Genomic DNA, 71,696 nt, shown 5'->3' with positions numbered 1-71,696 from the left:
ATTTAAAACTCTACTACACTCTAAACCAGAGATTTAAAACAATATTACACTCTAAACCAGAGATTTAAAACAATATTACACTCTAAACCAGGGATTTAAAACTCTACTACACTCTAAACCAGGGATTTAAAACTCTATTACACTCTAAACCAGGGATTTTAAACTCTATTACACTCTAAACCAGGGATTTAAAACAATATTACACTCTAAACCAGGGATTTTAAACAATACTACACTCTAAACCAGAGATTTAAAACTCTACTACACTCTAAACCAGAGATTTAAAACAATATTACACTCTAAACCAGGGATTTAAAACTCTACTACAGTCTAAACCAGGGATTTTAAACAATATTACACTCTAAACCAGGGATTTTAAACAATATTACACTCTAAACCAGGGATTTTAAACAATATTACACTCTAAACCAGGGATTTTAAACAATATTACACTCTAAACCAGGGATTTAAACCTCTATTACACTCTAAACCATAGATTTAAAACTCTATTACACTCTAAACCAGAGATTTAAAACTCTACTACACTCTAAACAAGGGATTTTAAACAATATTACACTCTAAACCAGGGATTTTAAACAATATTACTCTCTAAAGCAGGGATTTTAAACAATATTACACTCTAAACCAGGGATTTTAAACAATATTACTCTCTAAACCAGGGATTTAAAACTCTATTCCACTCTAAACCAGGGATTTTAAACAATATTACTCTCTAAACCAGGGATTTAAAACTCTATTACACTCTAAACCAGGGATTTTAAACTCTATTACACTCTAAACCAGGGATTTAAAACTCTACTACACTCTAAACCAGGGATTTTAAACAATATTACACTCTAAACAAGGGATTTAAAACAATATTACACTCTAAATCAGGGATTTAAAACTCTACTACTCTAAACCTGGGATTTTAAACTCTATTACTGGAGGGCTGAGTTTGTGCTGGTGTTTGTTATCTCCTTTCAATTCATGTCCAATCAAGACCTAGATAAGGGGAGGTGAGAGGAGTTCCTAACTAATCAATTACCTAAATTGATCTATCAAGTACACGGGGGAGTGAAAAAACCTGCAGACACTCAGCCCTCCAGGAATTAAGTTTGAAACCTGTGTATTAAACTGGGCCAGTGCTTTACCTTCTGGACAGGTCGTTGTATTAAACTGTGCCAGTGATTTACCTTCTGGACAGGTCGTTGTATTAAACTGTGCCAGTGATTTACCTTCTGGACAGGTCGTTGTATTAAACTGGGCCAGTGATTTACCTTCTGGACAGGTCGTTGTATTAAACTGTGCCAGTGATTTACCTTCTGGACAGGTCGTTGTATTAAACTGGGCCAGGGATTTACCTTCTGGACAGGTCGTTGTATTAAACTGGGCCAGTGATTTACCTTCTGGACAGGTCGATGTATTAAACTGGGCCAGTGCTTTACCTTCTGGACAGGTCGTTGTATTAAACTGGGCCAGTGATTTACCTTCTGGACAGGTCGTTGTATTAAACTGGGCCAGTGATTTACCTTCTGGACAGGTCGTTGTATTAAACTGGGCCAGTGCTTTACCTTCTGGACAGGTCGTTGTATTAAACTGGGCTTTACCTTCTGGACAGGTCGTTGTATTTGTCGAAGAGCATGTATGTGATGGCACTAAAATCCTCTTCTGTCTCGTTCTGACTGAACTGCAGGAAGATCAACTCCCTGTTTCTGACATCTGTTGGACCGCTGACCACCAGGGCTTGCTTCTACACCACCAGGAGAGGAATTCATGTATTAAATGAATGACTGAATGGCTGAACGAACAAACCAACCAACCAACCAACCAACCAACCAATCTCAGAAACCCAGAACTAAAATCTTGCATAACTCCGTCAAATACCATTTATGTTACGTACCTTGTCCATGAGAGATTAATAACCAACCAACCGACCAATCAACCGACCAAGCAACCAACCAACCGACCAATCAACCAACCGACCAAACAACCAACCGACCAATCAACCAACCGACCAATCAACCAACCAACCAAGCCACCAACCGACCAAGCAACCAACCGACCATTCAACCAACCGACCAAGCAACCAACCAATCAACCAACCAACCATCCGACCGACCAATCAACCAAGCAAGCGACCAATGAATGAATGAAAATACTTAGAAGAAATGTTGCTGTGTTCTATCTATAGACGTGTTGTTCTCACCACAGTGTGGTTGGTGTAGGGGCTCTATAGTAGTATGGTTCTCACCACAGTGTGGTTGGTGTAGGGGCTCTATAATATTATGGTTCTCACCACAGTGTGGTTGGTGTAGGGGCTCTATAATAGTATGGTTCTCACAACAGTGTGGTTGGTGTAGGGGCTCTATAATAGTATGGTTCTCACCACAGTATGGTTGGTGTAGGGGCCAGTGTAGGTCACTTCCTCCATGACACAGTCTCCTGGCTGGGGCTTCCCTGGGGTGACCAGCGGGGGGATATGGGCGTGGTAGTAGTGCTTACAGCTCAGCAGCTGAGCCGTACCGGGGTACAGGGCGATGCCTGCTCACAAACAAGGACAAGAAAATAAAGTTTCATCAAGAAAACCAAGAATTAAATCAAATTGAACACGTTCTCTCAAAAAACATAAATATAAGCATGATATTCTGTTTTTAAAAAAAAGTATGTTTAAAAACGATATTCTCTCTGATCAGTATTGTAACAAATAAAACCTGCTAAATTGACACCTTTATTAAACATAGGGTAAAGTTGCCCCTGGACGCTGATCTAGGGTCAGTTTTCATCCCACCCCCCACACTAATGTTTAAGGTTAGGATTGAGGGAGGCTGATCCTAGATCTGTACTTGGGAGCAGTTCCACCAACCCGGGGGAGAGAAGACATCCACCTCCTTGTATGTGACAGACATGACGGGGTGACTGAGCTTCTCCATGAAGTCGGTGATGGTTTGATAGGCCAGGAACACAGCCACAGCAGTCAACACCAGGTAGATGAACAGCAGCAGGACAGTGAACACGTTCTTCAGACAGGCCTTGTTGAATAGTGTAAATGGATTGCTGTTCACTATGTCCTCCTCTGGAATAATACGGTAAATATAAAAGGTATAAATAAATAAAGGCCAAAATGATAAAATAATAATTAAATGGTAAGGACAGATTGTTAATCAATACATGAATTACATATTATAAGTAATAAAGATAATATGAATATTATTAATATTAATATGAATAATTACAGTAGTATGAATATGATAGTCTTTACAATATTATTTTGGGGGAATAGACTAGAATAGGATAGAAAAGAATAGAATAGACTATAATAGAATAGGATAGAATAGACTAGAATAGGATAGAAAAGAATAGGATAGAATAGGATAGAATAGACTATAATAGAATAGGATAGACTAGAATAGGATAGAAAAGAATAGGATAGAATAGACTATAATAGAATAGGATAGACTAGAATAGGATAGAATAGAATAGGATAGAATAGACTAGAATAGGATAGAAAAGAATAGGATAGAATAGACTATAATAGAATAGGATAGACTAGAATAGGATAGAATATACTATAATAGGATAGAATAGACTATAATAGAATAGAATAGACTATAGTAGAACAGACTAGAATATACTATAATAGAATATACTACAATAGGATAGAAAAGAATAGGATAGACTATAATAGGATAGAATAGAATATAAAATACAATTGAATAAAGTAAAAAATAAAATAAAAAAAAACACCTGGTAGAACACTGGCAATGGATTGTTCTGGCTCCTCCAGGCCACCGTTGGCACTGTCATTGTCTTGGTAGAAGTCTGGGGTTTGAAGTTCTTCCTCGTCGTTGAACTGTATCAAATAACGTTACAGATTTATATCATTAATGGTTGATTTAACACAAAGTATCAGTGTATATAAAGTACACAGTGTCTTCCACTTTCAGATCAGGTAGGTCTGTAGACTTCCAAGTACCCTACTGTAATTGTAAAGCAAACGTCTTAAAAGTCAGCTGTAAGTCACATGATATTGTTTCTTTACGAGGATCACCTCCTAGAGAAGTCCCAATGTTTTCCGCCCAACTTCCTGAAAGGTGATCGATCAATACAGATAGATACGATTGTAAAGTAATTGATAATGATATGAAATCAATAATCAATTAAAATCCGTCAGTGGCAGAACTTACTTCGTGGTATGACCGGGAGGTCTCCTTCGGAAGCATTCCGATTCGTCTTCAAAGAATACTTCGACTTACTATATAGTTAATTAAAACTCCGGATATTATAAATGATCCATTTTTATTCATAATATAATTTTCTCATCATGTGGATCTCACGCAGGTAGAGATATTAAACTGGTGGATTCGTTCACGTTCGTGCGTAGTTATTAAGCAGCAGAAAACACCTATATTGTACTACTATTCTGCGAGCACTGACGATGACGTCACTCATTCCTATGGTAATGAGGAAACTTCCAAAATAAAAGCCCACATTTCAAAACATGGCAAGGTGGATAACTCATTAAAAATGTATTACATTTTAATCAATGTCGATTTTTATTGTGCTTATAAACAAATGAAAAAAGGAATTTGTGTAAAAAATGATTAAAAGTTATTTTAAGACCATGTTGCCAATATTGGGCTTATAGTGAAAAAAAACGTTTCTTTGTGCCGATTTAAAAGTGGGGTCTGTAGAATCGTTATATGGTGTCATTTCATTTCAACAAGTGTTCAGCATATGTGGGAACTCCTTCAAGACTGTTGGAAAATCATTCCAGGTGAAGCTGGTTGAGAGAATGTGTGCAAAGCTGTCATCAAGGCAAATGGTGGCTACTTTGAAGAATCTAAATGTTAAATATATTTTGATTTGTTTAACACTTCTTTGGTTACTACATTATTCCATATGTGTTTTTTCATAGTTTTGAAGTCTTCACTATTATTCTACAATGTAGAAAATAGTAAAAATAAATAAAAACTCTTGAATGAGTAGGTGTGTCCAAACTTGAGACTGGTACTGTAAGTATTCAGACCCTTTGCTATGAGACTCGAAATTGAGCTCAGGTGCATCCTGTTTCCATTGATCATCCTGAAGATGTTTCTACAACTTGATTGGAGTCCATCTGTGGTAAATTCAAATGATTTGATATGATTTGGAAAGGCAAACACCTGTCTATATAAGGTCCCACAAGTTGACAGTGAATGTCAGAGCAAAAACCAAGCAACAAGGTCGAAGGAATTGTCCATAGAGCTCCGAGACAGGATTGTGTCGAGGCACAGATCTGGGGAAGGGTACCAAAACATTTCTGCAGCATTGAAGGTCCCCAAGAACACAGTGGCCTCCATCATTCTTAAATGGAAGAAGTTTGGAACCACCAAGACTCTTCCTAGAGCTGACCGCCCGGCCAAACTGAGCAATCGGGGAAGAATGGCCTTGGTCAGGGAGGTGACCAAGAACCCGATGGTCACTCCAACAGAGCTCCAGAGTTCCTTTGTGGAGATGGTAGAACCTTCCAGAAGGACAACCATCTCTGCAGCACTCCACCAATCAGGCCTTTATGGTAGAGTGGCCAGACGGAAGCCACTCCTCAGTAAAAGGCACATGACAGTCTGCTTGAAGTTTGCAGAATGGCACCTAAAGACTCTCAGATGAGAAACAAGATTCTCTGGTCTGATGAAACCAAGATTGAACTCTTTGGCCTGAATGCCAAGCGTCAAGTCTGGAGGAAACCTGGCACCATCCCTACGTTGAAGCATGGTGGTGGCAACATCATGCTATGGGGATGTTTTTCAGCGGCAGGGACTGGGAGACTAGTCAGGATCGAGGGAAAGATGAACGGAGCAAAGTACAGAGAGATCCTTGATGAAAACCTGCTCCAGAGAGCTATGGACCTCAGACTGGGGCGAAGGTTCACCTTCCAACAGGACAACAACCCTAAGCTGTTTAAACACACTATGTTTATCTATTGTTGTGACTTAGATGAAGATCAGATTAAATTTGATGCCCAATTTATGCAGAAATCCAGGTATTTCCAAACGGTTCACATACTTTTACTTGCCACTGTATGTAAATAAGGTATTTCTGTTTTAAATGTTTAATACATTTGCTAAAATTTTAAAAACAGTTTTCACTTTGTCATTATGGGGTATTTGTGTGTAGACTGATGAGCCTGCTGGTTTTATGTTCTACCTGATAATTAATTGCACCCACCTGGTCTAAATCAGTCCCTGATTAGAGGGGAATCACCCACCTGGTGTCCCAGGTCTAAATCACTCCCTGATTAGAAGGGAATCACCCACCTGGTGTCCCAGGTCTAAATCAGTCCCTGATTAGAGGGGAATCGCCCACCTGGTGTCCCAGGTCTAACTCAGTCCCTGATTAGAGGGGAATCACCCACCTGGTGTCCCAGGTCTAACTCAGTTCCTGATTAGAGGGGAATCACCCACCTGGTGTCCCAGGTCTAACTCAGTCCCTGATTAGAGGGGAATCACCCACCTGGTGTCCCAGGTCTAAATCAGTTCCTGATTAGAGGGGAATCACCCACCTGGTGTCCCAGGTCTAACTCAGTCCCTGATTAGAGGGGAATCACCCACCTGGTGTCCCAGGTCTAACTCAGTTCCTGATTAGAGGGGAATCACCCACCTGGTGTCCCAGGTCTAACTCAGTCCCTGATTAGAGGGGAATCACCCACCTGGTGTCCCAGGTCTAAATCAGTTCCTGATTAGAGGGGAATCACCCACCTGGTGTCCCAGGTCTAACTCAGTCCCTGATTAGAGGGGAATCACCCACCTGGTGTCCCAGGTCTAAATCAGTTCCTGATTAGAGGGGAATCACCCACCTGGTGTCCCAGGTCTAACTCAGTCCCTGATTAGAGGGGAATAACCCACCTGGTGTCCCAGGTCTAACTCAGTCCCTGATTAGAGGGGAATCATCCACCTGGTGTCCCAGGTCTAAATCAGTCCCTGATTAGAGGGGAATCACCCACCTGGTGTCCCAGGTCTAAATCAGTCCCTGATTAGAGGGGAATCACCCACCTGGTGTCCCAGGTCTAAATCAGTCCCTGATTAGAGGGGAATCACCCACCTGGTGTCCCAGATCTAACTCAGTCCCTGATTAGAGGGGAATCACCCACCTGGTGTCCCAGGTCTAAATCAGTCCCTGATTAGAGGGGAATCACCCACCTGGTGTCCCAGATCTAACTCAGTCCCTGATTAGAGGGGAATCACCCACCTGGTGTCCCAGGTCTAACTCAGTCCCTGATTAGAGGGGAATCACCCACCTGGTGTCCCAGATCTAACTCAGTCCCTGATTAGAGGGGAATCATCCACCTGGTGTCCCAGGTCTAAATCAGTCCCTGATTAGAGGGGAATCACCCACCTGGTGTCCCAGATCTAACTCAGTCCCTGATTAGAGGGGAATCACCCACCTGGTGTCCCAGGTCTAAATCAGTCCCTGATTAGAGGGGAACAATGAAAAAACACATTGGAACTGGCTTAGAGGTCCAGATTTGACTTTGAGAGCACTAAACAATAGTTTTCAACATATTTTTTTATGTTTTATTTATTTCACCTTTATTTTAACCAGGTAGGCTAGTTGAGAACAAGTTCTCATTTACAACTGCGACCTGGCCAAGATAAAGCAAACCAGTTCGACACAAACAACAACACAGAGTTACACACGGAATTAACAAGTGTACCAGTATTGGTGTAAACTTTCTAAAGAAATGCTGGTATGAATAATACAATATATATATTTAAGTTACTTACTTTTTAACAAAGTTATTACATTTAAGTTAATTATCAATAAAAAAATGTTTAAGGTGGTTGCAATGCTGTGAAAAAAATAGTTGTACTGCACTAGAGTAGTGGTTCCCAAACGTTTTCGCTCGGGTCCCCCCTTCCAGTATTGGGGAACATCTACCCAATTTCGAAATTGCACCTCGTGCATTCTAATATTACAACAACTGCACTAGATTTTTTTTTAAATCCGATATTCCCAAAGTTTAGTACGTCTTTGTAGAGGGACTCTTATTTTGAGGAAAGAAACTCCGCGACCGTGCTGCCATTATTATATCCTACTGCCAGGAGAACGGTAATATATTTGTAGGCATTGCCCTTAACTGCTTAACTGATGACAGTTACATTTTTTTCCCTCTCGGTAACTGTTATTGGATTGTGTGGAAGTGTAAACTGGTCCCAGAACGGGTTTAAAAGAGGCAACCAATTTGACCCGACTATCACATGCACATGCACTTTTGGCCGCCGGCAAAACATATGATTCTTAGGAACGTGATCAGAAACCACATGACCCATCTACTGAACGTTAAGTGAAATCAAATATTTATCTGGGGACATGGATCAAGTTTACCTCAAACTTTAATTCCACTTTCTTCTCTAGTAGTCTACTTGTGTTCGCGGACTCATTTCTTGGTTTCTTAGGGTAGTCAGAGCGACAGAGAGAGAAAACCGGAACTAGGAAGCAAATTATCTCCTAAGAAGAGGACATCGGAATTATTTATGAATGTTGTTGAGGCTTGTCCGAATAGTCAGGCAACCATGGTAACACCAGTGCAACTTTTTATCACATTTGTGCTTGTCGTGGTGAGTTTGGCAGACGATGTTAAACTAAAACACAAACCAGGCTCAAAACCTGTCCGACTGTTCACAGACGAAGATTTAAAAACGCACGACGGGAGTGAGGTAGGTACTCGTTATTATGTAGGTGTATGGGTAGGCTAGCTCTGGTCCATGGCGTTAGGTCGCGTTCCTTCACTAGTAGTAGTGGAGGAACACGCACTAACGACATGGACCAGAGCTATGGGTGTAGGTAACCCGTGATCTTCACTACAGCAGGACTAGCCTACAGTAGGCTAATGGAGGTATGAATAGCTCGTCTTGCTTATGTAAATGCAATGGACTGTCAACGTGAGGGTGTGGTCAGCCAACACAATGACATCGTTTTCTTTATCACTAATAATGCTAATTCATCAACAACAAAAAAGTAACATAATGTAACTGTTGCTGTGTTTTAGGAGGGGCATCCCATTTACATGGCCATAAAAGGAGTGGTGTTTGATGTTACCAAGGGAAAAGGTAAATAGTACTCACACAGTGTTGGTGTCCTCCCCATCTCTTGAACAGCTTGTTGATAACTTATCAAACTCCACAGACTGCTAGTGTGGCGTCCCAATGATATCACAGTAGTTCAGGCCAGTAAAGAGACAAGATAAAGTTGTGTGTCAATGTTGAATGAATGATTCTTCACAATTAGAGGTCGACCAATTATTATTTTTCAACGCCGATACCAATTATTGGAGGACCAAAATAAGCCTATTCCTATTAGTCGGCCGATTTTCATATATATATTTGTAAATGACAATTACAACAATACTTAATGAACAATGAACCCTTTTATTTGAACTTAATATATAAATTAAATCTATTTAGTCTCAAATAAATAATGAAACATGTTCAATTTGGTTTAAATAATGCAAAAACAAAGTGTTGGAGAAGAAAGTAAAAGTGCAATATGTGCCATGTAAAAAAGCTAACGTTTAAGTTCCTTGCTCAGAACATATGAAAGTTGGTTGTTAATTATTCCCAGTTAAGAAGTTTTAAGTTGTAGTTGTTATAGGAATTATGACTCATCGACTATTTCTCTCTATACCATTTGTATTTCATATACCATTGACTATTGGATGTTCTTATAGGCACTTTAGTATTGGCAGCCTAATCTCAGGAGTTGATAGGCTTGAAGTCATAAACAGCACTGTGCTTCAAGCATTGCGAAGAGCTGTTGTCAAACGCAGTAAAGTGCTGTTTGAATGCTCAGTCAGACTGCTCTATCAAATCAAATCATAGACTTAATTATAATAAACACACAGAAATACGAGCCTTTGGTCATTAATATGGTCAAATCCGGAAACTATCATTTCAAAAAACAAAATGTTTATTCTTTCAGTGAAATACGGAAACATTCCGTATTTTGTCAAACGGGTGGCACCCCTAAGTTAAAATATTGCTGTTACATTGTACAACCTTCAATGTTATATCATAATTATGTAAAATTCAGGCAAATTAATTACGGCCTTTGTTAGGAAGAAGCACAGTTCGCAACGAGCCAGGCGGCCCAAACTGCTGCATGTACCCCGACTCTGCTTACACTGAACGCAAGAGAAGTGACACAATTTCCCTAGTTAATGTTGGCTGCTAACATGCATTTAAGAAAGGCACTGATGTTTATGGTTAGGTACATTTGTGCAACGAATGTGCTTTTTTTTGCGAATACGCTTTTTAAAAATCATCACCCGCTTGGCGAAGTAGGCTGTGATTCAATGATAAATTAACAGCCACCGCATTGATTATATGCAACGCAGGACAAACAAGTTAAACCAGTAATATCATCAACCATGTGTAGTTAACTAGTGATTATGTGAAGATTGATAGTTTTTTATAAGATAAGTTTAATGCTAGCTAGCAACTTACCTTGGCTTCTTGGTCCTTTTGAAGCTGCACCCGCGTAACAGGTGGTCAGCCTGCCACGCAGTTTCCTCGTGGAGTGCAATGTAATCGGCCATGATCGGTGTCCAAAAAGGCAGATTACCGATTGTTATGAAAACTTGAAATCGGCTCTAATTAATCATGCCGATTTAATCGGTCGACCTCTATTCACAATCACTGGGTATCTACATAGGAAGCTGTGTAATTACCAGGGTTGGGGTCAATTCCATTTCAATTGCAGTCAATTCATAAAGTAAACCAAATTCCAATTCCACATTTTTCTACTTGAAAAGCATTGAAGAGAATTGGAATTTCAGTGTACTTCCTATATTGTCTGGAATTTAAATAGAATTGACTCTAATCCTGGTAATTACATTGGAAATAACAAGATAGATAACAGGGGAAGAGGATAAGGGGGTTTCGATGTGAGGCCCACACAAACTGCAAATATGTAACAGCTGTAAGTACCGAGGAGCTATTATTACAGAGGGACTAATATAGTTTATCGTTGTAGAGTTCTATGGGAAAGATGGACCATACAATGCCTTGGTTGGAAAGGACTGCACAAGGGCTGTGGCCAAAATGTCCCTTGAGCCAGCTGATCTGACTTCTGACACTGTGAGTAAAGGAAAACAAAACAAACGGTTGGGCTGGGGAAGGGGTGCAGCGTCATAAAGGGGAAGGGGTGCAGCGTCATAAAGGGGTGCAGGGTCATGAAGGGGAAGGGGTGCAGCGTCATGAAGGGGAAGGGGTGCAGCGTCATGAAGGGGAAGGGGTGCAGCGTCATGAAGGGGAAGGGGTGCAGCGTCATGAAGGGGAAGGGGTGCAGCGTCATGAAGGGGAAGGGGTGCAGCAACATGAAGGGGAAGGGGTGCAGCGTCATGAAGGGGAAGGGGTGCAGCGTCATGAAGGGGAAGGGGTGCAGCGTCATGAAGGGGAAGGGGTGCAGCGTCATGAAGGGGAAGGGATGCAGCGTCATGAAGGGGAAGGGGTGCAGCGTCATGAAGGGGAAGGGGTGCAGCGTCATGAAGGGGAAGGGGTGCAGCGTCATGAAGGGGAAGGGGTGCAGCGTCATGAAGGGGAAGGGGTGCAGCGTCATGAAGGGGAAGGGGTGCAGCGTCATGAAGGGGTGCAGCGTCATGAAGGGGAAGGGGTGCAGCGTCATGAAGGGGAAGGGGTGCAGCGTCATGAAGGGGTGCAGGGTCATGAAGGGGAAGGGGTGCAGCGTCATGAAGGGGAAGGGGTACAGCGTCATGAAGGGGAAGGGGTGCATCGTCATGAGGGAAGGGGTGCAGCGTCATGAAGGGGAAGGGGTGCAGCGTCATGAATGGTCCCGTGTGGCGTCAGTTGGTAGAGCATGGCGCTTGCAACGCCAGGGTTAGTGGGTTCATTCCCCACGGGGGGACCAGGATGAATATGTATGAACTTTCCAATTTGTAAGTCGCTCTGGATAAGAGCGTCTGCTAAATGACTTAAATGTAAATGTAAATAAAGGGGAAGGGGTGCAGCGTCATAAAGGGGTGCAGCATCATAAAGGGGAAGGGGTGCAGCGTCATGAAGGGGTGCAGCGTCATGAAGGGGAAGGGGTGCAGAAGGGGAAGGGGTGCAGCGTCATGAAGGGGAAGGGGTGCAGCGTCATGAAGGGGAAGGGGTGCAGCGTCATGAAGGGGAAGGGGTGCAGCGTCATGAAGGATGCAGCATCATAAAGGGGAAGGGGTGCAGCGTCATAAAGGGGTGCAGCTTCATAAAGGGGAAGGGGTGCAGCGTCATGAAGGGGGGGTGCAGCGTCATGAAGGGGAAGGGGTGCAGCGTCATGAAGGGGAAGGGGTGCAGCGTCATGAAGGGGAAGGGGTGCAGCGTCATGAATTGGAAGGGGTGCAGCGTCATGAATTGGAAGGGGTGCAGCGTCATGAAGGGGAAGGGGTGCAGCGTCATGAAGGGGAAGGGGTGCAGCGTCATGAAGGGGAAGGGGTGCAGCGTCATAAAGGGGAAGGGGTGCAGCGTCATAAAGGGGAAGGGGTGCAGCGTCATAAAGGGGAAGGGGTGCAGCGTCATGAAGAGGGTGCAGCGTCATGAAGGGGAAGGGGTGCAGCGTCATGAAGGGGAAGGGGTGCAGCGTCATGAAGGGGAAGGGGTGCAGCGTCATGAAGGGGAAGGGGTGCAGCGTCATGAAGGGGTGCAGCGTCAGATGAAGGGGAAGGGGTGCAGCGTCATGAAGGGGAAGGGGTGCAGCGTCATGAAGGGGAAGGGGTGCAGCGTCATGAAGGGGAAGGGGTGCAGCATCATGAAGGGGTGCAGCGTCATGAAGGGGAAGGGGTGCAGCGTCATGAAGGGGAAGGGGTGCAGCATCATGAAGGGGTGCAGCGTCATGAAGGGGAAGGGGTGCAGCGTCATGAAGGGGTGCAGCGTCATGAAGGGGAAGGGGTGCAGCATCATGAAGGGGAAGGGGTGCAGCGTCATAAAGGGGAAGGGGTGCAGCGTCATAAAGGGGAAGGGGTGCAGCGTCATGAAGGGGTGCAGCGTCATGAAGGGGAAGGGGTGCAGCGTCATGAAGGGGAAGTGGTGCAGCGTCATGAAGGGGTGCAGCGTCATGAAGGGGAAGGGGTGCAGCGTCATGAAGGGGAAGGGGTGCAGCGTCATGAAGGGGTGCAGCGTCATGAAGGGGAAGGGGTGCAGCATCATGAAGGGGAAGGGGTGCAGCGTCATAAAGGGGAAGGGGTGCAGCGTCATGAAGGGGTGCAGCGTCATGAAGGGGAAGGGGTGCAGCGTCATGAAGGGGAAGTGGTGCAGCGTCATGAAGGGGTGCAGCGTCATGAAGGGGAAGGGGTGCAGCGTCATGAAGGGGAAGGGGTGCAGCGTCATGAAGGGGTGCAGCGTCATGAAGGGGAAGGGGTGCAGCGTCATGAAGGGGAAGGGGTGCAGCATCATAAAGGGGAAGGGGTGCAGCGTCATGAAGGGGAAGTGGTGCAGCGTCATGAAGGGGTGCAGCGTCATGAAGGGGAAGGGGTGCAGCGTCATAAAGGGGTACAGCGTCATAAAGGGGTGCAGCGTCATAAAGGGGTGCAGCGTCATAAAGGGGAAGGGGTGCAGCGTCATAATGGTCCCGTGTGGCTCAGTTGGTAGAGCATGGCGCTTGCAACGCCAGGGTTGTGGGTTCATTCCCCACGGGGGGACCAGGATGAATATGTATGAACTTTCCAATTTGTAAGTCGCTCTGGATAAGAGCGTCTGCTAAATGACATAAATGTAAATGTAAATAAAGGGGAAGGGGTGCAGCGTCATAAAGGGGTGCAGCATCATAAAGGGGAAGGGGTACAGCGTCATAAAGGGGTGCAGCTTCATAAAGGGGAACGGGTGTAGCGTCATGAAGGGGTGCAGCGTCATAAAGGGGAAGGGGTGCAGCGTCATAAAGGGGAAGGGGTGCAGCGTCATAAAGGGGAAGGGGTGCAGCGTCATAAAGGGGTGCAGCGCATAAAGGGGTGCACGTCATAAAGGGGAAGGGGTGCAGCGTTACAAAGGGGTGCAGCGTCATAAAGGGGAAGGGGTGCAGCGTCATAAAGGGGAAGGGGTACAGCATCATAAAGGGGTGCAGCGTCATAAAGGGGAAGGGGTGCAGCGTCATAAAGGGGAAAGGGTGCAGCATCATAAAGGGGTACAGCGTCATAAAGGGGACAGTTAAATGGATGGCTGGACAAGGTAAAGATGGCTGTAGTAGATGGCATGGCTAGGTAACTGTTGACATGAAACTAAACTAGAGTTTTAATCCCGGTGTTGAGCTTGTGCGTAGCAGGCAGCTAATTCTCATATGACATGTTTGTAGAATGTTAAGTCCCCTTGTTGACTGATTGCATTTTTTTGAGTTTTTCAATTGTGTAGAAATGCAGTAAATGTAAAAAATAAAAATGCTTGGGGGAGAGAATGCCCCTGTGTAGATGTTTAACTCCCATCGAACCCTTTTTGCAGAACTATAAAGGGTTCTTCAGAAATGGTTCCACAAAGAACCCATAGAAAACCCTTTTTCCCCTCTCTCTAGTATTCTCTTAGTAATGAAATGGGTGTGTCTTGTCCTTTTTTCTTCCCCCTCTCTTTCAGACGGGCCTTACTGAAGAGCAGCTCCAATCCCTTGAGAGTGTATTTGAGGGCACGTACAAGACAAAGTACCCTATTGTAGGCTACACCGCCATACACATCCTCAACCAGGATGGTAGCCCCAATGAGGACTTCAAGCCTGAAGACCAACCTCATTTTAACGTCAGAGACGAGTTCTAATCCAAAGGAGTTTTTTGGCACTTTTTTTTTGTTGTTGTTGCTCTGATATATTTTTGGTACGCCCCAAAAAAACTGTGGAAACCATGAAGATTCAATACAGTGTGATCCTCAATTTGCTCATGATTTGAAAACTGATTATTTATGAATTCTCAGTCAGATCAAAATTGATAGGTCTGCATGTCTTGATGTTCTTTGATGAAGCCCATAAAGGTGGCCTTACCAAGGGATAGGCAGCCATGTGTTTCAGCTCTATTTTCTTTACCTTATTTTAGAGACCATATTTATATCTTTAAAAGAGATGTACTTTAAGATATCATTTTTATGTTGACGTCAATGAGAACATGGCATGTTTGTTACTATGTTGTTAGTCAAATACACTTTGTAAAATGTATTTACAGTCTAAGAACTGAATGTTTTCCATTGGTAATTTAAATCATTGTAATTGGTTAAATGAGCTAGGAAGCTGCACAGGCCCTATACCATTAATGTAATCTTAAAGTAGTTTAAAATATTATTATTATTATTATTATTAAAATAGTAGGAGCGAAAGGTTTGTTGGCTCATTTTTGCATTTCCACCTGGATAGGACAGGTAGTTTCCTGCTGATAGGACAGGTAGTTTCCTCCTGGATAGGACAGGTAGTTTCCTGCTGATAGGACAGGTAGTTTCCTCCTGGATAGGACAGGTAGTTTCCTCCTGGATAGGACAGGTAGTTTCCTCCTGGATAGGACAGGTAGTTTCCTCCTGGATAGGACAGGTAGTTTCCTCCTGGATAGGACAGGTAGTTTCCTCCTGGATAGGACAGGTAGTTTCCTCCTGGATAGGACAGGTAGTTTCCTCCTGGATAGGACAGGATGTTTCCTCCTGGATAGGACAGGATGTTTCCTCCTGGATAGGACAGGTAGTGTCCTCCTGGATAGGACAGGTAGTTTCCTCCTGGATAGGACAGGTAGTTTCCTCCTGGATAGGACAGGTAGTTTCCTCCTGGATAGGACAGGTAGTTTCCTCCTGGATAGGACAGGTAGTTTCCTCCTGGATAGGACAGGTAGTTTCCTCCTGGATAGGACAGGTAGTTTCCTCCTGGATAGGACAGGTTGTTTCCTCCTGGATAGGACAGGTTGTTTCCTCCTGGATAGGACAGGTTGTTTCCTCCTGGATAGGACAGGTAGTTTCCTCCTGGATAGGACAGGTAGTTTCCACCTGGATAGGACAGGTAGTTTCCACCTGGATAGGACAGGTAGTTTCCTCCTGGATAGGACAGGTAGTTTCCTCCTGGATAGGACAGGTAGTTTCCACCTGGATAGGACAGGTAGTTTCCTCCTGGATAGGACAGGTAGTTTCCATCTGGATAGGACAGGTCGTTTCCTCCTGGATAGGACAGGTAATTTCCTCCTGGATAGGACAGGTAGTGTCCTCCTGGATAGGACAGGTAGTTTCCATCTGGATAGGACAGGTCGTTTCCTCCTGGCTAGGACAGGTAATTTCCTCCTGGATAGGACAGGTAGTGTCCTCCTGGATAGGACAGGTAGTTTCCTCCTGGCTAGGACAGGTAGTTTCCTCCTGGCTAGGACAGGTAGTTTCCTCCTGGATAGGACAGGTAGTTTCCTCCGGATAGGACAGGTAGTTTCCATCTGGATAGGACAGGTAGTTTCCTCCTGGTTAGGACAGGTAATTTCCTCCTGGATAGGACAGGTAGTGTCCTCCTGGATAGGACAGGTAGTTTCCTCCTGGCTAGGACAGGTAGTTTCCTCCTGGCTAGGACAGGTAGTTTCCTCCTGGTTAGGACAGGTAGTTTTCTCCTGGTTAGGACAGGTAGTGTCCTCCTGGTTAGGACAGGTAGTTTCCACCTGGATAGGACAGGTAGTTTCCTCCTGGATAGGACAGGTAATGCTACGTAATAGAATACAGCGCCTTCGGAAGGTATTCAGACCCCTTGACTTTTTCCACATTTTGTTACGTTACAGCCTTACTCTAAAATTGATTAAATATACAACTTTCCTCAGCAATCTACACACAATACTCCATAATGACGAAGCAAAAACAGTTTTTTAAATTTTAGCGAATATATTAAACATTTAAAACAAAAATACCATTTTTTATATACAATGGCAAGAAAAAGTATGTGAACCCTTTGGAATTCCCTGGCTTTCTGCATAAATTGGTTATCAAATTTGATCTGATCTTCATCTAGGTCACAACAATAGACAAACATAGTCTGCTTAAACTAATAACACAGAAATGTTTGTATTCAATATAGACAAGAAAAATACGTATTTTAAACCTTCACAGTGTAGGTTGGGAAAAGTATGTGAACCCCTAGGCTAATGACTTCTCCAAAAGCTAATTGGAGTCAGGAGTCAACTAACCTGGAGTCCAATCAATGAGACGAGATTGGAGATGTTGGTTAGAGCTGCCTTGTCCTATAAAAAACACATTTAAGTTTGCTATTCACAAGAAGCATTGCCTGATGTGAACCATGCTTCGAACAAAAGAGATCTCAGAAGACCTAAGATTAAGAATTGTTGACTTACATAAAGCTGGAAAGGGTTACAAAAGTATCTCTAAAAGCCTTGATGTTCATCAGTCCACGGTAAAACAAATAGTCTATAAATGGAGAAAGTTCAGCACTGTTGCTACTCTCCCTAGGAGTGGCCGTCCTGCAAAGATGACTGCAAGAGCACAGCGCAGAATGCTCAGTGAGGATAAGAAGAATCGTAGAGTGTCAGCTAAAGACTTACAGAAATCTCTGGAACATGCTAACATCTCTGTTTACGAGTCTACGATACGTAAAACACTAAACAAGAATGGTGTTCATTGGAGGACACCACGGAAGAAGCCACTGCTGTCCAAAAAAAACATTGTTGCAAGTCTGAAGTTTGCAAAAGAGCACCTGGATGTTCCACAGCGCTACTGGCAAAATATTCTGTGGACAGATGAAACTACAGTTGAGTTGTTTGGAAGGAACACACAACACTGTGTGGAGAGAAAAAATGCACACAACATCAGAACCTCATCCCAACTGTAAAGTATGGTGGAGGGAGCATCATGGTTTGGGGCTGCTTTTCTGCCTCAGGGCCTGGACAGCTTGCTATCATCGACGGAAAAATGTATTACCAAGTTTATCAAGACATTTTGCAGGAGAATGTTAGGCTATCTGTCAGCCAATTGAAGCTCAACAGAAGTTGTGTGATGCGACAGGACAACGACCCAAAACACAGAAGTAAATCAACAACAGAATGGCTTCAACAGAAGAAAATACGCCTTCTGGAGTGGCCCAGTCAGAGTCCTGACCTCAACCCGATTTGAGATGCTGTGGCATGACCTCAAGAGAGCAGTTCACACCAGACATCCCAAGAATATTGCTGAATTGAAACAGGAGTGGTCCAAAATTCATCCTGACCATTGTGCAGGTCTGATCCGCAACTACAGAAAACGTTTGGTTGAGGATATTGCTGCCAAAGGAGGCTCAACCAGTTATTGAATGCAAGGGTTCACATACTTTCCCCACCCTGCACTGTGAATTTTTACACGGTGTGTTCAATAAAGACATGAAAATGTATAATTATTTGTGTGTTATTAGTTTAATCAGATTGTTTGTCTATTGTTGTGACCTAGATGTAGCTCAGATCAAATTTAACGACCAATTTATGAAGAAATCCAGGTATTTCCAAAGAGTTCACATACTTTAACTTGCCACTGTAAGTATTCATACCCTTTGCTATGAGACTTGAAATTGAGCTCAGGTGCATCCTGTTTCCACTGATCATCCTTGAGATGTTTCTACAACTTGATTGGAGTCCACCTGTGGTAAATTCAATTGATTGGACATTATTTGGAAAGGCACACACCTGTCTATATAAGGTCCCACAGTTGACAGTACATGTCAGAGCAAAAACCAAGCCATGAAGTCAAAGGAATTGTCCGTAGAGCTCAGAGACAGGATTGTGTCAAGGCACAGATCTGGGGAAGGGTACCAAAACATTTCTTCAGCATTGAATGTCCCCAAGAACACAGTGGCTTTCGTCATTCTTAAGTGGAAGAGGTTTGGAACCACTAAGACTATTCCTAAAGCTGCCCGGCCAAACTGAGCAATCGGGGGAGAAGGGCCTTGGTCAGAAAGGTGATCAAGAACCCGATGGTCACTCTGACAGAGCTCCAGAGATGGAGAGAACCTTCCAGTAGGAGAACCATCTCTGCAGCACTCCACCAATCAGGCCTTTATGGTAAAGTGGCCAAACAGAAGCCACTCCTCAGTAAAAGGCATATGACATCCCGCTTGGAGTTTGCCAAAAGGCACCTAAAGGACTCAGACCCATGAGAAACAAGATTCTTGGCCTGAATGCCAAGCGTCACGTTTGGAGGAAACCTGGCACCATCCCGACGGGGAAGCATAGTGGTGGCAGCATCATGCTGTTTACAACGCAGGAGTGGCTTCGGGACAAGTCTCTGAATGTCCTTGAGTGGCCCAGCCAGAGCCCAGACTTGAACTGAATCTAACATCTCTGGAGAGACTTGAAAATGGCTGTGCAGCGACGCTCCCCATCCAACCTGACAGAGCTTGAGAGGATCTGCAGAGAAGAATGGGAGAAACTCCCCAAATACAGGTGTGCCAAGCTTGTAGCATCATACCCAAGAAGACTCGAGGCTGTAATCGCTGCCAAAGGTGCTTCAACAAAGTACAGTCGTGGCCAAAAGTTTTGAGAATGACACAAATATTAATTTCCACAAAGTTTGCTGCTTCAGTGTCTTTAGATATTTTTGTCAGATGTTACTATTGAATACTGAAGTATAATTACAAGCATTTCATAAGTGTCAAAGGCTTTTATTGACAATTACATGAAGTTGATGCAAAGAGTCAATATTTGCAGTGTTGACCCTTCTTTTTTAAGACCTCTGCAATCCACCCTGGCATGCTGTCAATTAACTTCTGGGCCACATCCTGACTGATGGCAGCCCATTCTTGCATAATCAATGCTTGGAGTTTGTCAGAATTTGTGGGTTTTTGTTTGTACACCCGCCTCTTGAGGATTGACCACAAGTTCTCAGTGGGATTAAGGTCTGGGGAGTTTCCTGGCCATGGACCCAAAATATCAATGTTTTGTTCCCCGAGCCACTTAGTTATCACTTTTGCCTTATGGCAAGGTGCTCCTTCATACTGAAAAAGGCATTGTTCGTCACCAAACTGTTCCTGGATGGTCGGGAGAAGTTGCTCTCGGAGGATGTGTTGGTACCATTCTTTATTCATGGCTGTGTTCTTAGGCAAAATTGTCAGTGAGCCCACTCCCTTGGCTGAGAAGCAACCCCACACATGAATGGTCTCAGGATGCTTTACTGTTGGCATGACACAGGACTGATGGTAGCGCTCACCTTGTCTTCTCCGGAGAAGCTTTTTTCCGGATGCCCCAAACAATCGGAAAGGGGATTCATCAGAGAAAATGACTTTACCCCAGTCCACAGCAGTCCAATCCCTATACCTTTTGCAGAATATCAATCTGTCCCTGATGTTTTTCCTGGAGAGAAGTGGCTTCTTTGCTGCCCTTCTTGACACCAAACTATCCTCAAAGTCTTCGCCTCACTGTGTGCAGATGCATTCACACCTGCCTGCTGCCATTCCTGAGAAAGCTCTGTACTAGTGGTGCCCTGATCCCGCAGTGTAATCAACTTTAGGAGATGGTACTGGTGCTTGCTGGACTTTGTTAGGCGCCCTGAAGCCTTCTTCACAACAATTGAACTGCTCTCCTTGAAGTTCTTGATGATCCGATAAATGGTTGATTTAGGTGCAATCTTACTGGCAGCAATATCCTTGCCTGTGAAGCCCTTTTTGTGCAAAGCAATGATGACGGCACGTGTTTCCTTGCAGGTAACCATGGTTGACAGAGGAAGAACAATGATTAAAAAGCACCACCCTCCTTTTGAAGCTTCCAGTCTGTTATTCGAATCAATCAGCATGACAGAGTGATCTCCAGCCTTGTCCTTGTCAACACTCACACCTGTTTTAACGAGAGAATCACTGACATGATGTCAGCTGGTCCTTTTGTGGCAGGGCTGAAATGCAGTGAAAATGTTTTTGGGGGATTCAGTTCATTTGCATGGCAAAGAGGGACTTTGCAATTAATTGCAATTTATCTGATCACTCTTCTTAACATTCTGGAGTATATGCAAATTGCCATCATACAAACTGAGGCAGCAGACTTTGAAAATTTATATTTGTGTCATTCTCAAAACTTTTGGCCACGACTGTACAGAGTAAAGAGTCTGAATAGTTTTGTAAATGTGATGTTTTAGTAGTTTATTTGTAAACCATTTGCAAAAATGTCTAAAAATCTACTTTTTACTTTTTCATTATGGGGTATTGTGTGTAGATTAATGAGGATGTATTTTAAAAGTATATATAAACCTGTAAAGTAACAAAATGTGGAAAAAGTCAAGGGGTCTGAATACTTTCCAGAAGGCTCTGTTTGTCACATGTACATTTTGAGGGCAGTGGTATAGTTTTTATTTTTAAAAGTCTTAGTGGTACTATTTTTTCTGACCCTCGAAAAATATAAATGTATCACTAGTCATATAACTTCAAGGCTGTAGCTGTCGTCTGGTCGACCAAAGGTCCCCATAGACACTAGTCATAACTTCAAGGCTGTAGCTGTCGTCTGGTCGACCAAAGGTCCCATAGACACTAGTCATAACTTCAAGGCTGTAGCTGTCGTCTGGTCGACCAAAGGTCCCCATAGACACTAGTCATAACTTCAAGGCTGTAACTGAAACGACCCAACGGCCACGGTGCGTCGGGATGGCACTACAGTAGTAGTCAGCAGCCCGTTCTGTAGGGTGGAGCTTTTAACGACACTCCGTCTCAGGTAGGTCGTCGGCGTCATCGAACAAGGTTAGGCTCTCCTCTGCTCTGGCATTTTTATGTATCTGATTATGAGTCAGACATGAGTAGCCTACCACGTCAGTATAAGTAATCTTCACAGCCAAGTTCAGAGGACAGGCGCACCAACCGTTTCAGAGAGTGTCCGCGAGCAGAGAAGGACTAGCGTTCTTTATCACGGACTGAGAGTTTCCCCAGAGAAGTTAACTACCACGATCTCTTTCCGGTACTCTGGAGCCCACGTTCCGTCGCTAAACCTAATACACCATCCAGAACAAAGATGCCTAAAACGGTGAGTTAAAAAAAAAAAAAACGTTTTATTTGTCCGACTTTGGAAAAATGTAATGTATTAGACGTAACGGTAATCGGTTACTTTGTATCTGAATAAATGTAACAGAGACCAAAACTAGCCTGTAACACAAGGCAGGTCAAATGGATGATCATGTTAATTCATTGTCCAATATACCAGTTTTCTATTAAATATCCACTGTTGTCTAAAAGTGATGATATAGACTTACACTAATTATTTTACGATGACAATCACTGAAGTTGCCCTGATTATTTGTTACAGTGTTATTTGGCCCTCATGTAACAGCTGTAAGTTACATTGGTTGCCTGATATCTCAAAAAAGTTCATCAATATGAACCAAAACCAGAGTTGGAGGCTATTTGCTTTAATGTGATACAATCTTTAAGAATATGCTTTGGTTTAACTTAATATATAATAATGATTGAATATATAATAATTATTTAACATATAATAATTAGTTAATATATAACTCAGTTCCTTGACAATGTTATAATTCACTAATAATTCTGTAAAAGTATTCAGTTTCTCTACAATGGAGGATTTTCCTTCAGAGCAGTAAAATGGTTGTATTGAATGTTAATATTACTCCCCCCCCCCCCCTATTTCAACAATGTTCTCATGGTGACTGAAATGCACCATTTGTGATATATCTATAGGCCAAGTCTGCAGTGGACGAGTATTGTCTTGTGTAGATAACAGTATCGGAAGGAAGCCATCTTCTGTTGAAAAAAAACCCAGAGTCCATTTTAAGTGTGATGCCCTACACGGCCTTACTTATTAACTAAACCCCAGAGTTTGACCCACAGGTCTCTGTCTCATGACTGCTAAGGTAGGCATTACTGGCAAACCCATAGATTAGCTCTCGCTGTGTGCTAAGGCTTTTGCACAGCACTTCTCGAATCATGAAGATTCTCTGTTGGAATCCTTACGATGTCATTTTGATAACGTAGCCATTGACATTTTTTATCAGCGGTGGGTGCTTAGTTTTACGTGGCTCAGTCTCGGTTCCATAAAAGGTACTGTGTGTCTTAAACAAACACGACAATAGCAATAACCTTGGAAAGGTATTCTGTCGATGGAGTTTCTCTGGGAGCGTAGCAACAGCACTCCTTGAGAGAGTCTGACCGCAGGGGTCAGTCTAACATCCATCTGACGTCATTTCTGTGACATTCTTCTCTGAAGAGTCAGAGTAGATAAAGCTTTCAACACTATAATAAATACTCCAGGGCTGTATCCCCAATGGCACCCTACTGTATACCCTATATAGTGCACTACTTTTGACCAAGCACTACGGGCCCTGGTCAAAAGTAGTGCACTATAATGGGAATAGGGTACAATTTGAGATTAGACCCAGGGTTACTAGGGTTACCCAGGGAGATGAGACCTAGGGTTACTAGGGTTACCCAGGGAGATGAGACCTAGGGTTACCCAGGGAGGGGAGATGAGACCTAGGGTTACCCAGGGAGATGAGACCTAGGGTTACCCAGGGAGGGGAGATGAGACTTACCTTAGGGTTGTCTAGATAATCAATCAATCAGGAGGATTGGAATCTCATCTCTAATCCCAAATCCTCTTGATTAATGAAATAATATTTTTTGTTGTTGAGCCTGACTAGAAAGTGTAGCATAGAAAGTGTAGCATAGAAGGTGTACCATATAGATCGAGCCCATATACAGTATGCTCATAGTGAGTATATGGTGACTTGCTAGGAAACGTAGAGCTGTTAAATGGTCAGATATGATCAGACTACAAAAGAACAGCATGTATATATCGGTGATGTGTTAGGAAACATGTAGGTGGTGTAGGCCGACGTTCCAGTAGTTGCACAATTTCAGATGGGTTTATCTTTATGGCGCTGGGGCGTGTTTGGAGGGTAAGTTTATAAAGAGGTTGTGTAACAGAGCAGAAAGCCAACGCTTCAATTCTCTGTCAAGGTTCAGGGAACAGTTATGAGAGAGATTGTGGTACAAAAGTACTGTTCTGTGTGTTGCTCTATTGCCTGGCCCTGCACCTCTTTATGTACAGATGACATATCTTAATTTGATAGCACTGTTGTTGCAGACATGTTCCTACCATGCAGGAAATGCAAACTTGTAGTGTATGCAAGGTTTAAAATACTTCTAAAGTTTGTAATTTCACCTTTCAATTGTCAGACTTGAAACATGATCAAATTAAGATGCAGCATCTGTATCATATCAATGGCATATATTATATACAGTGCCATCGGAAAGTATTCAGACCCCTTGACTTTTTGAAAATTTTGGTAGGTTACAGCCTTATTTTAAAATGGATTAAATCGTTTTTTCCCCCTCATCAATCTGCACACAATACCCCATAATGACAAAGCAAAAACAGGATTTTAGAAATGTTTGATAATTTATTAAAAAAACTTTAAAAAAAAACTGAAATATCACATTTACATAAGTATTCAGACTCTTTGTTGAAGCACCTTTGGCAGTGATTACAGCCTTGAGTCGTCTTGGGTATGACGCTACAAGCTTGGCACACCTGTATTTGGGGAGTTTCTCCCAGTCTTCTCTGCAGATCCTCTCAAGCTCTGTCAGGTTGGATGGGGGGCGTTGCTGCACAGCTATTTTAAGGTCTCTCCAGAGATGTTCGGTCAGGTTCAAGTCCGGGCTCTGGCTGGATCACTCAAGGACATTCAGAGACTTGTCCTGAAGCCATTCATGCGTAGTCTTGGCTGTGTGCTTAGGGTCGCTGTCTTGTTGGAAGGTGAACGAACCTTCACCCCAGTCTGAGGTCCTGAGCGCTCTGGAGCAGGTTTTCATCAAGAATCTCACTGTACTTTGCTCCGTTCATCTTTGCCTCGATCCTAACTAGTCTCCCTGTCCCTGCTGCTGAAAAACATCCCCACAGCATGATTGTGCCACCACCATGCTTCACCGTAGGGATGGTGCCAGGTTTCTTCCAGACTTGACGCTTGGCATTCAGGCCAAAGAGTTCAATCTTGGTTTCATCAGACCAGAGAATCAGGTTTCTCATGGTCTGAGAGTCTTTAGGTGCCTTTTGGCAAACTCCAAGTGGGCTGTCATGTGCCTTTTACTGAGGAGTGGCTTCCGTCTGGCCACTCTACCATGAGGACTTGATTGGTGGGGTACTGTAGAGTTGGTTGTTCTTCTGGAAGGTTCTGCCATCTCCACAGAGGAACTCTAGAGCTCTGTCAGAGTGACAATCGGGTTCTTGGTCACCTCCCTGACCAAGGCCGTTCTCCCAGGATTTCTCAGTTTGGCCGAGCTGCCAGCTCTAGGAAGAGTCTTGGTGGTTCCAAATGTCTTCCATTTAAGAATGATGGAGGCCACTGTGTTCTTGGGGACATTCAATGCTGCAGAAATGTTTTGGTACCCTTCCCAGATCTGTGCCTCGACACAATCCTGTCTCTGAGCTCTAAGGACAATTCCTTTGACCTTATGGCTTGGTTTTTGCTCTGACATCCACTGTCAACTTTGGAACCTTATATAGACAGGTGTGTGCCTTTCCAAATCATCCAATCAATTGAATTTACCACAGGTGGACTCCAATCAAATTGAAGAAACCTCTCAAGGATGATCAATGGAAACCGGATGCACCTGAGCTCAATTTCAAGTCTCAAAGCAAAGGGTCTGAATACTTATGTTAATAAGGTGTTTCTGTTTTTAATTTTTAATACATTTGCAAAAAATTCTAAAAAAAAGTTTTTGCTTCGTCATTATGTGTGTAGATTGCTGAGGCTGTAAAGTTACAAAATTTGGAAAAAGTCAAGAGGTCTGAATACTTTCCGAAAGCACTGTACCTTAAAAGATGTCTTGGCTGAAAATAGGCAAGACATCTTTTCAACAATGCACAATCTCTCTGGCTACAATAGTTTTCCATGGCAGAAAATCTGATTATGATATCTGGTCTGTATTGAAGAAGCAGTCTATTGCAATACCCATCCTTTTTCATACTCTTTGCTTATTTATAAACCGCTGTGAAATATATTTTACCTCAAAATATTGTATTTTCAGCTGTTTGAAGCTGGTGTACAAAACCGAAAGTAAAATACGCAAAAACGAAATTTAAGATCGGGAAGCATAGAAATAGAGTACGTAGAACAGATCTACAGCTTCTTAGACTGGCTTTCAATGAGAATGACAGATCTATAACACATAGAACAGATCTACCTTTTCTTAGACTGGCTTTCAATGAGAATGACAGATCTATAACTCACATAGAACAGATCTACCTCTTCTTAGACTGGCTTTCAATGAGAATGACAGATCTATAACTCACATAGAACAGATCTACCTCTTCTTAGACTGGCTTTCAATGAGAATGACAGATCTATAACACATAGAACAGATCAACTGCTTCTTAGACTGGCTTTCAATGAGAATGACAGATCTATAACTCACATAGAACAGATCTACTGCTTCTTAGACTGGCTTTCAATGAGAATGACAGATCTATAACACATAGAACAGATCTACCTTTTCTTAGACTGGCTTTCAATGAGAATGACAGATCTATAACTCACATAGAACAGATCTACCTCTTCTTAGACTGGCTTTCAATGAGAATGACAGATCTATAACTCACATAGAACAGATCTACCTCTTCTTAGACTGGCTTTCAATGAGAATGACAGATCTATAACACATAGAACAGATCAACTGCTTCTTAGACTGGCTTTCAATGAGAATGACAGATCTATAACACATAGAACAGATCTACCGCTTCTTAGACTGGCTTTCAATGAGAATGACAGATCTATAACTCACATAGAACAGATCTACCTCTTCTTAGACTGGCTTTCAATGAGAATGACAGATCTATAACTCACATAGAACAGATCTACCGCTTCTTAGACTGGCTTTCAATGAGAATGACAGATCCATAACACACAGAACAGATCTACCGCTTCTTAGACTGGCTTTCAATGAGAATGACAGATCTATAACACATAGAACAGATCTACCGCTTCTTAGACTGGCTTTCAATGAGAATGACAGATCTATAACTCACATAGAACAGATCTACCTCTTCTTAGACTGGCTTTCAATGAGAATGACAGATCTATAACACATAGAACAGATCTACCGCTTCTTAGACTGGCTTTCAATGAGAATGACAGATCTATAACACACATTTCTATGTGAATTTGGTTGGGTCGCCCAAAAAGTTAAATATTGCAGCTTGAAGTGATAGTGATATCTGTCTATCCCTTCTCAGTAACAGTGTAAGGGTAGTCCCTCGGTAACAGTGTAAGGGTAGTCCCTCAGTAACAGTGTAAGGGTAGTACCTCAGTAACAGTGTAAGGGTAGTCCCTCAGTAACAGTGTAAGGGTAGTACCTCAGTAACAGTGTAAGGGTAGTCCCTCAGTAACAGTGTACGGGTAGTGCCTCAGTAACAGTGTAAGGGTAGTCCCTCAGTAACAGTGTAAGGGTAGTACCTCAGTAACAGTGTAAGGGTAGTGCCTCAGTAACAGTGTAAGGGTAGTCCCTCAGTAACAGTGTAAGGGTAGTACCTCAGTAACAGTGTAAGGGTAGTCCCTCAGTAACAGTGTAAGGGTAGTACCTCAGTAACAGTGTAAGGGTAGTGCCTCAGTAACAGTGTAAGGGTAGTACCTCAGTAACAGTGTAAGGGTAGTCCCTCAGTAACAGTGTAAGGGTAGTCCCTCAGTAACAGTGTAAGGGTAGTACCTCAGTAACAGTGTAAGGGTAGTGCCTCAGTAACAGTGTAAGGGTAGTCCCTCAGTAACAGTGTAAGGGTAGTACCTCAGTAACAGTGTAAGGGTAGTACCTCAGTAACAGTGTGCCTCAGTAACAGTGTAAGGGTAGTCCCTCAGTAACAGTGTACGGGTAGTGCCTCAGTAACAGTGTAAGGGTAGTCCCTCAGTAACAGTGTAAGGGTATTGCCTCAGTAACAGTGTAAGGGTAGTCCCTCAGTAACAGTGTAATTATAGTCCCTCAGTAACAGTGTAATTATAGTCCCTCAGTAACAGTGTAAGGGTAGTCCCTCAGTAACAGTGTAAGGGTAGTGCCTCAGTAACAGTGTAATTATAGTCCCTCAGTAACCGTGTAAGGGTAGTCCCTCAGTAACAGTGTAATTGTAGTCCCTCAGTAACAGTGTAAGGGTAGTGTCTCAGTAACAGTGTAAGGGTAGTCCCTCAGTAGCAGTGTAAGGGTAGTGCCTCAGTAACAGTGTAAGGGTAGTGCCTCAGTAACAGTGTAAGGGTAGTCCCTCAGTAACAGTGTAAGGGTAGTCCCTCAGTAACAGTGTAAGGGTAGTCCCTCAGTAACAGTGTAAGGGTAGTGCCTCAGTAACAGTGTAAGGGTAGGGCCTCAGTAACAGTGTAAGGGTAGTGCCTCAGTAACAGTGTAAGGGTAGGGCCTCAGTAACAGTGTAAGGGTAGTCCCTCAGTAACAGTGTACGGGTAGTGCCTCAGTAACAGTGTAAGGGTAGTCCCTCAGTAACAGTGTAAGGGTAGTGCCTCAGTAACAGTGTAAGGGTAGTCCCTCAGTAACAGTGTAATTATAGTCCCTCAGTAACAGTGTAATTATAGTCCCTCAGTAACAGTGTAAGGGTAGTCCCTCAGTAACAGTGTAAGGGTAGTGCCTCAGTAACAGTGTAATTATAGTCCCTCAGTAACCGTGTAAGGGTAGTCCCTCAGTAACAGTGTAATTGTAGTCCCTCAGTAACAGTGTAAGGGTAGTGTCTCAGTAACAGTGTAAGGGTAGTCCCTCAGTAGCAGTGTAAGGGTGGTGCCTCAGTAACAGTGTAAGGGTAGTGCCTCAGTAACAGTGTAAGGGTAGTCCCTCAGTAACAGTGTAAGGGTAGTCCCTCAGTAACAGTGTAAGGGTAGTCCCTCAGTAACAGTGTAAGGGTAGTGCCTCAGTAACAGTGTAAGGGTAGGGCCTCAGTAACAGTGTAAGGGTAGTGCCTCAGTAACAGTGTAAGGGTAGGGCCTCAGTAACAGTGTAAGGGTAGTGCCTCAGTAACAGATTAAGGGCAGTCCCTCAGTAACAGAGTAAGGGCAGTCCCTCAGTAACAGATTAAGGGCAGTCCCTCAGTAACAGATTAAGGGTAGTCCCTCAGTAACAGATTAAGGTTAGTCCCTTAGGAACAGATTAAGGGTAGTCCCTCAGTGACAGTGTAAGGGTAGTCCCTCAGTAACAGATTAAGGGTAGTCCCTCAGGAACAGATTAAGGGTAGTCCCTCAGGAACAGATTAAGGGTAGTCCCTCAGTAACAGTGTAAGGGTAGTCCCTCAGTGACAGTGTAAGGGTAGTCCCTCGGTAACAGTGTAAGGGTAGTCCCTCGGTAACAGTGTAAGGGTAGTCCCTCGGTAACAGTGTAAGGGTAGTCCCTCGGTAACAGTGTAAGGGTAGTCCCTCAGTAACAGTGTAAGGGTTGTGCCTCAGTAACAGTGTAAGGGTAGTGTCTCAGTAACAGTGTAAGGGTAGTCCCTCAGTAACAGTGTAAGGGTAGTACCTCAGTAACAGTGTAAGGGTTGTGCCTCAGTAACAGTGTAAGGGTAGTGTCTCAGTTACAGTGTAAGGGTAGTACCTCAGTAACAGTGTAAGGGTAGTGCCTCAGTAACAGTGTAATGGTGGTCCCTCAGTAGCAGATTAAGGGTAGTCCCTCAGTAACAGTGTAAGGGTAGTCCCTCAGTAACAGTGTAAGGGTAGTGCCTCAGTAACAGTGTAAGGGTAGGGCCTCAGTAACAGTGTAAGGGTAGTGCCTCAGTAACAGTGTAAGGGTAGGGCCTCAGTAACAGTGTAAGGGTAGTCCCTCAGTAACAGTGTACGGGTAGTGCCTCAGTAACAGTGTAAGGGTAGTCCCTCAGTAACAGTGTAAGGGTAGTGCCTCAGTAACAGTGTAAGGGTAGTCCCTCAGTAACAGTGTAATTATAGTCCCTCAGTAACAGTGTAATTATAGTCCCTCAGTAACAGTGTAAGGGTAGTCCCTCAGTAACAGTGTAAGGGTAGTGCCTCAGTAACAGTGTAATTATAGTCCCTCAGTAACCGTGTAAGGGTAGTCCCTCAGTAACAGTGTAATTGTAGTCCCTCAGTAACAGTGTAAGGGTAGTGTCTCAGTAACAGTGTAAGGGTAGTCCCTCAGTAGCAGTGTAAGGGTGGTGCCTCAGTAACAGTGTACGGGTAGTGCCTCAGTAACAGTGTAAGGGTAGTCCCTCAGTAACAGTGTAAGGGTAGTCCCTCAGTAACAGTGTAAGGGTAGTCCCTCAGTAACAGTGTAAGGGTAGTGCCTCAGTAACAGTGTAAGGGTAGGGCCTCAGTAACAGTGTAAGGGTAGTGCCTCAGTAACAGTGTAAGGGTAGGGCCTCAGTAACAGTGTAAGGGTAGTGCCTCAGTAACAGATTAAGGGCAGTCCCTCAGTAACAGAGTAAGGGCAGTCCCTCAGTAACAGATTAAGGGCAGTCCCTCAGTAACAGATTAAGGGTAGTCCCTCAGTAACAGATTAAGGTTAGTCCCTTAGGAACAGATTAAGGGTAGTCCCTCAGTGACAGTGTAAGGGTAGTCCCTCAGTAACAGATTAAGGGTAGTCCCTCAGGAACAGATTAAGGGTAGTCCCTCAGGAACAGATTAAGGGTAGTCCCTCAGTAACAGTGTAAGGGTAGTCCCTCAGTGACAGTGTAAGGGTAGTCCCTCGGTAACAGTGTAAGGGTAGTCCCTCGGTAACAGTGTAAGGGTAGTCCCTCGGTAACAGTGTAAGGGTAGTCCCTCGGTAACAGTGTAAGGGTAGTCCCTCAGTAACAGTGTAAGGGTTGTGCCTCAGTAACAGTGTAAGGGTAGTGTCTCAGTAACAGTGTAAGGGTAGTCCCTCAGTAACAGTGTAAGGGTAGTACCTCAGTAACAGTGTAAGGGTTGTGCCTCAGTAACAGTGTAAGGGTAGTGTCTCAGTTACAGTGTAAGGGTAGTACCTCAGTAACAGTGTAAGGGTAGTGCCTCAGTAACAGTGTAATGGTGGTCCCTCAGTAGCAGATTAAGGGTAGTCCCTCAGTAACAGATTAAGGGTAGTCCCTCAGTAACAGATTAAGGGCAGTCCCTCAGTGTACGGGCATATTTGGCTTCTACCACCTTGTAAAACTTGCCCACCCCTATACATTGAGGTTCATGTTGTTCTTGAGAGAGACATCTGTACTTTGGCAAGCGTCGAATGCTTTGTTATGTTAACCTTGCAGGCCCTGCTAGTCCAAAGTCTATTGAGATAGTAGTTAGCAATTAGAGATGGTTTATGAGGAAATGACTTCACAGCAGCACCTCAAAGGTATAGTTCACCTTAAACAATGACATTATTTATGTTTCCTTACCTTGAAAGTAGGTGTATGGACTAGAGTAGATTGCGATCTACATTCTGTCTCTGTATACACAGCTACAGTCACTATTAACTAACGTCAGCTGACTAAATCAACTATGAGAGAATGAATGACCTAAACCTCGATGAACCTTATCCCCAAATCACCTCAAAGTAACTTCAAGTCACTGAGTTGCACAAAACCTTTTGAAGTTGTAAAGGGTTGTAATTATTCAACAGAGTATATTGGGAGAAGAAAGCTTGTACCTACAGACAAGTCGTTTCTGTGTATTCTGTGTCATTCAAGGCAATGTCAGGCACTGCTTGATCAGGTCACAATTCCTGGTAACATGGAAATGTAGCTGGTGAATAAAGGAGGTTGTGATTCTGAATGTCCAGGTCAATGTCCGGGTCACCACCATGGATGCTGAGCTGGAGTTTTCCATTCTTCCCAGCACCACCGGCAAACAGCTGTTCGAACAGGTCAGGTCACATTCACTAACTAACTCTCACACACACACACTCCCTCACTAACTAACCAGCTAACTAACTAACTAACTCTTTCTCTCACACACACTCCCTCACTAACTAACTAACTAAGTCTCTCTCACACACACACACTCCCTCACTAACTAACTAGCTAACTAACTAACTAACTATCTCTCTCACACACACTCACTCACTAACTAACTAAGTCTCTCTCACACACATTCCCTCCCTCACTAACTAACTAACTAGCTAACTAACTAACTAACTAAGTCTCTCTCACACACACACACACACACTCCCTCACTAACTAACCAGCTAACTAACTAACTCTTTCTCTCACACACACTCCCTCACTAACTAACTAACTAAGTCTCTCTCACACACACACACACACTCCCTCACTAACTAACTAGCTAACTAACTAACTCTCTCTCTCACACACACTCCCTCACTAACTAAGTCTCTCTCACACACATTCCCTCCCTCACTAACTAACTAGCTAACTAACTAACTAACTAACTAACTAACTAACTAACTAAGTCTCTCACACACACACACACACACACACACTCCCTCACTAACTAACTAGCTAACTAACTAAGGCTCTCTCACACACACTCCCTCGGTAACTCACTAACTAACTAACTCACTAGCTAACTAACTAAGTCTCTCCCACACACACACACACTCCCTCCCTCCCTCCCTCACTAACTAACTAAGTCTCTCTCTCACACACACACACACACACACACACTCCCTCACTAACTAACCCTAACCCTCACTAACTATCCCATCTCATTATAATGACCATGTTGTAGGAAAAGGTGAACAAGGTTTTCTAAAAAATCTATATTTGTCAGTGTCACGTCTCTCCAGTGTAAAACGTTTCTTTAGTTTTTCTCTCTCCGTCTCCTCTGTTTTCTCCAGGTGTCCAGAACGGTCGGTCTGCGGGAGCTCTGGTACTTCGGCCTGCTGTTCGTCAACACCAAAGGGTTCCAAACATGGCTGAAGTTTGATAAAAAAGTAAGTTGGCATGTGTGATCCAGCGGTTACAGGTCTGTGTGCCTGAGTCGGCATGGGTTAGAATCCGACTCACTGCTCTTTGACTTTACCCTCTTCATATCTGAATTATGATGACTACACTTTAAGCTGCACAGTGACACCTAAATGATAAATCAACACAAAACCGTTGATACGTAGTGCCATCTGACATACATAGCTCACAGTTATGTACTGTAGAAGTACACTGTAATGTTAGGAACTGCCCTAAGGCCACAAATCGTGTTTATTTGAATGGAATGGTTTCAAACACTATGGCTCTTATTTATTCCATTCTAGACATAGCAATGAAACCTACCACTGATTTATTGTGTAGGGCAGTGGTATTCAAACTTTTTCAGGCAGGGACCCCATTTGTTTCCGTCAGAATTCATGGTCGACCCCATTTGTTTCCGTCAGAATTCATGGTCGACCCCATTTGTTTCCGTCAGAATTCATGGTCGACCCCATTTGTTTACGTCAGAATTCATGGTCGACCCCATTTGTTTCCGTCAGAATTTATGGCGACCTCATTTGTTTCCGTCAGAATTCATGGTCGACCCCATTTGTTTCCGTCAGAATTCATGGTCGACCCCATTTGTTTCCGCCAGAATTCATGGTCGACCCCATTTGTTTCCGTCAGAATTCATGGTCGACCCCATTTGTTTCTGTCAGAATTGATGGCGACCTCATTTGTTTCCGTCAGAATTCATGGTCGACCCCATTTGTTTCCGTCAGAATTCATGGTCGACCCCATTTGTTTCCGCCAGAATTCATGTTCGACACCATTTGTTTCCGTCAGAATTCATGGCGACCCCATTTGTTTCTGTCAGAATTCATGGTCGACCCCATTTGTTTCTGTCAGAATTGATGGCGACCTCATTTGTTTCCGTCAGAATTCATGGTCGACCCCATTTGTTTCTGTCAGAATTGATGGCGACCTCATTTGTTTCCGTCAGAATTCATGGTCGACCCCATTTGTTTCTGTCAGAATTCATGGTCGACCCCATTTGTTTCCGCCAGAATTCATGTTCGACACCATTTGTTTCCGTCAGAATTCATGGCGACCCCATTTGTTTCTGTCAGAATTCATGGTCGACCCCATTTGTTTCCGTCAGAATTGATGGCGACCCCATTTGTTTCCGTCAGAATTTATGGCGACCCCATTTGTTTCCGTCAGAATTTATGGCGACCCCATTTGTTTCCGTCAGAATTTATGGCGACCTCATTTGTTTCCGTCAGAATTTATGGCGACCCCATTTGTTTCCGTCAGAATTTATGGCGACCTCATTTGTTTCCGTCAGAATTCATGGTCGACCCCATTTGTTTCCGTCAGAATTCATGGCCGACCCCATTTGTTTCCGTCAGAATTTATGGCGACCCCACCCCAACTCCAAATCTAATGACACAACCTTAAAATCTTTTTACATTGATGGGTTCGGATTTCTAAACTTTAAATATTGTTAATCATCAGTTATACTAGAGACATGAGGGGTGCCATAGTCTGGTTTCCACACCAGAAGTTAATGGGTATCTGTAGGAGGAAGGTATATGGTGGAGGCAGTTAAGCTGGAATGTACCGAGTGAAGGAAAAACGATCACATGGTTGCAGGCACTGATAAGGGTGGAGAGATGGGGTTTAGTGAGGAAGGGGGTCGAGGTCAGGTCACATTAAGGGAGAAGGAACAGCCCGTATCACTTAACTTCCTGCCTAAAAATAAGGATGTAATGTTTAGAGAGAGTCCACCAAAATTGGGGTGTATATATATTACCACTGGTGAATACATGTATTTGTCTTATGCAGCTTGGGTGAATGAACTCGGTTTAAGCTTTACTAATCAACAAATAACCTTCAATTCATTGCAACAACAAAAAATCCAATACATTTACTCAATAACATTTTATTTTTTCAAATTATCTCTTTGTTTTTCATTCCTAATATAAATTCATAAATACATATTTTGGCAACCCCACTGCCGTTTCCCCTGACGTTGAATACCACTGACATGGGGGTTACTCATGTCATAACCACACCCACCCCCCCTGCCTCCCCATTGTCCCTTCTCCTCCTCCCCTCTCATCCTCTCTCCCCTCCTTTCCCATCCTCTCCTCTCCTCCCCTTTCCTCTCTCCTCTCCTCTCCTGTCTCCCCCTCGCCCCCCCCCCAGGTGATAGCCCAGGAAGTAAAGAAAGAGGTTCCTCTCCAGTTCCGTTTCCGGGCCAAGTTCTACCCAGAGGACGTGGCTGAGGAGCTGATCCAGGAGAGCACCCAGAAACTGTTCTTCCTGCAGGTAACACACACACACACACACACACACACACACACACACACACACACACACACACACACACACACACACACACACACACACACACACACACACACACACACACACACACACACACACACACACACACACACACACACAGACCCCCCTCCCCCACGTGATCCAGACGTTTGTCTCCCACCTCCAGGTGAAGGAGGACATCATAACCGATGAGGTGTACTGCCCTCCAGAGTCTGCTGTTCTGCTAGCCTCCTACTCTGTACAGGCCAAGTTTGGAGACTTCAATAAGGAGACACACCAGAATGGTTACCTGGCCAATGAACGTCTGCTGCCCAAGAGGTGAGTCAGTGTGGAGGAGGGGGTGGATGAACCTCCAGATGGAGCAGGGGGTGGATGAACCTCCAGATGGAGAAGGGGGTGGATGAACCTCCAGATGGAGGAGGGGGTGGATGAACCTCTAAATGGAGGAGGGGGTGGATGAACCTCCAGATGGAGGAGGGGGTGGATGAACCTCCAGATGGAGAAGGGGGTGGATGAACCTCCAGATGGAGGAGGGGGTGGATGAACCTCTAAATGGAGGAGGGGGTGGATGAACCTCCAGATGGAGGAGGGGGTGGATGAACTTCCAGATGGAGAAGGGGGTGGATGAACCTCCAGATGGAGGAGGGGGTGGATGAACCTCTAAATGGAGGAGGGGGTGGATGAACCTCCAGATGGAGGAGGGGGTGGATGAACCTCCAGATGGAGGTGGGGGTGGATGAACCTCTAAATGGGGGAGGGGGTGGATGAACCTCCAGTTGGAGGAGGGGGTGGATTAACCTCCAGATGGAGGAGGGGGTGGATGAACCTCCAGATGGAGGAGGGGGTGGATGAACTTCCAGATGGAGCAGGGGGTGGATGAACCTCTAGATGGAGGTGGGGGTGGATGAACCTCCAGATGGAGCAGGGGGTGGATGAACCTCCAGATGGAGCAGGGGGTGGATGAACCTCTAGATGGAGGTGGGGGTGGATGAACCTCTAGATGGAGGTGGGGGTGGATGAACCTCTAAATGGGGGAGGGGGTGGATGAACCTCCAGTTGGAGGAGGGGGTGGATTAACCTCCAGATGGAGGAGGGGGTGGATGAACCTCCAGATGGAGAGGGGGTGGATGAACCTCCAGATGGAGGAGGGGATGGATGAACCTCTAAATGGGGGAGGGGGTGGATGAACCTCCAGTTGGAGGAGGGGGTGGATGAACCTCCAGATGGAGGAGGGGGTGGATGAACCTCCAGATGGAGCAGGGGGTGGATGAACCTCCAGGTGGAGCAGAGGGTGGATGAACCTCCAGATGGAGGAGGGGGTGGATGAACCTCCAGATGGAGCAGAGGGTGGATGAACCTCCAGATGGAGGAGGGGGTGGATGAACCTCCAGATGGAGCAGGGGGTGGATGAACCTCCAGATGGAGGAGGGGGTGGATGAACCTCCAGGTGGAGCAGAGGGTGGATGAACCTCCAGATGGAGGAGGGGATGGATGAACCTCCAGATGGAGAAGGGGGTGGATGAACCTCCAGATGGAGAAGGGGGTGGATGAACCTCCAGATGGAGGAGGGGGTGGATGAACCTCCAGATGGAGAAGGGGGTGGATGAACCTCCAGATGGCGGCTGTATGACTTGTTCACAGCAGAATTAATACCCATATATCTAATATATATATAATACCAAGACCCCAACTTCAAACTCAAATGTTCTCACTTCCTGTTATTTTATGGCAAAATTAGCATCATAAGCAACATGCTGTCTGTGCTTGAGGTAAGGTGTTATATTACAGTAAGATGTGCTTGAGGTAGGTGTGCATGTTTACACAGCCTCACGAAACCTACAGTATGTGATATCAACAGAGAAGTATATTTTCTGGGTGATTTTAAATATTTACTGGCTCTCATCAAGCTGCCCACTCAAGAAAAAGCTTTAAACTGTAACCAGTGCCTGCAACCTGGTTCAGGTTATCAGTCAACCTACCAGGGTAGTTACAAACAGCACATGAAATAAATCATCAACATGTATTGATCACATCTTTACTAACGCAGCAGAAATCTGCTGTAAAGCAGTATCCAGATGTCACGCCCTGGCCATAGAGAGGCTTTTATTCTCTATTTTGGTTAGGCCATGGTGTGACTAGGGTGGGCATTCTAGTTTCTTTATTTCTTTGTTTTTGGCCGAGTGTGGTTCTCAATCAGGGACAGCTGTCTATCGTTGTCTCTGATTGGGGATCAGACTTAGGCAGCCTTTTTCCCACCTGTGTTTTGTGGGATGTTATTTTCTGTTTAGTGTCTTCACCTGACAGAACTGTTTTCGGTTTTTCACTTTGTTATTTTGTTCAAGTGTTTTTTGAGAAATAAAATATCATGAACACTTACCACGCTGCGCTTTGGTCCATGCCTTCCGACGAGAGACGTAACACCAGATCCGCCGGCTGTAGTGATCACAATATAGTCGCCATATCTAGGAAAACCAAAGTTTCCAAAGGCTGGGCCTAATATAGTGTATACGAGGTCATACAATAAGTTATGTAGTGATTCCTATGTTGTTGATGTAAATAATATTTGTTGGTCTGTGGTGTCTAATGAGGAGCAACCAGACGCTCTACAAGACACATTTATGAAGTAGCTTATTCCAGTTACTAATAAACACACACTAAGAAAATGACTGTAAAAACGGTTACATCCCTGTGGATTGATGAGGAATTGAAAAATTGTATGGTTGAGAGGGATGAGGTAAAAGATATGGCAAATAAGTCTGGCTGGCCAACCGATTGGCAAACGTACTGCAAATTTAAAAAATCATGTGACTAAACTAAATAAAACTAAACTATACTATGAAACAAAGATAAATGATATAAAGAATGATAGTAATAAGCTTTGGAGGTTCTTAAATGACATTTTGGGGGAAAAAAGCGGCTCCATCATTCATTGAATCAGATGACTCACTCATCACAAAACCCACTGATATTACCAACTACTTTAATGATTTTTTCATTGACTTCATCACTACTTGTTTTCCCGAGGCCTCTCCTGTGTTGTCTTGGGTGTGTGCTAAGGGTCGTTGTCCTGTTGGAAAGTGAACCGTCACCCCAGTCTGAGGTCCTGAGCGCTCTCCACAGAGGAACTCTAGAGCTCTGTCAGAGTGACAATTGGGTTCTTGGTCACCTCCCTGACCAAGGCTGTTCTCCCACGATTTCTCTGTTTGGCCGGGCGGCCAGCTCTAGGAAGAGTCTTGGTGGTTCCTATCGTCTTCCATTTAAGAGTGACGGAGGCCAGTCTATTTTTGGGGACCTTCAATGCTGCGGAAATGTTTTGTTACCCTTCCCCAGATCTGTGTCTCAACCCAATCCTGTCTCGGATCTCTACGGACAATTCCTTTGACCTCATGGCTTGGTTTTTGCTCTGACATGCACTGTCAACTGTGGGACCTTATATAGACAGGTGTGTGCCTTTACAAATCATGTCCAATCAATTGAAGTTACTAAAGGTAGACTTCAATCAAGTAGAAACATCTCAAGGATGATCAATGGAAACAGGATGCACCTGAGCTCAATTTCTCATAGCAAAGGGTCTGAATACTTATGTAAATAAGGCATATATGTTTTTTATTTGTAATACATTTCCCAACATTTCTAAAAGCCTGTCTTCACTTTGTCATTACGGGGTAGTGTGACGTCATTATGGGGTATTGTGATGTCATTATGGGGTATTGTGATGTCACTATGGGGTATTGTGACGCCATTATGGGGTAGGGTGACGCCATTATGGGGTAGGGTGATGTCATTATGGGGTATTGTGGTGTCATTATGGGGTAGTGTGACGCCATTATGGGGTAGTGTGATGTCATTATGGGGTATTGTGATGTCATTATGGGGTATTGTGATGTCATTATGGGGTAGTGCAACGTCGTTATGGGGTATCGTGATGTCATTATGGGGTAGTGTGATGTCATTATGGTGTATTGTGGTGTCATTATGAGGTATTGTGGTGTCATTATGGGGTATTGTGATGTCATTATGGGGTAGTGTGATGTCATTATGGGGTATTGTGGTGTCATTATGGGGTATTGTGGTGTCATTATGGGGTCGTGTGATTATCATTATGGGGTATTGTGACGTCATTATGGGGTATTGTGATGTCATTATGGGGTCGTGTGATGTCATTATGGGGTATTGTGACGTCATTATGGGGTATTGTGATGTCATTATGGGGTTTTGTGTAGATTGATGAGGATCTTTTTTTATTCATTTAAAACATTTGGAAAGTCAAAGGGTCTGAATAGTTTCCGAAGGCACTGTGTGTGTTAGTGTGTCTTTCACAGGTGATAAACAGAAGACACATTTCCTGACTGAAAAGAAAATGGACCAATAAAGTCCCTCTTCTTCTCCTTCTTCTTCTCCTTCTTCTTCTTCTCTCAGAGTGCTGGATCAACACAAGCTGTCTAAAGAACAGTGGGAGCAGCGAATCCAGACCTGGCACGAGGAACACAGAGCTATGCTCAAGTGAGTGTATATATATACACACACACACACACACACTAGTGAAATAGTGTACTACTGTATAGGTGTATATGTCCTAGAAGCATATAGATGTTGAGTACTGTATGTACTGCTAACTTCTACAGTTAGGATTCAGACCCTTTCCACCAATCACAGTTAGGATTCAGACCTTTTCCACCAATTACAGTTAGGATTCATGCCTTTTCCACCAATTACAGTTAGGATTCAGACCTTTTCCACCAATTACAGTTAGGATTCAGACCTTTTCCACCAATCACAGTTAGGATTCAGACCTTTTCCACCAATCACAGTTAGGATTCAGACCTTTTCCACCAATCACAGTTAGGATTCAGATCTTTTCCACCAATCACAGTTAGGATTCAGACCTTTTCCACCAATCACAGTTAGGATTCAGACCTTTTCCACCAATCACAGTTAGGATTCAGACCTTTTCCACCAATCACAGTTAGGATTCAGACCTTTTCCACCAATTACAGTTAGGATTCATGCCTTTTCCACCAATTACAGTTAGGATTCAGGCCTTTTCCACCAATTACAGTTAGGATTCATGCCTTTTCCACCAATTACAGTTAGGATTCAGACCTTTTCCACCAATTACAGTTAGGATTCAGACCTTTTCCACCAATTACAGTTAGGATTCAGGCCTTTTCCACCAATTACAGTTAGGATTCAGACCTTTTCCACCAATTACAGTTAGGATTCCATTGATGCTTTGTGAACAGGGAGGATGCTATGCTGGAGTATCTAAAGATCGCCCAGGACTTGGAGATGTATGGAGTCAACTTCTTTGACATTAAGAACAGGAAGGGGACAGAGCTGTGGCTGGGGGTAGATGCCCTGGGACTCAACATCTACGAGAAGGACGACAGGTAAACATCTGACTGAATAACTGACTACTTCTACCTCTACCTCGACCTCTGCTATACCTCTACTATACCTCTACTATACCTCTACCTCTACTATACCTCTACCTCTACTATACCTCTACCTCTACTATACCTCTACTTCTACCTCTACTATACCTCTACATCTACTATACCTCTACCTCTACTATACCTCTACTCTACCTCTACTATACCTCTACTATACCTCTACCTCTACCTCTACTATACCTCTACTATACCTCTACCTCTACTATACCTCTACCTCTACTATACCTCTACCTCTACTCTACCTCTACTTCTACCTCTACTATACCTCTACTCTACCTCTACCTTTACTATACCTCTACTTCTACTATACCTCTACCTCTACCTCTACTATACCTCTACTATACCTGCACCTCTATTATACCTCTACTCTACCTCTACTATACCTCTACTATACCTCTACTATACCTCTACTATACCTCTACTATACCTCTACCTCTACTATACCTCTACTTCTACTCTACCTCTACTCTACCTCTACTCTACCTCTACTCTACCTTTACCTCTACTCTACCTCTACCTCTACTTTACCTTTACCTCTACCTCTACTTCTACTCTACCTCTACTCTACCTCTACTCTACGCCTGATAACTGTACTCTACTTCTACTCTACCTCTACCTCTACTCTACCTCTACCTCTACTCTACCTCTACTCTTCGCCTGCTAACTGTCAGTCCCTAGCCTACTGTCAGCTAACGTCAAACATGACCGGCAGGTTGTCGATGTTACGGTGGAGGTCGTTACCCTAGTTCTCCTAGAGTCCTCTAAACAGTATTGATTACATCATGATATGAGTAGTACTTAAAGGAGTCACACGACGCTTTGTTTGCACTTGTTGTTAACTGACGTTTGTTCTCTCTTCCAGGCTGACTCCAAAGATCGGGTTTCCCTGGAGTGAAATTAGGAACATTTCATTCAATGATAAAAAGTTCATCATCAAGCCCATTGATAAGAAAGCTCCCGTGAGTCCTCTAGTAGAATATTCTGTTCATGTCAGTCAAGTTACTGCTGTAAGCCTCAGGTCTTGTTCAGTACACCACTTCGGAGACCCGAGAGAGTGTAAACAAGTGGCTGTGGCTGTGTGTGTGTGTGAGAGAGAGAGAGAGAGAGAGAGAGAGAGAGAGAGAGAGAGAGAGAGAGAGAGAGAGAGAGAGAGAGAGAGAGAGAGAGAGAGAGAGAGAGAGCGATTGAGATTGAGAGAGCACGAGAGAGCGATTGAGATTGAGAAAGCGCGAGAGAGCGATTGAGATTGAGAAAGCGCGAGAGAGCGATTGAGATTGCGCGAGAGAGCGATTGAGATTGAGAGTGATTGAGATTGAGATTGAGATTGAGAGTGATTGAGATTGAGATTGAGAGCGATTGAGATTGAGAGCGATTGAGATTGAGAGCGATTGAGAGCGATTGAGATTGAGAGTGATTGAGATTGAGAGCGATTGAGATTGAGAGCGGTTTAATAAAACCCAACTGATATTCTCAGGATTTTGTGTTCTACGCCCCTCGGCTGGGCATGAATAAGCGTATTCTGGCTCTGTGCATGGGGAACCATGAGCTATACATGAAACGCAGGAAGCCGGACAACATCGAGGTGCAGCAGATGAAGACTAAGGCCAGGGAGGAGAAACACCAGAAACAGATGGAAAGGTGAGAGACAGGACCACACCTTCACCTGTATAGACCTGTACACAGGACCACACCTTCACCTGTATAGACCTATACACAGGACCACACATTTTTGCTAATTTATAAAAAATAAAACATTTTATATCACATTTACATAAGTATTCAGATCCTTTACTCAGTACTTTGTTGAAGCACCTTTGGCAGTGATTAGAGCATCAAGTCTTCTTGGGTATGACGCTACAAACTTGGCACACCTGTATTTGGGGGAGTTTCTCCCATTCTTCTCTGCAGATCCTCTCAAGCTCTGTCAGGTTGGATGGGGAGCGTTGCTGCACAGCTATTTTCAGGTCTCTCCAGAGATGTTAGATCGGTTTGGCATTCAGGCCAAAGAGTTCAATCTTGTTTTCATCAGACCAGAGACTCTTGTTTCTCATGGTCTGAGAGTCTTTAGGTGCCATTTTGGCAAACTCCAAGTGGGCTGTCATGTGCCTTTTTACAGAGTAGTGTCTTCCATCTGGCCACTCTACCATAAAGGCCTGATTGGTGGAGTGCTGCAGAGATGGTTGTTTGCTCTGACATGCACTGTCAACTGTGGGACCTTATATAGACAGGTGTGTGCCTTTCCGAATCATGTCCAATCAATTGAATTTACCACAGGTGGACTCCAATCAAGTTGTAGAAACATCTCTAGGGATGATCAATGGAAACAGGATGCACCTGAGCTCAATTTCGAGTCTCATAGCAAAGGGTCTGAATACTGAATACAACAATTTGGGGTCACTTAGAAATGTCCTTGTTTTTGAAAGAGAAGCACCTTTTTTGTCCATTAAAATAACATCAAATTGATCTGAAATACAGTGTAGACATTGTTAATGTTGTAAATGACTATTGTAGCTGGAAACGGCAGATTTTTTATGGAATATCTACATAGGCGTACAGAGGCCCATTATCAGCAACCGTCACTCCTGTGTCCCAATGGCACGTTGTGTTAGCTAATCCAAGTTGATAATTTTAAAAGGCTAATTGATCATTAGAAAACACTTTAACAATTATGTTAGCACAGCTGAAAACTGTTGTCCTGATTAAAGAAGCAATAAAACTGTCCTTCTTTAGACTAGTTAATTTCATTTCTTCATTTCTCAGAACAAGAATAGACTGATGAGTTTCAGAAGAAAGGTCTTTGTTTCTGGTCATTTTGAGCCTGTAATCGAACCCACAAATGCTGATGCTCCAGATACTCAACTAGTCTTAAAGAAGGCCAGTTTTATTGCTTCTTTAATCAGAACAACAGTTTTCAGCTCCGCTAACATAATTGCAAAGGGTTTCTAATGATCAATTAGCCTTTCAAAATTATACACTTGGATTAGCTAACACAACGTGCCATTGGAACACAGGAGTGATGGTTGCTGATAATGGGCCTCTGTACGCCTATGTAGATATTCCATAAAAAATCAGCTGTTTCCAGCTACAATAGTCATTTACAACATTAACAATGTCTTCACTGTACTTCTGATCAATTTTATATTATTTTAATGGACAGAAAATGTGCTTTTCTTTGAAAAACACAGACATTTCTAAGTGACCCCAAACTTTTGAACGGTACTGTATGTAAATAAGGTATCTGTTGTTTTGTTTTTTATACATTTGCAAAAATTTCTAAAAACCTGTTTTCGCTTCGTCATTATGGGTTATTGTGCGCAGATTCACAAAGAAAACATTATTAAATCAATTTAAGAATAAGTCTGTAACGTAACAAAATGTGGAAAAAGTCAAGAAGGGGTCTGAATACTTTCCAAATGCACTGTAGGTCACTGTTATTTAATGTGTGTGTGTTTACTACCTCATGGACCCTGTGGAATCCACAGCTCAGTCTATGAATTTCAGAGTGGTTACATTTCTACAGCTCCATCACTCAGCTTTATAGCAAACCTTTATGTAACAGCTTTATATAAAAGCTTTACAGCAAACAAGCAAAAAAGTGTTGCAAGTTTTATTATCCAACGTAGCTAGTGGCGTTCACTGTATAATTGTGTTTATGATGCTTGTGAACTGCTGGCTGTGTGTCTTCAGTCTCTCACAAGTTACAATCCCTGCTCCTGTACCTGTACCCCAACTTCACCCTCCACCTTCACCCTACTGTACCTCACCTTCACCCTCCTGTACCCTACCTTCACCCTACTGTACCTCACCTTCACCCTACTGTACGTCATCTTCACCCTCCTGTACCTGTACCCCACCTTCACCCTCCTGTACCCTACCTTCACCCTCCACCTTCACCCTACTGTACCTCACCTTCACCCTCCTGTACCCTACCTTCACCCTACTGTACCTCACCTTCACCCTACTGTACGTCATCTTCACCCTCCTGTACCTGTACCCCATCTTCACCCTCCTGTACCCTACCTTCACCCTCCACCTTCACCCTACTGTACCTCACCTTCACCCTCCTGTACCCTACTTTCACCCTCCACCTTCACCCTCCTGTACCCCACCTTCACCCTCCACCTTCACCCTCCTGTACCTCACCTTCACCCTCCTGTACCTGTACCCCACCTTCACCCTCCTGTACCCCACCTTCACCCTCCACCTTCACCCTACTGTACCTCACCTTCACCCTCCTGTACTCTACCTTCACCCTCCACCTTCACCCTCCTGTACCCATCTTCACCCTCCACCTTCACCCTACTGTACCCCACCTTCACCCTCCTGTACACATCTTCACCCTCCACCTTCACCCTACTGTACCCCACCTTCACCCTCCTGTACCTCATCTTCACCCTGCTGTACCCCACCTTCCCCCTTCTGTACCCAACCTTCCCCCTTCTGTACCCCATCTTCACCCTCCTGTACCCCACCATCAACCTCCTGTACCCCCACCTTCACCATCCTGTACCCCACTTTCACCTTATCTGTGAACTGCTGTCTGTACTGTGTGTCTTCCGTGTCTCAGGAGTCGAACCAGACGAAGATATACCAATATAAAGAGTCACAATCCCTACTCCTGTTTTCAGGGCCCAGCTGGAGAATGAGAAGAAGAAACGGGAGGCCATGGAGAAAGAGAAGGATCAGATGGAGAGAGAGAAGCAGGACTTGATGTTGAGGCTGTACCAGTTTGAGGAGACAACCAAGAAGGCAGAGAGAGGTAAGGACATGTAATATGGGTAAGGAAGACAGGGTGCACCACAGACTTCCAGACAGATTTCCAGACAGACTTCCATCCTTCATAATCTAATCATTCATAGGAATACAGGGTGTGCCAGAGACTCCCTTCCTTCATAATCTAATCATTCATTGGAATACAGGGTGTGCCAGAGACTCCCTTCCTTCATTGTCTAATCATTCATAGACTTTATTGTCTTGAGAGATACTGCCATCAAATGTTGACTTGCTTCCCTTCAGACTCGGGTTGCGTCCCAATGGTATCTCCTTTCTCCTGAAGTGTACACTCGTTCACTACTAATATAAAATCATTGGATTGGTGGAGGCATAGACCGGTGGGAGTTTCCACCATATCTCTTAGCCAAATATCAAATCAGAGGGGAAGGGAACACTTTGGGATAAGTTAGAGAGACAATAGCCCTGCTCTTTATCAGGCTGAGTGAAGTTGAAACTGGTGTATTATCCAGTCAGATCTTTGATTACAGAGGAATAATCAAGATAACCTTTGAACTAGGAGCATAGCTTGCCTTGATCCCCTACACTTCCCCTGGGTAAAGTGAATAGATATTATTCACTATATAATCCCAGTGGGAATTGAACCTACAACCTTGGTGTTGCTAGTGTCACTCTTTTACCAACTGAGCCACACAAGACCTCCTGTACCCCACTTTCACCCTCCTGTACCTCACCTTCACCCTCCTCTACCTCACCTTCGCCCTCCTGTACCTCACTTTCACCCTCCTGTACCTCACCTTCACCCTCCTCTACCTCACCTTCACCCTCCTGTACCCCACTTTCACCCTCCTGTACCCCACTTTCACCCTCCTGTACCCCACCTTCACCCTCCTGTACCCCACCTTCACCCTCCTGTACCCCACCTTCACCCTCCTGTACCCCACCTTCACCCTCCTGTACCCCACCTTCACCCTCCTGTACCCCACCTTCACCCTCCTGTACCCCACCTTCACCCTCCTGTACCTCACCTTCACCCTCCTGTACCCCACCTTCACCCTCCTGTACCCCACCTTCACCCTCTTGTACCTCACCTTCACCCTCCTGTACCTCACCTTCACCCTCCTGTACCTCACCTTCACCCTCCTGTACCCCACCTTCACCCTCCTGTACCCCACCTTCACCCTCCTGTACCTCACCTTCACCCTCCTGTACCTCACCTTCACCCTCCTGTACCCCACCTTCACCCTCCTGTACCCCACCTTCACCCTCCTGTACCTCACCTTCACCCTCCTGTACCCCACTTTCACCCTCCTGTACCCCACCTTCACCCTCCTGTACCCCACCTTCACCCTCCTGTACCCCACCTTCACCCTCCTGTACCCCACCTTCACCCTCCTGTACCTCATCTTCACCCTCCTGTACCCCACCTTCACCCTCCTGTACCTCACCTTCACCCTCCTGTACCCCACCTTCACCCTCCTGTACCCCACCTTCACCCTCCTGTACCTCACCTTCACCCTCCTGTACCTCACCTTCACCCTCCTGTACCTCACCTTCACCCTCCTGTACCCCACCTTCACCCTCCTGTACCCCACCTTCACCCTCCTGTACCCCACCTTCACCCTCCTGTACCCCACCTTCACCCTCCTCTACCTCACCTTCACCCTCCTGTACCCCACCTACACCCTCCTCTACCTCACCTTCACCCTCCTGTACCCCACCTTCACCCTCCCGTATCATTCAGAGTCTAATCATTCATAATTCATGAATATATATACAGTTGAAGTCGGAAGTTCACATACACCTTAGCCAAATACATTTAAACTCAGTTTTTCACAATTCCTGACATTTAATCCGAGTAAAGATTCCCTGTCTTAGGTCAGTTAGGATCACCACTTAATTTTAAGAATGTGAAATGTCAGAATAATAGTAGAGAGAATGATTTATTTCAGCTTTTATTTCTTTCATCACATTCCCAGTGGGTCAGAAGTTTACATACACTCAATTAGTATTTGGTAGCATTGCCTTTAAATTGTTTAACTTGGGTCAAACGTGTCGGATAGCCTTCCACAAGCTTCCCACAATAAGTTGGGTGAATTTTGGCCCATTCCTCCTGACGGAGCTGGTGTAACTGAGTCAGGTTTGTAGGCCTCCTTCCTCGCACACACTTTTTCAGTTCTGCCCTCAACATTTATACAGGATTGAGGTCAGGGCTTTGTGATGGCCACTCCAATACCTTGACTTTGTTGTCCTTAAGCCATTTTGCCACAACTTTGGAAGTGTGCTTGGGGTCATTGTCCATTTGGAAGACCCATTTGTGACCAAGCTTTAACTTCCTGACTGATGTCTTGAGATGTTGCTTCAATATATCCACATCATTTTCCTCCCTCATCATGCCATCTATTTTGTGAAGTGCACCAGTCCCTCCTGCAGCAAAGCACCCCCACAACATGATGATGCCACCCCCGTGCTTCGCGGTTGGGATGGTTTTCTTCGGTTTGCAAGCCTCCCCCTTTTTACTCCAAACATAACGATGGTCATTATGGCCAAACAGTTCTATTTTTGTTTCATCAGACCGGAGGACATTTCTCCAAAAAGTACGATATTTGTCCCCATGTGCATTTGCAAACCGTAGTTTGGCTTTTTTATGGCTGTTTTGGAGCAGTGGCTTCTTCCTTGCTGAGCGGCCTTTCAGGTTATGTCGATATAGGACTCGTTTTACTGTGGATATAGATACTTTTGTACCTGTTTCCTCCAGCATCTTCACAAGGTCCTTTGTGGTTGTTCTGGGATTGATTTGCACTTTTCGCACCAAAGTGTTTTCATCTCTAGGAGACAGAACGTGTCTCCTTCCTGAGCGGTATGACGTCTGTGTGGTCCCATGGTGTATATACTTGCATACTATTGTTTGTACAGATGAACTTGGTACCTTCAGGCGTTTGGAAATTGCTCCCAAGAATGAACCAGACTTGTGGATGTCTACAATGTTTTTTGTATGTCTTGTCTGATTTTCTTTGATTTTCCCATGATGTCAAGCAAAGAGGCACTGAGTTTGAAGGTAGGCCTTGAAATACATCCACAGGTACACCTCCAATTGACTCAAATGATGTCAATTAGCCTATCAGAAGCTTCTAAAGCCATGACATAATTTTCTGGAATTTTCCAAGCTGTTTAAAGGCACGGTCAACTCAGTGTAAAGCGCAAATCAATCCCAGAACAACAGCAAAGTACCTTGTGAAGATGCTGGAGGAAACAGGTACCAAAAGTATCTTCTGACCCACTGGAATTGCGATACAGTGAATAATAAGTGAAATAATCTGTCTGTAAATTGTTGGAAAAATTACTTGTGTTGTGCACAAAGTAGATGTCCTTGCCGACTTGCCAAAACTATAGTTTGTTAAAACAAGAAATGTGTGGAGTGGTTGAAAAACAAGTTTTAATGACTCCAACCTAAGTGTATGTAAACTTCCGACTTCAACTGTATACTGAACAAAAATAAAAAACGCACCATGTAAAGTGTTGGTCCCATGTTTCATGAGCTGAAATAAAAGATCCCAGAAATGTTCCATAAGCACAAAAAGCTTATTTCTCTAAAATGTTTTGTGCACAAATTTGTTTACATCCCTGTTAGTGAGCATTTCTCTTTTGCCGAGATAAATCCATCCACCTGACAGATGTGTCACGACTTCCGCCGAAGTCGGCTCATCTCCTTGTTCGGGCGGCGTTCGGCGGTCGACGTCACCGGCTTTCTAGCCATCGCCGCTCCATTTTTCATGTATCCATTTGTTTTGTCTTGTTCCCTGCACACCTGGTACGCACACGCCTGACAAGATGTGGCATATCAAAAAGCTGATTAAACAGCATGATCATTACACAGGTGCACCTTGTGCTGGGGACAATAAAAGGTCACTCTAAAATGTGCAGTTTTGTCACACAACACAAAGCCACAGATGTCTCAAGTTGAGGGAGCAGCAATTGGCATGCTGACTGCAGGAATGTCCACCAGAGCTGTTGCTAGAGAATGTAATGTTAATTTCTCTATCATAAGCCGCCACCAATGTCGTTTAAGAGAATTTGGCATTATGTCCAACAACGGCAGACAGCGTGTATGGCGTCATGTGGGCGAGCGGTTTGCGGATGTCAACGTTGTGAACAGATTGCCTCATGGTGGTGGTAGGGTTATGGTATGGGCAGGCATAAGCTACGGACAACGAACAAAATTGCATTTTATCGATGTCAATTTGAATGCACAGAGATACCGTGACGAGATCTTGAGGCCCATTGTCGTGCCATTCATCCACCGCCATCACCTCATGTTTCAGCATGATAATGCACAGCCCCATGTCGTAAGGATCTGTACACAATTCCTGGAAGCTGAAAATGTCCCATTTCTTCCATGGCCTGCATACTCACCAGACATGTCACCCATTGAGCATGTTTGGGATGCTCTGGATCGATGTGTACGACATCGTGTTCCAGTTCCCGCCAATATCCATCAACTTCACACAGCCATTGAAGAGGAGTGGGACAACATTCCACAGGCCACAATCAACAGCCTGATCAACTCTATGTGAAGGAGATGTGTCACGCTGCATGAGGCAAATGGTGGTCACACCAGATACTGACTGGTTTTCTAATCCACAACCATACCTTTTGTTTTAAAGGTATCTGTGGCCAACAGATGCGTATCTGTATTCCCAGTCATGTGAAATCCATAGATTAGGCCCAAATTTATTTATTTCAATTGACTGATTTCTTTATATTCTTTATAACTGTAACTCAGTAAAATCTTTGAAATTGTTGCATGTTACGTTTATATTTTTGTTCAGTATATATGAATATATGTATATACAGTGGGGAGAACAAGTATTTGATACACTGCCGATTTTGCAGGTTTTCCTACTTACAAAGCATGTAGAGGTCTGTAATTTTTATCATAGGTACACTTCAACTGTGAGAGACGGAATCTAAAACAAAAATCCAGAAAATCACATTGTATGATTTTTAAATAATTAATTTGCATTTTATTGCATGACATAAGTATTTGATCACCTACCAACCAGTAAGAATTCCGGCTCTCACAGACCTGTTAGTTTTTCTTTAAGAAGCCCTCCTGTTCTCCACTCATTACCTGTATTAACTGCACCTGTTTGAACTCGTTACCTGTATAAAAGACACCTGTCCACACACAATCAAACAGATTCCAACCTCTCCACAATGGCCAAGACCAGAGAGCTGTGTAAGGACATCAGGGATAAAATTGTAGACCTGCACAAGGCTGGGATGGGCTACAGGACAATAGGCAAGCAGCTTGGTGAGAAGGAAACAACTGTTGGCGCAATTATTAGAAAATGGAAGAAGTTCAAGATGACGGTCAATCACCCTCGGTCTGGGGCTCCATGCAAGATTTCACCTCGTGGGGCATCAATGATCATGAGGAAGGTGAGGGATCAGCCCAGAACTACACGGCAGGACCTGGGCAATGACCTGAAGAGAGCTGGGACCACAGTCTCAAAGAAAACCATTAGTAACACACTACGCCGTCATGGATTAAAATCCTGCAGCGCACGCAAGGTCCCCCTGCTTAAGCCAGTGCATGTCCAGGCCTGTCTGAAGTTTGCCAATGACCATCTGGATGGTCCAGAGGAGGAATGGGAGAAGGTCATGTGGTCTGATGAGACAAAAATAGAGCTTTTTGGTCTAACTCCACTCGCCGTGTTTGGAGGAAGAAGAAGTATGAGTACAACCCCAAGAACACCATCCCAACCGTGAAGCATGGAGGTGGAAACATCATTCTTTGGGGATGCTTTTCTGCAAAGGGGACAGGACGACTGCACCGTATTGAGGGGAGGATGGATGGGGCCATGTATCGCGAGATCTTGGCCAACAACCTCCTTCCCTCAGTAAGAGCATTGAAGATGGGTCGTGGCTGGGTCTTCCAGCATGACAACGACACGAAGCACACAGCCATGGCAACTAAGGAGTGGCTCCGTAAGAAGCATCTCAAGGTCCTGGAGTGGCCTAGCCAGTCTCCAGACCTGAACCCAATAGAAAATCTTTGGAGGGAGCCGAAAGTCCGTATTGCCCAGCGACAGCCCCGAAACCTGAAGGATCTGGAGAAGGTCTGTATGGAGGATTGGGCCAAAATCCCTGCTGCAGTGTGTGCAAACCTAGTCAAGAACTACAGGAAACGTATGATCTCTGTAATTGCAAACAAAGGTTTCTGTACCAAATATTAAGTTCTGCTTTTCTGATGTATCAAATACTTATGTCATGCAATAAAATGCAAATTAATTACTTAAAAATCATACAATGTGATTTTCTGGATTTTTGTTGTAGATTCCGTCTCTCATAGTTGAAGTGTACCTATGATAAAAATTACAGACCTCTACATGCTTTGTAAGTAGGAAAACCTGCAAAATCGGCAGTGTATCAAATACTTGTTCTCCCCACTGTATATATGTGTATGTATTTGAATATAATGTCTGTCTGTCTGTCTGAAACAGAACTGCAGGAGCAGCTGGAGAGAGCTATCCGTCTGGAAGAGGAGAGGAGGAGGGTGGAGGAGGATGCAGCCAGGCTGGAGGCTGAGAGACAGGTTGCTCTCCTGGCCAAAGAGGAGCTGGCCAGGCAGGCCGTGATTCAGCTAGAGAGCCAGGAACAGCTGGTGAGTACACTGGGATGAGTCAGGAACAGCTGGTGAGGACACTGGGATGAGTCAGGAACAGCTGGTGAGGACACTGGGATGAGTCAGGAACAGCTGGTGAGGACACAGGGATGAGTCAGGAACAGCTGGTGAGGACACTGGGATGAGTCAGGAACAGCTGGTGAGGACACTGGGATGAGTCAGGAACAGCTGGTGAGGACACTGGGATGAGTCAGGAACAGCTGGTGAGGACACTGGGATGAGTCAGGAACAGCTGGTGAGGACACTGGGATGAGTCAGGAACAGCTGGTGAGGACACAGGAATGAGTCAGGAACAGCTGGTGAGGACACTGGGATGAGTCAGGAACAGCTGGTGAGGACACTGGGATGAGTCAGGAGGACTTCTGTATAAATGCTTGATGTTCTGGTCTTTATGTAAATTAGGTCTGGGAGTCGATTCCCAAAGTAATATTTATTCCCGGTTCCTTGAGAATACACATACAAACATCAAGGATATCACCCTGCCCCGACTCAGCCTGTTCTCAGCCTTCTTCTCCCTCTTCTTCTTCTTCGACTCTCTAGGCTGCAGAGCTGGCAGAATGGATTTTATAATGTCCTATGTTTTTCCCCCAACACCACTTTCTATCAATTAGTACAGCAGACCCTGATGCCAAATTGAGTCTAAAGCTTTTTTGAAAATCAACAAAGCATGTGAAGACTTTGCCTTTGTTTTAGTTTGTTTGTTTGTCAGTTAGGGTGAGCAGGGTGAATACGTGGTCTGTTGTACGGTAATTTGGTAAAAAGCCAATTTGACATTTGCTCAGTACGTTGTTTTTGCTGATGAAATGTACAAGTCTGCTGTTAATGATAATGCAGAGTATTTTCCCAAGGTTACTGTTGACGCATATCCCACGGTAGTTACTTGGGTCAAATTTGTCTCCACTTTTGTGGATTGGGGTGATCAGTCCTTGGTTCCAAATATTGGGGAAGATGCCAGAGCTGAGGATGATGTTAAAGAGTTTTAGTATAGCCAATTGAAATTTGTGGTCCGTATATTTTATCATTTCATTTAGTATATCATCAACACCACAGGCCTTTTTGGGTTGGAGGGTTTGTATTTTGTCCTGTGGTTCATTCAAGGTAATTGGAGAATCCAGTGGGTTCTGGTCGTCTTTAATAGTTGATTCTAAGATTTGTATTTGATCATGTATATGTTTTTGCTGTTTGTTCTTTGTTATAGGGCCAAAGAGATTGGACAAGTGGTTTACCCATACATCTGTTTTAGATAGATAACTCTTCATGTTGTTGTTTGTTTGGTGTTTTCCAATTTTCCCAGAAGTGGTTAGTCTATGGATTCTTCAATCACATTGAGCTGATTTCTGAAGTGCTGTTCCTTCTTTTTCCGTAGTGTATTTCTGTATTGTTTTAGTGATTCACCATAGTGAAGACAGAGGTTTTCTGGGTCTCTATGTTTTTGGTTGGATAGGTTTCAAAAAAAAAATATCTTAGGTTTTTGCATTCTTCATCAAACCATTTGTCATTGTTGTTAAGGTGGTGCAAAACACTGCTAAGATCTGACACCTTCTCTCTCTCTCACTAGGCTGCAGAGCTGGCAGAGTCCACTGCTAAGATCTGACACCTTCTCTCTCTCTCACTAGGCTGCAGAGCTGGCAGTCCACTGCTAAGATCTGACACCTTCTCTCTCTCTCACTAGGCTGCAGAGCTGGCAGTCCACTGCTAAGATCTGACACCTTCTCTCTCTCTCACTAGGCTGCAGAGCTGGCAGAGTCCACTGCTAAGATCTGACACCTTCTCTCTCTCTCACTAGGCTGCAGAGCTGGCAGAGTCCACTGCTAAGATCTGACACCTTCTCTCTCTCTCACTAGGCTGCAGAGCTGGCAGTCCACTGCTAAGATCTGACACCTTCTCTCTCTCTCACTAGGCTGCAGAGCTGGCAGAGTTCACTGCCAAGATCGCCCTGTTGGAGGAGGCCAAGAGGATCCAGGAGGAAGAGGCCGAAACATGGCAGAGCAGGGTGAGTCTCCTTCCCTCGGGCACCTTCAGCATGACCTCATACACCTCATCTCTGAGGGATCAACTGAATGTGAGAGCCAAACCATAGCTGCCCTAGCCAGCCACTGTTGATGCAAAAAGGGCTTTATGAATCAATTTGATTGATTGAATTATTGATAGATTTGAACCTTTTGTCTCTCTCTCTCTCTCCTGCCAGGCTAAGGAGGTGCAGGAGGATCTTCTGAAGACGAGGGAGGAGCTTCACCTGGTAATGGCCGCCCCCGCTGCCATCCCGGCCCCTCCCTCACCTGACAGCAGCCACAGCAGCCACAGCGACCAGGAGGAAAGCGAGGAGAACAGCACGTACAGCGCTGAGCTGCAGCAGCAGGACATCAACGACCACCGGGAGGAGGAGGAGCGTGTCACCGAGGCCGAGAAGAACAAACGTATTCAGGCACAACTAATGGTGAGTCTCAGTTCCAACTGTGGCCCTGTGGGCTGGGGGGCCCTGTGGGCTGTGGTCTCTGGGGCCCTGTGGGCTGTGGTCTCTGGGGCCCTGTGGGCTGTGGTCTCTGGTGGGCTGTGGTCTCTGGGGCCCTGTGGGCTGTGGTCTCTGGGGCCCTGTGGGCTGTGGTCTCTGGTGGGCTGTGGTCTCTGGTGGGCTGTGGTCTCTGGGGCCCTGTGGGCTGTGGTCTCTGGTGGGCTGTGGTCTCTGGTGGGCTGTGGTCTCTGGGGCCCTGTGGGCTGTGGTCTCTGGGGCCCTGTGAGCTGTGGTTTCTGGGGCCCTGTGGGCTGTGGTCTCTGGGGCCCTGTGAGCTGTGGTCTCTGGGGCCCTGTGGGCTATGGTCTCTGGGGCCCTGTGGGCTGTGGTCTCTGGTGGGCTGTGGTCTCTGGTGGGCTGTGGTCTCTGGGGCCCTGTGAGCTGTGGTCTCTGGTGGGCTGTGGTCTCTGGGGCCCTGTGGGCTGTGGTCTCTGGTGGGCTGTGGTCTTTGGGGCCCTGTGGGCTGTGGTCTCTGGGGCCCTGTGGGCTGTGGGCTCTGGGGCCCTGTGGTCTCTGGGGCCCTGTGGTCTCTGGTGGGCTGTGGTCTTTGGGGCCCTGTGGGCTGTGGTCTCTGGGGCCCTGTGGGCTGTGGGGCCCTGTGGGCTGTGGTCATTATTTGTGTACGAGTTAAGAGAATATAAACTTTTAAAAGTGAGATTTTTTACTGGGCAGTTACTTTAACCCTTTCTGTCTGCAGTCCCTGAGTGCTGACCTGGCCGAGACCAGAGACGACACAATGAAGACTCAGAACGACCTGCTACACACGGAGAACGTCCGCGCTGGCCGGGACAAGTACAAGACCCTGCGGCAGATCCGTATGGGCAACACCAAACAGAGAGTGGACGAGTTTGAATCCTTGTAGACCACAGAGAGAGAGAGAGAGAGAGCGAGAGAGATAGTTGGAGAGAGAGAGCGAGAGAGATGGAGTAAGTGAGAGATGGAGAGAGAGAGAGATGGAGAGATGGAGAGAGAGAGATGGAGAGAGATGGAGAGAGAGAGAGATGGAGGGAGAGAGAGAGAGAGAGATGGAGAGAGAGAGATGGAGAGAGAATGGTCTTGGAGAAAACTTTAAAAAAAGAAAACGTATTTTGTTGGTCCGTAGGAAGCTTTGGTAGAAGTAATACCGCTCACTGTTTAGCCAGGACCTAAATATCTCCAACTCCTACAGTAATCTCATTGAGAAAAGGCACAGCATCACACTGACTGAGAGATCAAGTTTATAACATTAGAAAAACGATAACATAGAACATTTTAAATCAGAGATAGTGTTGCCCCTGATCATGAAACAAAGTAGGAGCTAGTGTTTTTTGTTTTGTTTTAATCCCAACTCTGATAAGAAAGAATTCTTATTAAAGAGCAAATGAGTGTTTCCTCATTTTATGACACGTGGTTTTGTCTCTTCAATAGATATACCTAGGAGGGGAAAAAGAGCAAGTTGTTTTCAATGATCATTATTTCCACATGATTTAATGATACACCATACTGTTAACATGCATGTGTGTGTGTGTGTGTGTGTGTGTCTGTGTGTGTGTGGTTAAAATGAACTGTACATTGCTATATTTTTAAAACTATGGTAGCTTCTTAAGTAGTCCGTTTCTTCACAGACCCTGACGCTATCTTTACATACCAAAATAAGAATGATTGAATGCACGTTATAAATATATTGATTACCAATCATATGTGATTACACAATGACTTAAGTAAATAAATGACTCAGTAGGTTGTATTGATCAGAGGGGGTGCTGAGTATCACTCCTTCCTAGTGCACTCCTTTCACCAGAGCCCACCCTATCCCCTTTATAGTGCACTCCTTTCACCAGAGCCCACCCTATCCCCTTTATAGTGCACTCCTTTCACCAGGGCCCACCCTATCCCCTTTCTAGTGCACTCCTTTCACCAGAACCCACCCTATCCCCTTTATAGAGCACTCCTTTCACCAGAACCCACCCTATCCCCTTTATAGTGCACTCCTTTCACCAGGGCCCACCCTATCCCCTTTCTAGTGCACTCCTTTCACCAGAGCCCACCCTATCCCCTTTATAGTGCACTCCTTTCACCAGAGCCCACCCTATCCCCTTTATAGTGCACTCCTTTCACCAGGGCCCACCCTATCCCCTTTCTAGTGCACTCCTTTCACCAGAACCCACCCTATCCCCTTTATAGAGCACTCCTTTCACCAGAACCCACCCTATCCCCTTTCTAGTGCACTCCTTTCACCAGGGCCCACCCTATCCCCTTTCTAGTGCACTCCTTTCACCAGGGCCCACCCTATCCCCTTTCTAGTGCACTCCTTTCACCAGAACCCACCCTATCCCCTTTATAGAGCACTCCTTTCACCAGAACCCACCCTATCCCCTTTATAGTGCACTCCTTTCACCAGAACCCACCCTATCCCCTTTATAGAGCACTCCTTTCACCAGGGCCCACCCTATCCCCTTTCTAGTGCACTCCTTTCACCAGGGCCCACCCTAGTCCCTTTCTAGTGCACTCCTTTCACCAGGGCCCACCCTATCCCCTTTCTAGTGCACTCCTTTCACCAGAACCCACCCTATCTCCTTTATAGTGCACTCCTTTCACCAGAACCCACCCTATCCCCTTTCTAGTGCACTCCTTTCACCAGGGCCCACCCTACCCCCTTTCTAGTGCACTCCTTTCACCAGAACCCGATCACTACATAGGGAATAGGGGACGGTAGTATTATTTATTTAATTTTGTCCATTAAACAGCAGCATTTTGTCTGGGTTGCAGCTGTATATTGAAGAGAACCAATTGACTATAACGATTGTACTAATGATGATTTATGATATCTTATGCCTGTCATGTGCTTATGCCTGTAATGATCGGAAGACGATCATTATCTTGGACTCACACTGTTCAATTAAAAAACATCAATCAAGTTTGTTTGATTTCTTCATGTTTTGTTATTGAGGTAGAGCCTATTAATGAACTGAACAACATGTTTGTTATTGAGGTAGAGCCTATTAATGAACTGAACAACAATACTTAATTTGACCTGAGCTCAAGGACAGTCAGGCGCTAAACAGTGAATTGTTATGGAAAGGACGTGGCTGCTTGTGTTAAATGATAACAGGGACACGAGAGACACGAGGGACACGAGAGACACGAGGGACACGAGAGACACGAGGGACACGAGGGACACGAGGGACACGAGAGACACGAGGGACACGAGAGACACGAGGGACACGAGAGATACGAGGGACACGAGAGACACGAGGGACACGAGGGACACGAGAGACACGAGGGACACGAGAGACACGAGGGACACGAGGGACACGAGAGACACGAGGGACACGAGAGACACGAGGGACACGAGAGATACGAGGGACACGAGGGACACGAGAGACACGAGGGACACGAGAGACACGAGGGACACGAGGGACACGAGAGACACGAGGGACACGAGAGACACGAGGGACACGAGGGACACGAGAGACACGAGAGACACGAGGGACACGAGAGACACGAGGGACACGAGGGACACGAGGGACACGAGAGACACGAGGGACACGAGGGACACGAGAGACACGAGAGACACGAGAGACACGAGGGACACGAGAGACACGAGGGACACGAGGGACACGAGAGATAGCAAGTTAGGTTGCTTGACAACTTATGAAGCGTGGAAACGTGATCTGTTTAAACAGACACAGAGCCTTTGGATGGATAAAAGCACAGAAATGAAGGCTATTCCATGCAGGAAATTGCCAAGAAACTGAAGATCTGGTACAACGCTGTGTACTACTCCCTTCACAGAACAGCGCAAACTTGCTCTAACCAGAATAGAAAGAGGAGGTGGAGGCCCCGGTGCACAACTGGGCAAGAGGACAAGTACATTAGAGTGTCTAGTTTGAGAAACAGACGCCTCAGAAGTCCTCAACTTGCAGCTTCATTAAATAGTACCCTCAAAACACCAGTCTCAATGTCAACAGTGAAGAGACGACTCCGGGATGCTGGCCTTCTAGGCAGAGTTGCAAAGAAAAAGCCATATCTCAGACTGGCCAATAAAAACACAAGATTAAGATGGGCAAAAGAACACAGACACTGGACAGAGGAACTCTGCCTAGAAGGCCAGCATCCCGGAGTCATCTCACTGTTGACGTGGAGACTGGTGTTTTGCGGGTACTATTTAATGAAGCTGCCATTTCTGATCAATTTGATGTTATTTAATTTTTGCTTTTCTTTCAAAAACAAGGACATTTTTCTAAGTGACTCCAAACTTTTCAAAATGCTTGTAATTGTGCATCCCACAAACAGGTATAACAACTGTAGGATACAGTAGCCTATTTGCTGTGTGTGTTGTTAACTACCATTTAATATTAAATTGGCTAGGGAGACATTGTAAAGTGTGACTATAATAAACAATGGCCCAGATGGCTAGATCCACATGCTCCTAGTAACACCCTGGACCAGAGCTAGATCCACATGCTCCTAGTAACACCCTGGACCAGAGCTAGATCCACATGCTTCTAGTAACACCCTGGACCAGAGCTACATATATATACTTCTAGTAACACCCTGGACCAGAGCTAGATCCACATGCTCCTAGTAACACCCTGGACCAGAGCTACATTCATATGTTCCTAGTAACACCCTGGACCAGAGCTATATACATATATATATATATATATGTTCCTAGTAACACCCTGGACCAGAGCTAGATCCACATGCTCCTAGTAACACCTTGGCCCAGAGCTACATCCATATGCTCCTGACAAGATGACCAAATAGGGCAAGACATCCCACTGAGCCTTGGGGATGCTGCTGAAAGAACAGACATCCCACTCCGCCGTGGGAGTGGTGCCCGAAAAGGAAGTGCACCAGGAAGTGCATCGTAAAGGTTTTCTATAATCACAGAGTCCGTTAGGATGAGGCTAAAACCTAGTAGATAAGACGAGAGTCAGTCTGTCTCCAAGGGAACTAACTCTCCAGTCACGATGAAGAAACAAAACGTACGCACCCTTGCTCTCATCATGAGCATCTTTACCTACCTGCTGGTCGGGGCAGCCGTCTTCGACACCCTGGAATCTAAACAGGAGAGAAGCCAAAAGAGAAAGCTGGACGAGAGGAAGTGGGATTTAATACAAAAATACAACTTGACCAAAGTGAACTTTGACGAGCTCGAAGTCGTGATGTTACAACTGAAACCGCACAAAGCCGGGGTGCAGTGGAAATTCGCCGGATCTTTTTACTTCGCTATCACTGTGATAACTACAATAGGTAAGCTATGCTAACATCTCCTCGGGGTTCTATCACTGTGATAACTACAATAGGTAAGCTATGCTAACATCTCCTCAGGGTTCTATCACTGTGATAACTACAATAGGTAAGCTATGCTAACATCTCCTCGGGGTTCTATCACTGTGATAACTACAATAGGTAAGCTATGCTAACATCTCCTCAGGGTTCTATCACTGTGATAACTACAATAGGTAAGCTATGCTAACATCTCCTCAGGGTTCTATCACTGTGATAACTACAATAGGTAAGCTATGCTAACATCTCCTCAGGGTTCTATCACTGTGATAACTACAATAGGTAAGCTATGCTAACATCTCCTCAGGGTTCTATCACTGTGATAACTACAATAGGTAAGCTATGCTAACATCTCCTCGGGGTTCTATCCCTGTGATAACTACAATAGGTAAGCTATGCTAACATCTCCTCGGGGTTCTATCACTGTGATAACTACAATAGGTAAGCTATGCTAACATCTCCTCGGGGTTCTATCACTGTGATAACTACAATAGGTAAGCTATGCTAACATCTCCTCAGGGTTCTATCACTGTGATAACTACAATAGGTAAGCTATGCTAACATCTCCTCAGGGTTCTATCACTTTGATAACTACAATAGGTAAGCTATGCTAACATCTCCTCAGGGTTCTATCACTGTGATAACTACAATAGGTAAGCTATGCTAACATCTCCTCGGGGTTCTATCACTGTGATAACTACAATAGGTAAGCTATGCTAACATCTCCTCAGGGTTCTATCACTGTGATAACTACAATAGGTAAGCTATGCTAACATCTCCTCAGGGTTCTATCACTGTGATAACTACAATAGGTAAGCTATGCTAACATCTCCTCAGGGTTCTATCACTGTGATAACTACAATAGGTAAGCTATGCTAACATCTCCTCAGGGTTCTATCACTTTGATAACTACAATAGGTAAGCTATGCTAACATCTCCTCAGGGTTCTATCACTGTGATAACTACAATAGGTAAGCTATGCTAACATCTCCTCAGGATTCTATCACTGTGATAACTACAATAGGTAAGCTATGCTAACATCTCCTCAGGGTTCTATCACTGTGATAACTACAATAGGTAAGCTATGCTAACATCTCCTCAGGGTTCTATCACTGTGATAACTACAATAGGTAAGCTATGCTAACATCTCCTCAGGGTTCTATCACTGTGATAACTACAATAGGTAAGCTATGCTAACATCTCCTCAGGGTTCTATCACTGTGATAACTACAATAGGTAAGCTATGCTAACATCTCCTCAGGGTTCTATCACTGTGATAACTACAATAGGTAAGCTATGCTAACATCTCCTCAGGGTTCTATCACTGTGATAACTACAATAGGTAAGCTATGCTAACATCTCCTCAGGATTCTATCACTGTGATAACTACAATAGGTAAGCTATGCTAACATCTCCTCAGGGTTCTATCACTGTGATAACTACAATAGGTAAGCTATGCTAACATCTCCTCGGGGTTCTATCACTGTGATAACTACAATAGGTAAGCTATGCTAACATCTCCTCAGGGTTCTATCACTGTGATAACTACAATAGGTAAGCTATGCTAACATCTCCTCGGGGTTCTATCACTGTGATAACTACAATAGGTAAGCTATGCTAACATCTCCTCAGGGTTCTATCACTGTGATAACTACAATAGGTAAGCTATGCTAACATCTCCTCAGGGTTCTATCACTGTGATAACTACAATAGGTAAGCTATGCTAACATCTCCTCAGGGTTCTATCACTGTGATAACTACAATAGGTAAGCTATGCTAACATCTCCTCAGGGTTCTATCACTGTGATAACTACAATAGGTAAGCTATGCTAACATCTCCTCAGGGTTCTATCACTGTGATAACTACAATAGGTAAGCTATGCTAACATCTCCTCAGGGTTCTATCACTGTGATAACTACAATAGGTAAGCTATGCTAACATCTCCTCAGGGTTCTATCACTGTGATAACTACAATAGGTAAGCTATGCTAACATCTCCTCAGGGTTCTATCACTGTGATAACTACAATAGGTAAGCTATGCTAACATCTCCTCAGGGTTCTATCACTGTGATAACTACAATAGGTAAGCTATGCTAACATCTCCTCGGGGTTCTATCACTGTGATAACTACAATAGGTAAGCTATGCTAACATCTCCTCAGGATTCTATCACTGTGATAACTACAATAGGTAAGCTATGCTAACATCTCCTCAGGGTTCTATCACTGTGATAACTACAATAGGTAAGCTATGCTAACATCTCCTCAGGGTTCTATCACTGTGATAACTACAATAGGTAAGCTATGCTAACATCTCCTCAGGGTTCTATCACTGTGATAACTACAATAGGTAAGCTATGCTAACATCTCCTCAGGGTTCTATCACTGTGATAACTACAATAGGTAAGCTATGCTAACATCTCCTCGGGGTTCTATCACTGTGATAACTACAATAGGTAAGCTATGCTAACATCTCCTCAGGGTTCTATCACTGTGATAACTACAATAGGTAAGCTATGCTAACATCTCCTCGGGGTTCTATCACTGTGATAACTACAATAGGTAAGCTATGCTAACATCTCCTCAGGGTTCTATCACTGTGATAACTACAATAGGTAAGCTATGCTAACATCTCCTCAGGGTTCTATCACTGTGATAACTACAATAGGTAAGCTATGCTAACATCTCCTCAGGGTTCTATCACTGTGATAACTACAATAGGTAAGCTATGCTAACATCTCCTCAGGGTTCTATCACTGTGATAACTACAATAGGTAAGCTATGCTAACATCTCCTCAGGGTTCTATCACTGTGATAACTACAATAGGTAAGCTATGCTAACATCTCCTCAGGGTTCTATCACTGTGATAACTACAATAGGTAAGCTATGCTAACATCTCCTCAGGGTTCTATCACTGTGATAACTACAATAGGTAAGCTATGCTAACATCTCCTCAGGGTTCTATCACTGTGATAACTACAATAGGTAAGCTATGCTAACATCTCCTCAGGGTTCTATCACTGTGATAACTACAATAGGTAAGCTATGCTAACATCTCCTCGGGGTTCTATCACTGTGATAACTACAATAGGTAAGCTATGCTAACATCTCCTCGGGGTTCTATCACTGTGATAACTACAATAGGTAAGCTATGCTAACATCTCCTCTGGGTTCTATCACTGTGATAACTACAATAGGTAAGCTATGCTAACATCTCCTCGGGGTTCTATCACTGTGATAACTACAATAGGTAAGCTATGCTAACATCTCCTCAGGGTTCTATCACTGTGATAACTACAATAGGTAAGCTATGCTAACATCTCCTCAGGGTTCTATCACTGTGATAACTACAATAGGTAAGCTATGCTAACATCTCCTCAGGGTTCTATCACTGTGATAACTACAATAGGTAAGCTATGCTAACATCTCCTCAGGGTTCTATCACTGTGATAACTACAATAGGTAAGCTATGCTAACATCTCCTCAGGGTTCTATCACTGTGATAACTACAATAGGTAAGCTATGCTAACATCTCCTCAGGGTTCTATCACTGTGATAACTACAATAGGTAAGCTATGCTAACATCTCCTCGGGGTTCTATCACTGTGATAACTACAATAGGTAAGCTATGCTAACATCTCCTCGGGGTTCTATCACTGTGATAACTACAATAGGTAAGCTATGCTAACATCTCCTCGGGGTTCTATCACTGTGATAACTACAATAGGTAAGCTATGCTAACATCTCCTCAGGGTTCTATCACTGTGATAACTACAATAGGTAAGCTATGCTAACATCTCCTCAGGGTTCTATCACTGTGATAACTACAATAGGTAAGCTATGCTAACATCTCCTCAGGGTTCTATCACTGTGATAACTACAATAGGTAAGCTATGCTAACATCTCCTCAGGGTTCTATCACTGTGATAACTACAATAGGTAAGCTATGCTAACATCTCCTCGGGGTTCTATCACTGTGATAACTACAATAGGTAAGCTATGCTAACATCTCCTCAGGGTTCTATCACTGTGATAACTACAATAGGTAAGCTATGCTAACATCTCCTCGGGGTTCTATCACTGTGATAACCACAATAGGTAAGCTATGCTAACATCTCCTCAGGGTTCTATCACTGTGATAACTACAATAGGTAAGCTATGCTAACATCTCCTCAGGGTTCTATCACTGTGATAACTACAATAGGTAAGCTATGCTAACATCTCCTCAGGGTTCTATCACTGTGATAACTACAATAGGTAAGCTATGCTAACATCTCCTCAGGGTTCTATCACTGTGATAACTACAATAGGTAAGCTATGCTAACATCTCCTCAGGGTTCTATCACTGTGATAACTACAATAGGTAAGCTATGCTAACATCTCCTCAGGGTTCTATCACTGTGATAACTACAATAGGTAAGCTATGCTAACATCTCCTCAGGGTTCTATCACTGTGATAACTACAATAGGTAAGCTATGCTAACATCTCCTCAGGGTTCTATCACTGTGATAACTACAATAGGTAAGCTATGCTAACATCTCCTCAGGGTTCTATCACTGTGATAACTACAATAGGTAAGCTATGCTAACATCTCCTCAGGGTTCTATCACTGTGATAACTACAATAGGTAAGCTATGCTAACATCTCCTCAGGGTTCTATCACTGTGATAACTACAATAGGTAAGCTATGCTAACATCTCCTCGGGGTTCTATCACTGTGATAACTACAATAGGTAAGCTATGCTAACATCTCCTCAGGGTTCTATCACTGTGATAACTACAATAGGTAAGCTATGCTAACATCTCCTCAGGGTTCTATCACTGTGATAACTACAATAGGTAAGCTATGCTAACATCTCCTCAGGGTTCTATCACTGTGATAACTACAATAGGTAAGCTATGCTAACATCTCCTCAGGATTCTATCACTGTGATAACTACAATAGGTAAGCTATGCTAACATCTCCTCAGGGTTCTATCACTGTGATAACTACAATAGGTAAGCTATGCTAACATCTCCTCAGGATTCTATCACTGTGATAACTACAATAGGTAAGCTATGCTAACCTCTCCTCAGGGTTCTATCACTGTGATAACTACAATAGGTAAGCTATGCTAACATCTCCTCAGGGTTCTATCACTGTGATAACTACAATAGGTAAGCTATGCTAACATCTCCTCAGGGTTCTATCACTGTGATAACTACAATAGGTAAGCTATGCTAACATCTCCTCAGGGTTCTATCACTGTGATAACTACAATAGGTAAGCTATGCTAACATCTCCTCAGGGTTCTATCACTGTGATAACTACAATAGGTAAGCTATGCTAACATCTCCTCAGGATTCTATCACTGTGATAACTACAATAGGTAAGCTATGCTAACATCTCCTCAGGGTTCTATCACTGTGATAACTACAATAGGTAAGTTATGCTAACATCGCCTCAGGGTTCTATCACTGTGATAACTACAATAGGTAAGCTATGCTAACATCGCCTCAGGGTTCTATCACTGTGATAACTACAATAGGTAAGCTATGCTAACATCTCCTCAGGGTTCTATCACTGTGATAACTACAATAGGTAAGCTATGCTAACATCTCCTCAGGGTTCTATCACTGTGATAACTACAATAGGTAAGCTATGCTAACATCTCCTCAGGGTTCTATCACTGTGATAACTACAATAGGTAAGCTATGCTAACATCTCCTCAGGATTCTATCACTGTGATAACTACAATAGGTAAGCTATGCTAACATCTCCTCAGGGTTCTATCACTGTGATAACTACAATAGGTAAGCTATGCTAACATCTCCTCAGGATTCTATCACTGTGATAACTACAATAGGTAAGCTATGCTAACCTCTCCTCAGGGTTCTATCACTGTGATAACTACAATAGGTAAGCTATGCTAACATCTCCTCAGGGTTCTATCACTGTGATAACTACAATAGGTAAGCTATGCTAACATCTCCTCAGGGTTCTATCACTGTGATAACTACAATAGGTAAGCTATGCTAACATCTCCTCAGGGTTCTATCACTGTGATAACTACAATAGGTAAGCTATGCTAACATCTCCTCAGGGTTCTATCACTGTGATAACTACAATAGGTAAGCTATGCTAACATCTCCTCAGGATTCTATCACTGTGATAACTACAATAGGTAAGCTATGCTAACATCTCCTCAGGGTTCTATCACTGTGATAACTACAATAGGTAAGTTATGCTAACATCGCCTCAGGGTTCTATCACTGTGATAACTACAATAGGTAAGCTATGCTAACATCGCCTCAGGGTTCTATCACTGTGATAACTACAATAGGTAAGCTATGCTAACATCTCCTCAGGGTTCTATCACTGTGATAACTACAATAGGTAAGCTATGCTAACATCTCCTCAGGGTTCTATCACTGTGATAACTACAATAGGTAAGCTATGCTAACATCTCCTCAGGATTCTATCACTGTGATAACTACAATAGGTAAGCTATGCTAACATCTCCTCAGGGTTCTATCACTGTGATAACTACAATAGGTAAGTTATGCTAACATCTCCTCAGGGTTCTATCACTGTGATAACTACAATAGGTAAGCTATGCTAACATCTCCTCAGGGTTCTATCACTGTGATAACTACAATAGGTAAGCTATGCTAACATCTCCTCGGGGTTCTATCACTGTGATAACTACAATAGGTAAGCTATGCTAACATCTCCTCAGGGTTCTATCACTGTGATAACTACAATAGGTAAGCTATGCTAACATCTCCTCAGGGTTCTATCACTGTGATAACTACAATAGGTAAGCTATGCTAACATCTCCTCAGGGTTCTATCACTGTGATAACTACAATAGGTAAGCTATGCTAACATCTCCTCAGGGTTCTATCACTGTGATAACTACAATAGGTAAGCTATGCTAACATCTCCTCAGGGTTCTATCACTGTGATAACTACAATAGGTAAGCTATGCTAACATCTCCTCGGGGTTCTATCACTGTGATAACTACAATAGGTAAGCTATGCTAACATCTCCTCAGGGTTCTATCACTGTGATAACTACAATAGGTAAGCTATGCTAACATCTCCTCAGGGTTCTATCACTGTGATAACTACAATAGGTAAGCTATGCTAACATCTCCTCAGGGTTCTATCACTGTGATAACTACAATAGGTAAGCTATGCTAACATCTCCTCGGGGTTCTATCACTGTGATAACTACAATAGGTAAGCTATGCTAACATCTCCTCAGGGTTCTATCACTGTGATAACTACAATAGGTAAGCTATGCTAACATCTCCTCAGGGTTCTATCACTGTGATAACTACAATAGGTAAGCTATGCTAACATCTCCTCGGGGTTCTATCACTGTGATAACTACAATAGGTAAGCTATGCTAACATCTCCTCGGGGTTCTATCACTGTGATAACTACAATAGGTAAGCTATGCTAACATCTCCTCAGGGTTCTATCACTGTGATAACTACAATAGGTAAGCTATGCTAACATCTCCTCAGGGTTCTATCACTGTGATAACTACAATAGGTAAGCTATGCTAACATCTCCTCAGGGTTCTATCACTGTGATAACTACAATAGGTAAGCTATGCTAACATCTCCTCAGGGTTCTATTTGGTCAAGATCATTTGAGAAAATGTAGACCCGCTTATTTCTACCACACACATTTGGAGATTAGTGTGTAGAATTCTTGATGCAGGTAGCAGTACCCTCATTCTGAGTATAGATAGTGGTGGAACACAACAAGGCACAGTGATAGTGGCTTACAGTTGGGTAGCTTAAAATGTGCGTCCCTATAACAGTAGTGCACTATACAGGGAATAGTGTGGCATTTATGACGCTACTCCCAACTGTAAGCCACTATTATAATCAGAATGAGGACATTGATCTCTCCTCCTCTTCTCTACCCTTCTCCTCTCCTCTCCCTCTCTCCTCCTCTCCCTCTCCTCCTCTCCTCTCCCTCTCTCCTCCTCTCCCTCTCCTCCTCTCCTCTCCCTCTCTCCTCCTCTCCCTCTCCTCCTCTCCTCTCCCTCTCTCCTCCTCTCCCTCTCCTCCTCTCCTCTCCCTCTCTCCTCCTCTCCCTCTCCTCCTCTCCTCTCCCTCTCTCCTCCTCTCCCTCTCTCCTCCTCTCCTCTCCCTCTCTCCTCCTCTCCCTCTCCTCCTCTCCTCTCCCTCTCTCCTCCTCTCCCTCTCTCCTCCTCTCCTCTCCCTCTCTCCTCCTCTCCCTCTCTACTCTCCTCTCCCTATCAGCTATCTCATCTCCTCCGTCTCCTCTCACTCGCTACTCCTCTCCCTCTACTACTCTCCTCTACCCTCATACTCCTCACTCTAGCTATATCAGTCATCTCCTATACATAACTACCTACTACTAGTATACTCTACCTACATATAGTATATATACATACATATACATATATATAGTATACATATATATACTATACGTATACATAGTATCTAGTATACAGTAGTATAGTATAGTATAGTATATAGTATACATATACATATATACATATCATATACATATAGTATACATATATAGTATATAGGTATCATCATATAGTATAGTCATACATATACATAGTATACTAGTATATAGTACGTATACATATACATATATAGTAGTCATAGTATACATATATAGTATACGTATACGTATCATAGTATACGTATAGTATATAGTATACATATATAGTATACTAGTATACATATACAGTATATACATAGTACTATAGTATACATACGTATAGTATACATATATCATACATATACATATACATATAGTATAGTATCAGTATATCATACATATATATATATATATAGTATAGTATACATATAGTATCATACATATACATATATATATATATACATACATATACATATACATATATAGTATATATAGTATATAGTATAGTATAGTATATCAGTACATATACGTATATAGTACATATAGTATATAGTATATACATATATAGTATAGTATACATATAGTATAGTATACATAGTATACATCATAGTATAGTACATCATAGTATATAGTAGTCTAGTATACATCATATACTAGTATAGGTATACATCTAGTATACAGTATACTAAGTATATAGCATACATATCATGCTATAGTCCTATACATATATCTAGTATATACATATACATACCTATAGCATATATACATCATACGTATAGTAGCTATCAGTATCATACTATAGTATAGTATTATATACCTATAGTATACAGTATAGTATCATCTCATCTAGTACTATATCATAGTATTCTAGGTATAGTCATATACAGTATACATACTAGTACTCATATAGTATATAGTATACGTATATCCTAGTCATACATATCTAGTACTATAGTCCTAGGTATCATATACTATCCATATCTAGTATTCTACGTATACCTAGTATAGTCTCATACTCTACTCTCCCTCTCTCCTCCTCTGCCTCTCTCCTCCTCTCCTCTACCCTCTCTCCTCCTCTGCCCTCTCCTCCTCTCCTCTCCCTCTCTCCTCCTCTCCCTCTCTCCTCCTCTCCTCTCCCTCTCTCCTCCTCTCCCTCTCTCCTCCTCTCCTCTCCCTCTCTCCTCCTCTCCCTCTCCTCCTCTCCTCTCCCTCTCTCCTCCTCTCCCTCTCCTCCTCTCCTCTCCCTCTCTCCTCCTCTCCTCTCCCTCTCTCCTCCTCTCCCTCTCCTCCTCTCCTCTCCCTCTCTCCTCCTCTCCCTCTCCTCCTCTCCTCTCCCTCTCTCCTCCTCTCCCTCTCCTCCTCTCCTCTCCCTCTCTCCTCCTCTCCCTCTCCTCCTCTCCTCTCCCTCTCTCCTCCTCTCCCTCTCTCCTCCTCTCCTCTCCCTCTCTCCTCCTCTCCCTCTCCTCCTCTCCTCTCCCTCTCTCCTCCTCTCCCTCTCTCCTCCTCTCCTCTCCCTCTCTCCTCCTCTCCCTCTCTCCTCCTCTCCTCTCCCTCTCTCCTCCTCTCCCAGGGTATGACCATGCTGCCCCCAGCACGGACTTAGGGAAGGTGGTCTGCATGTTCTAATATACATCTACCTTTCCTCTCCTCCTCTCTTGTCCTCTCCTCCTCTCCTCTCCCTCTCCTCTCCTCTCCCTCCTCTCTTCTACTCCTCTCCTCTCCTCTCCTCTCCTCTCCTCTCCTCTCCTCTCCTCTCCTCTCCTCTCCTCTCCCTCTCCTCTCCTCTCCTCTTTCTTTCTCTCCTCTCCTCTCCTCTCCTCTCCTCTCCTCTCCTCTCCTCTCCTCTCCTCTCCTCTCCTCTCCTCTCCTCTCCTCTCCTCTACCTCTCCTCTACCTCTCCTCTCCCAGGGTACGGCCATGCTGCACCCAGCACGGACTCAGGGAAGGTGTTCTGTATGTTCTACGCCCTGCTGGGGATCCCCCTGACCCTCGTCATGTTCCAGAGCATGGGAGAACGCATCAACACACTGGTCCGCTTCCTTCTCCACCGGTCCAAGCAGTGTCTGGGCCTGCACCACACCGAGGTGTCCATGGCCAACATGGTGACCATCGGCTTCTTCTCCTGCATGTCAACGCTGTGTGTCGGGGCGGCAGCCTTCTCCCACTACGAGGGCTGGAGCTTCTTCCACGCCTACTATTACTGCTTCATCACCCTGACCACCATCGGCTTCGGGGACTACGTGGCGCTGCAGAAGGACCACGCCTTGCAGAACGACCCGCGCTACGTGGCCTTCTGCTTCGTGTACATCTTGACAGGACTTACCGTGATAGGAGCCTTCCTCAATCTGGTGGTGCTGAGGTTCTTGATGATGAACACAGAGGACGAGCGGCGAGACGCCGTGCAGAAAGCCCTCCTCTCCACGAGGGGTAAGAAGAACGCCGACGGCGGTCTGTCTGCCGTTTCTGTCTCGGCTTCCACTTCCTCCTCCACTCCACTCGCCACTACTACCAGCGGCACCAAGCGAGGCCTGAAGGATGTGTACAGCGAGGTGCTGGGCTTCCAGACAGTGTGTTCGTGTCTGTGGTACCGCAGCAGGGAGAATCTGCAGGGCCAGGGATCCATCCCAATGATGATGGGCTTCTCTGACCACTACATAGAGAACAGCACCATGCTCCCCCCTCGCTGGGACATGGTGTCCTCTCACTACTGCGAGCCGGGTGATACAGGGTGTGTATGCAGCCCTCACCAGTGCATCAGTTCCATAGCCTCTGGCTTAAACTTCCTCGCCCCGTTCAGGGCCTTCGCCAAGAGACGCAGCTCGGTCTAGACCAGTCCAATTCAAATCTGGGACATCAAAACCAGTTCCGCTGCTGATTTTGAATTCTTCCCCTCTAATCAGGGACTGATTTAGACCTTGGACACCAGGTGGGTGATTCCCCTCTAATCAGGGACTGATTTAGACCTTGGACACCAGGTGGATGATTCCCCTCTAATCAGGGACTGATTTAGACCTTGGACACCAGGTGGGTGATTCCCCTCTAATCAGGGACTGATTTAGACCTTGGACACCAGGTGGATGATTCCCCTCTAATCAGGGACTGATTTAGACCTTGGACACCAGGTGGGTGATTCCCCTCTAATCAGGGACTGATTTAGACCTTGGACACCAGGTGGATGCAAATAATGATCAGGTAGAACAGAAAACCAGCGGTACTCTGGACCTGCAGGCTGGGATTTGAAGATCCCTGGTCGAGACTCAGTGATCCCTGGTTGAGACTTAGTGATCCCTGGTTGAGACTCAGTGATCCCTGGTCGAGACTCAGTGATCCCTGGTTGAGACTCAGTGATCCCTGGTCGAGACTCAGTGATCCCTGGTCGAGACTTAGTGATCCCTGGTTGAGACTCAGTGATCCCTGGTCGAGACTTAGTGATCCCTGGTTGAGACTCAGTGATCCCTGGTTGAGACTCAGTGATCCCTGGTCGAGACTCAGTGATCCCTGGTTGAGACTCAGTGATCCCTGGTTGAGACTCAGTGATCCCTGGTCGA

General features: G+C 44.4%; 4 protein-coding genes across 5 annotated transcripts in view; 3 read left to right on the top strand and 1 right to left on the bottom strand.

Moving 5' to 3' along the window:
- pacc1 (proton activated chloride channel 1) overlaps nt 1-4,435 on the bottom strand; it is a 6,762-nt gene extending 2,327 nt beyond the window's left edge. The window contains exons 1-5 of the mRNA XM_071382483.1: nt 4,188-4,435; nt 3,748-3,853; nt 2,867-3,076; nt 2,390-2,544; nt 1,611-1,753 (exon numbers count right to left, since the gene is read on the bottom strand). Of these exons, the coding sequence (XP_071238584.1) occupies nt 1,611-1,753; nt 2,390-2,544; nt 2,867-3,076; nt 3,748-3,853; nt 4,188-4,223 (650 nt within the window). The 5' untranslated portion in view covers nt 4,224-4,435. The remainder of the gene's footprint in view (nt 1-1,610; nt 1,754-2,389; nt 2,545-2,866; nt 3,077-3,747; nt 3,854-4,187) is intronic.
- Nucleotides 4,436-8,232: 3,797 nt separating this feature from the next.
- nenf (neudesin neurotrophic factor) lies at nt 8,233-15,314 on the top strand. The gene is made up of 4 exons (XM_071382460.1): nt 8,233-8,696; nt 9,029-9,089; nt 11,011-11,114; nt 14,589-15,314. The coding sequence occupies exons 1-4, from the start codon at nt 8,514-8,516 to the stop codon at nt 14,763-14,765; spliced, it is 525 nt and encodes a 174-aa protein (XP_071238561.1). The 5' UTR covers nt 8,233-8,513; the 3' UTR covers nt 14,766-15,314.
- A 6,160-nt stretch (nt 15,315-21,474) lies between these two features.
- On the top strand, nt 21,475-57,351 carry LOC139563575 (ezrin-like). The gene is made up of 14 exons (XM_071382361.1): nt 21,475-21,925; nt 31,636-31,719; nt 32,653-32,748; nt 34,931-35,053; nt 35,238-35,389; nt 39,491-39,574; nt 40,315-40,461; nt 41,387-41,483; nt 41,999-42,162; nt 45,153-45,283; nt 51,762-51,922; nt 53,844-53,936; nt 54,132-54,380; nt 55,153-57,351. The coding sequence occupies exons 1-14, from the start codon at nt 21,914-21,916 to the stop codon at nt 55,315-55,317; spliced, it is 1,758 nt and encodes a 585-aa protein (XP_071238462.1). The 5' UTR covers nt 21,475-21,913; the 3' UTR covers nt 55,318-57,351.
- A 1,932-nt stretch (nt 57,352-59,283) lies between these two features.
- kcnk3b (potassium channel, subfamily K, member 3b) lies at nt 59,284-71,408 on the top strand. 2 transcript variants are annotated; one of them, XR_011672644.1, is made up of 3 exons: nt 59,284-59,693; nt 70,057-71,074; nt 71,320-71,408. XR_011672644.1 is itself a non-coding variant. In XM_071382713.1 (2 exons), the coding sequence occupies exons 1-2, from the start codon at nt 59,411-59,413 to the stop codon at nt 70,974-70,976; spliced, it is 1,203 nt and encodes a 400-aa protein (XP_071238814.1). In that variant the 5' UTR covers nt 59,284-59,410; the 3' UTR covers nt 70,977-71,124. The 2 variants fall into 2 exon arrangements, 1 of the variants encoding a protein (XP_071238814.1); XM_071382713.1 differs by lacking the exon at nt 71,320-71,408 and having other exon boundaries at nt 70,057-71,124.
- Nucleotides 71,409-71,696: the final 288 nt, after the last annotated feature.

This window comes from Salvelinus alpinus, chromosome 34, assembly GCF_045679555.1.
Source record: "Salvelinus alpinus chromosome 34, SLU_Salpinus.1, whole genome shotgun sequence".
Lineage (NCBI taxonomy): Eukaryota > Metazoa > Chordata > Actinopteri > Salmoniformes > Salmonidae > Salvelinus > Salvelinus alpinus.
Note: the sequence above shows the minus strand (reverse complement) of the source record. Positions and strands in the feature narration are given on the sequence as shown.

Bases quoted from the DNA above. Each gene is read 5' to 3' on its own strand.
- nenf (XM_071382460.1), top strand. From the start codon at position 8,514: ATGAATGTTGTTGAGGCTTGTCCGAATAGTCAGGCAACCATGGTAACA. The intron at 8,697-9,028 runs GTAGGTACTCGT...GCTGTGTTTTAG, and splicing joins AAACGCACGACGGGAGTGAG to GAGGGGCATCCCATTTACAT. The intron at 11,115-14,588 runs GTGAGTAAAGGA...CCTCTCTTTCAG, and splicing joins CTGATCTGACTTCTGACACT to ACGGGCCTTACTGAAGAGCA.
- LOC139563575 (XM_071382361.1), top strand. The intron at 32,749-34,930 runs GTAAGTTGGCAT...CCCCCCCCCCAG, and splicing joins GGCTGAAGTTTGATAAAAAA to GTGATAGCCCAGGAAGTAAA. The intron at 35,054-35,237 runs GTAACACACACA...TCCCACCTCCAG, and splicing joins AGAAACTGTTCTTCCTGCAG to GTGAAGGAGGACATCATAAC.
- kcnk3b (XM_071382713.1), top strand. From the start codon at position 59,411: ATGAAGAAACAAAACGTACGCACCCTTGCTCTCATCATGAGCATCTTT. The intron at 59,694-70,056 runs GTAAGCTATGCT...CTCCTCTCCCAG, and splicing joins CACTGTGATAACTACAATAG to GGTACGGCCATGCTGCACCC.